General features: G+C 41.9%; 3 protein-coding genes across 6 annotated transcripts in view; 1 reads left to right on the top strand and 2 right to left on the bottom strand.

Annotated features, from left to right (window-relative positions):
* Positions 1-998: 998 nt before the first annotated feature.
* kank3 (KN motif and ankyrin repeat domains 3) lies at positions 999-35,748 on the bottom strand. 3 transcript variants are annotated; one of them, XM_008279355.1, is made up of 11 exons: positions 35,681-35,748; positions 12,961-13,035; positions 11,844-11,928; positions 9,816-11,603; positions 8,970-9,075; positions 8,522-8,758; positions 8,227-8,317; positions 7,524-7,743; positions 6,565-6,707; positions 3,471-3,671; positions 999-1,817 (listed from the first exon to the last, which is right to left on the bottom strand). In XM_008279355.1, the coding sequence occupies exons 3-11, from the start codon at positions 11,878-11,880 to the stop codon at positions 1,677-1,679; spliced, it is 2,964 nt and encodes a 987-aa protein (XP_008277577.1). In that variant the 5' UTR covers positions 11,881-11,928; positions 12,961-13,035; positions 35,681-35,748; the 3' UTR covers positions 999-1,676. The 3 variants fall into 3 exon arrangements, with proteins under 3 accessions (XP_008277577.1, XP_008277578.1, XP_008277576.1); XM_008279356.1 differs by having other exon boundaries at positions 8,970-9,072; positions 11,844-11,932; XM_008279354.1 differs by having other exon boundaries at positions 11,844-11,932.
* Positions 35,749-57,293: 21,545 nt separating this feature from the next.
* Positions 57,294-60,544, top strand: LOC103355524 (angiopoietin-related protein 4-like). The gene is made up of 7 exons (XM_008279357.1): positions 57,294-57,836; positions 58,055-58,165; positions 58,267-58,354; positions 59,096-59,209; positions 59,409-59,504; positions 59,612-59,893; positions 60,001-60,544. The coding sequence occupies exons 1-7, from the start codon at positions 57,372-57,374 to the stop codon at positions 60,180-60,182; spliced, it is 1,338 nt and encodes a 445-aa protein (XP_008277579.1). The 5' UTR covers positions 57,294-57,371; the 3' UTR covers positions 60,183-60,544.
* An 873-nt stretch (positions 60,545-61,417) lies between these two features.
* Positions 61,418-71,141, bottom strand: part of LOC103355525 (dipeptidyl peptidase 9-like) — a 14,542-nt gene continuing 4,818 nt past the window's right edge. For both annotated transcript variants that reach the window (XM_008279359.1, XM_008279358.1), the window contains exons 4-21: positions 71,129-71,141; positions 69,955-70,128; positions 69,045-69,213; positions 68,842-68,952; positions 68,444-68,572; positions 68,175-68,236; positions 67,952-68,052; positions 67,668-67,845; positions 67,246-67,405; positions 66,848-66,927; positions 66,401-66,571; positions 65,568-65,703; positions 65,238-65,383; positions 64,042-64,188; positions 63,761-63,913; positions 63,522-63,664; positions 63,134-63,245; positions 61,418-62,716 (exon numbers count right to left, since the gene is read on the bottom strand). The exon at positions 71,129-71,141 is cut by the window's right edge and continues 100 nt beyond it. In XM_008279359.1, the coding sequence (XP_008277581.1) occupies positions 62,624-62,716; positions 63,134-63,245; positions 63,522-63,664; positions 63,761-63,913; positions 64,042-64,188; positions 65,238-65,383; positions 65,568-65,703; positions 66,401-66,571; positions 66,848-66,927; positions 67,246-67,405; positions 67,668-67,845; positions 67,952-68,052; positions 68,175-68,236; positions 68,444-68,572; positions 68,842-68,952; positions 69,045-69,213; positions 69,955-70,128; positions 71,129-71,141 (2,278 nt within the window). In that variant the 3' untranslated portion in view covers positions 61,418-62,623. The remainder of the gene's footprint in view (positions 62,717-63,133; positions 63,246-63,521; positions 63,665-63,760; positions 63,914-64,041; positions 64,189-65,237; positions 65,384-65,567; positions 65,704-66,400; positions 66,572-66,847; positions 66,928-67,245; positions 67,406-67,667; positions 67,846-67,951; positions 68,053-68,174; positions 68,237-68,443; positions 68,573-68,841; positions 68,953-69,044; positions 69,214-69,954; positions 70,129-71,128) is intronic.

The following is a 71,141-nucleotide window of genomic DNA, read 5'->3' on the forward strand; positions in this document are numbered from 1 at the left end:
GCTTTAATTAAAGGTGATCTTGCGCTGGGCTTGTATTGAGAGGTTCATCTATTTTTTGTCCTCCCTGTTTATATGCATGAAGGGATAAAATATTGCAAACATCCCTCAGTATACCACAGTCTAGTGCAACGCCACCGCTCTGACCTCAGAGCTGAAACAAGTACAGTCGTGACTCGATAATCCGACCCTTAACAATCCAAAACCTTGCTATCCGACAGGTTTTTTAGGAAAAACCAACGGAACCCATGAAAAACAGCCTTAACATACCGACAGCCTTGGATTCAGACTCCAACGTGACATTTTATGTCACATATAAGGATCACAACGTATTATCTGATTGAACAATCCCACAGACTGGCTACGTTCACACTGCAGGACTTGATGCTCAATGAGGAATTGTTTGTAAAATCCGATTTATTTTTTTGCGAGTTCGTTCACATTCCCAATTAAATGCTCAGTGTTTACAGAAGTAAATACAGATGGTGGCGGCGGCGGTGGGGAAGTGGCGCCGCTGCCACCGCCACTGATGGTGGACACAGAACTGGGACCGCTGTCCTAAACCAGCATCAGCAGCCAAGTACTACCTGTGCGTTCTGGACACTTCCACCCCATCAGAGCGCTCCCCCGGGGTGGAAGTGTCCCCCGACCGCACCGAATATTCAGATAGTCATCATTCATTGGGCCTGAATATCCAGAGATCCGAAAGTGCTATTCAGGCCAGTCCTCTAGTTATTATAACAACTCTGAACAATAAGTAACAACAAATGAGCCTTCAAGCATCAAGCCCTCCTCGTATCTCGACCTCCGTCTTGACAATCCCACATAAAAGAAGGTTTTACATTTAGTGTCGGATTATCGAGTCACGACTGCACTTCTATAATAGTATCAACAAAAACTGAACATAACCTGTATAAACTGTAGTACTGAGCTTCATTAATGTGTACAGGTGTACCTAATAAAGTGTCCGGTAATAGTCTTAGGAGATTGAACAGCCCTTACAGAAATTTTGAGATCACTTTGTGTTGAATCATCCAACAACATTAATTACAGCAGTTTGTATACAGATATACTTAGTATACAGTAACACATGAATTACTGTTACTTTCACATTCATTGTGTGTTACTTTAAATACGTACTTAAATTGTTTTGCGTTGTACTTGTGATTTAATTGAACAAAATGAACAGCATGGATGGTAAATAAATATTCACGTCTTCTAGCAGAGACCACAATGTACAGGAGCTCGGTAAAACCTAAAGAGGGCAGCAGTGCTCCTCCAGTCAGTGCTGCCCACACCCAAACTGCAGCTTGGAGTGCTGCTGTGGAACTGATCCTACCCACTTTAAATACAAGAGACATAGCTCACTGTACAGTTATGTTGTGAGTGCGACCTGCACCAACTTCAGCCGGCTTGCGTGCCTCTTCCCAAGAAGATTCAAAGCTGGCGACTTTGAAACCTTTCAGCTAATGACCACACAAATAGCTTTAAAAAGAACTTTAATTTATTCAGACTGTAGTGTTGTTAAACCTGGATCAAAACAAATAATAATAATCTTATTTGTAATTTTGTGTGGTACTATCTGTGAGTGACCCTCTTTTTTATTTTTTTTTGCAAAATTACATTTATGTCAACAGTTTAATTCTTCACACAGTGTGACCACATGAATCAAAAATCAGTTATTGTGTCTGCGCTGGCACATGGGAGCATGGACTCACCACAGCAGGCTGGGTCTTAGCATAGTTCATATGAGCGTAGAGTAGCACAGCTGTGTCGTTGTGGGCCGCCTCCAGTGCGATGGACAGAGCATTGCTGCCATCCTGCAGCCAACAGAGGAAAAGCAGAGGGAGAAACGGACGTGTTGAAGGAGGTAGAGGAAGAGTAAAAGTCAGGTCATTGACCCTGAAAACCCAAAACTAGAACAGAAAGCTGTAGAGTCTGGTAATGACCGCATGATTAACATCATAAAAAGGCTTTTTTCCTGTTGTTTTTGTGCAATTTGTGATAATTCCCGTAAGTCAATTTGCTATCATGCGTCTGTGATTAGCCAGTAAACTGCCCAGACATTTATCTGTCCTACATTCTAACAATTATTTAGTTTTTTTTTTAATCATATCATATTGTACGTTAACTAGGGCACAACGTAATCTACGCTAATTGAGTTCCTGTTGTTTCGATCACATTAAAGGAGTAACATAAGTTGTGTTGGAAACTCTGACCTAATTTTTTCAAAAGCTTTTTCTTTCACAGTCAGCATAAGCAGGTGGTTGATATCGTGGCAGGGCTTTCAGGAAGATAAAATCCACAGTTTGGTCTGAGGTTTTAGGAGGTTCAGTCTAGGACGAAGGGAATCGTCTTCAAAAATGTTTACCTGTTTCTATACTTTCCATACAGGCAGTTGAAACAAATCTATACCGTTACAATTCTGTTCAACTGAAAGTCAAACTAAACAAAGTTTTGTTACATACTGTACAACTCCACTCAGCCCTACAGTCATGGTTTGTCATGCATTTCTGTGTTTTTAGCGCAGTAGGGAGGTGGGGGCTTTTCCAAATGCCCTCCCCCCCTCAGTCCAGCTGTGCTGCACTGAAACACAATCCAGGAACTGTCTCCACCAAATGGCCAACTCATTCTGGCACAGATGTTAACACTCAAATATCTGTCTGCCTGGCTTCTCTTCAAGTATCCAGACCAATCCACTGTAAAATCACTTTAAAAATCACAAGGCTGTGCAGATTTCTTTTCTTTTTTTTTTTTTTAAAGAACAGGATATTTCAACACAATGAGACAAGTTTTGTTCAAGAGCAGCTTGGAAATGGCATGTTCTGCTGAGAGACAGTGTTTTATGTAGCTACAAATTTGAAATTGCTTATTTTAATCACTTGTCTCTTAAAATGGTAAATGTTTTACATCCTTTATGTATTCCTTTTTTTTTTTTTTTTTTTAATTAAATCAAATTTTAAAAAATCATTTTCCTACATATTGTTGTTTGAAAGTGAACAGTTGCTGCTGATATGCATGTGGGTCATGTGGTGAAATATGCAGAAGACTAGAGCCTGCAGGGCATTGTGTCTGAAATCTGCAAGTCAGTGAACAGAGGGGTTGTGGCTTTTTAATTCCTCCCCCGGGGCTTGTGAGCAGCCCAGTGATTGTGTTTCCTATATACAGTCCTGATTTTAGTCAGACGCAGATGAAGCTAATCTGATCGTGGCTCTTTAGCTTTCAGCTAACAGAGAGAAAAAAATGTAAAAAAAGAAGGAAAAAAAGGTGACAAGAAGAGGAAACTGCTCAGACCAGTCTCCCATGAGGAGCTGTTTCCTGAGCACAGATTAAGCTGAATCCCAGACGAGCAAAGCGCTCAGATGTTTTCAACAATCAGTGATACAAGAACTGGCTTGAGCATTGGACTAAGACACTGAAAGTTTCTGTCACTTGGTGCATCAATTAAATAACTAAAAATGTAGATTCCTTACATTATCCATAATGGATATGTCACACCCAGGCTGCTCCAGGAGCAGTTTGACGATCTCAGCCCGGCCATGCTCGCTGGCGCACATCAGAGCCGTAGATCCCTCGTCATCCTGCACGTTGACATCAGCGCCACACTCGAGCAGGGCCCGCACCATCTCCTGCCGCCCGTGGCTAACTGCTAACATCAGCGCCGTCTGACCTGCCTGCAAAGGTGAAGAATCTCGTTTACAGTTTCTGAAAACTTGTCATGTCGGTCAGATTATACAGAAAGTGTTGAGAAAACTTCTGCCATTGACAGCTTGAGACGTACTGCCACCGAAAAAATCCCAACCTCTTAAAGACATGTTGACCTACTGATAAGAACCCTATTGTTCTACGATCTGAAACAATGAGTGTTGACTTTAACTTAAGATTAGTTTGGAATTTCTACTTCTATTCACACACAGAGCAGCACACAAGCTTCCTCTTCTTTTTGTTTATTTATTGTTAGTTAAATCCATTTCAACACAGCGCAACAAGTCTTTTGCAGAGCTCCTCTTAAACTGTAGGGCTTTAAGTGCTTTGCTTAAGAGCTACGCAGCCGTCATTCATCCACTCAAAGCAGATTTCACTCGTCCATTCAAGGGTGACCTTCCCACAACAAGCCCAAACAGAGTCCAGCAGTGGGCGGCATTCACACCCATGTCAGAAATCACTTCCTCGTTCACTCATTTGCTGCTCCATGTGTTATAGACACCCAGTTGCTCACACAGCAGGAGGAAGTAAATCGTTGTTTTCAGAAACATTATTGGACATTGTGTCATCACTTACAGGTATCAGCACACAGTGGCTATTTTTGCATGTATGAAATAGGATGCTTTTCTCTTAACAGAAAGAAATCTGCAAAACATGATACTGCTTTTTTACTTAATTGTTGAACTGCATTGATAGTAGTACACTGAAAACAGTGCATTAAAAGTGAAGCTAAATTTAAAGGAAAAGTCAAATAAGTACTTGCAGTTCAACTCGGCAATCGAAAAGCAAACCTAAAACAAATCAAGGCAGAGAACGGTACGACTTAAATTCCTAACCCTAAAATTGCACTGCGTGCCTCGTGGTTTATTCCCCACAGCAACAATAACAAGCACGAGTAATTAGATTTATAGCCAGCAACGCTGTAAATTCAGTCCTATGACTTGGCAGTGTGAGAACCCATCAGGCGCCGAGTCCAAACACACACACACACACACACACTACACAACCTGATTAGATCAACCAGAGATAAAGCTACGGAAAAGTCAACTCATGAATGACTTGCGTGCCACGTTAGGCTACACATTTGTTTCATCTAATTTAACCTAAAACCAATTATTGTTCAGGACTCTGGTTTTGAATGTTGTCCTTTAAAACAAAGGAAATGTTCTTGACATCTCTCCATAGAAATAAACAGCGACTAAAGACGGGCCTTTTGCCTAAATAACACGTTTTTTTGTTAACCTCTCCTCAAACAGGAGGCTAGAGTGAATATTCATTCACAAGATTTTGTCACAACTAACTTGGTTTGAAGTGAATGAATTAATCCAGATTACATTTATCTGACTAAAACAACACTTACACTGAAAACAGATTCACAACCACACACGACAAACGAGCAGTGAGAAGTGAGTTTATATTCACTGTGTTGGTTCCAAGATGTAAAACCCATCCTGTGTTTGGTCGAAGTATTTTCATGTTAACAGTTTAATGCAACCAAATCAGAATTAACTCCTAGAGAAAAGACAGCAGAGCTATTTTTGACTCCTTTAGGCTCACACTACAGAAGTTTCAGGCCAGTTTACCCCCATTCACCCCTCTGAGAATCAGAGAAGAAATCTGCTATTTGACTTTTGTCTGATCTGATGGCAAGTCCAGATTATCTGGTAATGTGAGGGGTTAACAGATCCAGTCCAACTGCTTGCAGACTGACCTGTGTTGCCCCCATAATATAAAACAAGTTTGATATTTATTATTTATCTCTTATATTTATATTTCAGATTCCTGACTGCTCCCTCTGGCAATCTTGAGAGAAAAATAGAGAGAGGAGAATATCTGTAAAGTTTTTTTCCTTATGTGCACGATGCAGCCTGATTTCAAAATCTGTTAAACTCCTGTAGAGTGACTCCAGCCTTAAACGCTAAATTACATCTGGGTAATGGCGCTGACTACACATTTGCACATAGTCACTGTATTTTGGGACTCTACTAGAATTTGTTTACATGCTTTGATGTAAACAAGGCGGTGTTGGTTCTGTACTGTCGCCCCAGTGGTGCACATGGAAAGATGTAGCTCTGGCCACATGTCTGAATGAGCACCTTGGTCACATTTCAACATCAGTCATCGTACAAGGTTGGACCCAGTGATACATCCCTTTCAGCACGGCACAAGCAATGTATGTAAAGTAGTGTGAAGCAGTTCGGGACACTAATATTGGTCCAGAAGCTTCACAAAGAGCAAAAGACAAGTTTGTTTGCCAGAATCATAACACAGCTTTCAAGGATGTTGGGTTTTGCCTCATTCACTTAACATTACAAACTGGAATATCCATGAGAAATACTATTTACTGCAAAGACTTCAAACACACCCTTTAAATGGCTTTTTGTTTTCTAAATCTACTCTCAGTTAAGTTATTTTAATTACTGAAGTAAACCTGTTCATTTAATTTGTCTCTTTTATTCTTGTTTATTTGGAGATTTTTGTCCAGTTGCTCTAATTTTCAGGGTTTTTTTTAATATTAGTAATATGTTAAAGTGTATTTGCCTGAATGAAGTAAGGTAGATTAAAAAAAAAAGAAATGGCTTTGCAAATCAAACCAAATCACCCCCTTTGAAGAGTATTTTAACATCCCACAGTGTGAAAAAATCTGTTTCTGCCGCACATTATTGCATCTAATGTTAAAACTTGATGTGATTTAATTACAACATAAACATGTTTTTAGGCCAGCTCATACATACCAAATATGACATGCATATGAAAGGATTGACTGCAGGAGAAGAACTGTGGGAACATGAAAAGCTACAAATCTGAAAGAGCAAACAGCAGGTGTTGTGTCCAGTGTGTGATGGACCAATGATGACTCACCTGGCTGGCCTTGGCGTTGACGTTTCCTTGACTGAAGAGCTTCTTCACCACAGCCATGTCGTCCTCCTCCTTTACAGTCGAGAGAGCAGCCAGCATGATGGCTGTGTAGCCGGCCTTGTTCTGCTTATCCACACAGCACACACCTGTAGGAGACACACTTTATTACCATGCTGATGTTAGCTTAGTGCAGATATACAGTGTGCCAGCATGTATGTCAGCCAATAAGTAACAAGAAGTTTCAGTACAGAGGTGCCAACATCTGGAACACTATCGCTGTTACATACATGGTCCAAGGTCGACACGTTCACACTGGAACATGTCCCGTTCGGTATGTAATCATTCAGATGTTCAGAAAATGGTTGGAATGAATTCAAATGTGCTAGAAGAGAAACTCAGGAGATAAGTTCCCCCCGACTGTTTGTGGATAAATGACAGGGCACTGCCAAACACTCTCTCTGAAAAAGGCAGGTTTTAATTCTTTGTTTAGGTTTTCCAGTTACACATCGACTGTGGTTGACTTTCATGGTTCTCACCAAACGTCCCATATAAAAACCTAAACTGCCTTTTTTAGAAAACAAGTGTAAACGTGTTGAGTTCCTGCTTCCTACACAGCATGAAGCAGCAGCAGCACCAAAGTAGGATATTGTTCGGTCTGGTCCAAGATCATAACTCAAACTAAATGTTTGTTTGGATTATTCTAAGGTCCATGTAACACTTTAGAATTCTTTGTTCAATTGGCACCATCAGGATGATTAATTTAAATTAAAGTGAGTTTGAAACTTTCATTATCTTTTTTTTTTGTCACTTTGCAATTAGATAACTGTCTTTATTGGATTCATTCTGATGGTGCCAGTTGAACAACAAATTTTAAAGCATCACGCAGACTACTTTAATCAATTTAATTGTACATTTTTAATCACGTCTTGGATATATTTCTTGGAGGACTGCTGCCCACTGACCTGTGTCCAGCAGCAGCCCGACCACACCAAAGTTGGAGTGGGAGACGCTGTAGTGAAGAGCTGTGTTGCCGTTGCCATCTGTCATGTTGACCACATGTTCCAGCAGCACTGACGACACCTCAGAGAACGCCATCAGGTAGTCAGAGACCCGCAGTGAATGAGCCATCTTGGCACTGGAGATCCGGAACCACTCGAGCTGGACAGTGTGGGTGCTGGAGAGCTGACGGTGAGGGTATAAGGGTATAAGTTAGAATCTGTGAACAGCGGTTCAAACAGCACCTAAAGCAGGCCGGCCGACATCCTTCAGACAAAAGGTAAAAACAACTGTGTGTACAGAGTATTTTGGCAGTCAGGACTGTGTTTGTCTCAAGTTTATTGCAGCCTGACATGTCACTGAATGTCACAGGAAGTCCTTTTACCATCTGTTATTATACTTTGACTTACTTCCTGGACCGTTTCTTTGTGTGACTTCTCTGTTATTGTTGCATGAAACTCCTATTGTTTGTAATTGTTTACTGGTGCCAGAAATATCCCAAACAATAGAATATACAGTCCCACAGCTTTCATCAGCTTCAGTAATTATGTTTATCAGCTAAGTAACTATGACATGTAATTGCTGTGGCTTACTTTGTGTGACTCTAGTGATGAAGATAAATGTGTGTCTTGGTGTTAAAATGATTTGAAGAAGAATGCAGGGACGCACCACTTCCTTACTCTTCAGTGTTTTGACGTCATCATTGAGGTGGTTCTTCAGAATGAGGCAGGCTTCACGCATTTTTGAGCTCAGCTCAAACCTGTGACAGACGTGTAAGTGTGTAAAGTTGAAACACCAGTGAATTACTGCTGACTGTATCTGGATTTTGATTGACTTTCTCTCATACTTTAATCTGAAAACTACATTAACTCATTTTCTGCAGCTCCCAGAGACCTGAAATTCTATTAATCAACATAGAATTAAGAAAAGAGCATTCTGTCCTGCTTGGTGACATGTAACCTACTTTTCCTTCACAGCATCAGATGAATAATTTTCAGCTCTCAGTGTTTCCTCGTCAGTGTCACTCTCATCCAGGTTCACATTTCTCTCCTCCTCAGATGTTTCTTCCTCCAAAGCTGCCTCATCCTCTTCTGTGCTGTCCAAGCACTCGCCTTCTCCACTTTCTCCAGAAGAACTACCATCTTCCTCATCTTCTTCCTCCTCTTCCTCCTCATCTTCTTCACTGGATGTAGACTCATACCTGGAAGAGGCAGATGTTTGCTGAATCATCAAGCAACTGGTGCAGTTCACATTTGACAGAACGGCTTTATTAGCAGGAAGTTTTTGTTTCCTTTTTGTCAAACCTGTGATCCGGTCACAGAGTTATTTCCAACCTCTAGACTATCTGTCGCCCTCATTTTATTTTTGCTGAAGTAAAAATAAAAATAAGGTTTCATGTTACTGTTATTCACCCTCCATTTAGAATGCCAACAAACTGCAGGCTCTTCTTGCCGGCGGTGCGATTCTCGCCCGAGTTACTCCCGTCCTTCCTCTTCATGATTGATTTCAGCATACCTGCTGCCACAAAGGAGGCAAATGGGAAAGCAGCAGTTCAAACTACAGCAGGAAACACATACCTTATACACAAGACACATTGTTTAAAAAAACATGTTAATCAGTCTGTTACCAGTGGAGGATTATGCTTTATATATATTGTAAGCTTTGTATTGTATAAGCAGAACTACTTTTAAAACTGATATGGAAGAAAAACATGATGGGAATTGTTGCATTCATTCTCCTGTAAAGGATTTTTATCTGAGTGGACAACACCCTATTTTATTTCATGATATATAAAATTAATTTAAAGAAGTTTATTGGGATGAACTAAGTCATTTGTGATATTTTATTTAAAAAATAATGATGATAAAGCTTTGACTTGGCAAACTAATATTTTAAAAAACCCAGTAAGAGTCTGCTAGCTCGCAGCAGGTCAGCTGATGCAGCAAATATGTGAAATTTCCTACAGACCAGCATATAATTCATCATGTGTAGGGAATAAAGTACACACTAAAATGATTATTAAATTAATTATGGTCTTAAATGGGAGTTATTTGGACTTACCACATTTCAAAGTAATGGTAGAAATAGAAAATGAAATAACACCTCTCCACTGTGCAACACCAGCTGATTTAATAATCTTGTGCGCTCCTAATTTACGAATGATTTGTTGTGATTTTGCATGTAAGTTATCAAGATTAATAGAAAAAAAATATATATATAAAAGTATTAAACTCCGCAGTACAACACTCTGTGCTCACCTGTCTTGGTGTTGCCCGCTTCAGTCTTCTCTCCTTGTTCGCCCTCTTTCTGCTCAACCATACCGATCACCTCTTCGTCGGGTGACACCTTGTATTCAGCAATGGTCAGCTGTCTCTTCTTTGGCACAGTAACTTTCTGCTCCTCCGTCTTCTCCTCACACAAGTTCTCCCATTGGCACCCAGTGCTGACCAGCGCAACAGGAGCTGGTTGTGCTGGTGTCACCACAGCATCGGTCTGGGTGCCCTGCTCCATCTGCTCTACTGCTAAGACGTCACCTACACATGCATCGGTCAGCTCTGGACGGCACAAAACTGCAGTGTGCTTTAATGTAGAAGTCAGTGTCTCTACTTGGGCATTTGTCATGTCTGGTTTGGCAAGAACTCCTTTCTCAAACGTGACTTTAGAGGTTTTCTCCTCCATCAGGGCTCTAAGGATTCCCAAGTCTTTGTCAGCTACACTCAACCGGTCCTCTAGAGCCACAATAGACTCCTGCTGGAATTTAATGGTGTCCTGTAAGGTGTCTATCTCATGCTGTGCCTCCGTGGTCAGCCCAAGTAGTGACTCCATTACCCAAACCTCAGCCTCTTCTGTCTCTACTCTGGCTTGTGTTCCCTCCTCCTGAACCAGAGGGGACTCTGTTCCTGTGCATTTTTCACAAACATCTACTTGGGTGCCCTCAGAAGCATCCTTTACACCATGGCTGTGGTAGAAAACAACAGAGGCCATTGGCACGTCATCCCCAACAGCAATAGATTTCTTCTGAACTACTACTTTTTCTGGAGCATTTACTGAAACTTTAGATGACCGTTCTGGAGACTTCTCATCCTTTGCCTCAAATTTCTCTGCGAGCCTCTTTAGCTCACCTGATTTTACAAGGCCTTTGTGTCCAGTTGAGGTTGGTGAAGTCAGTCGACTTTGGTCAGTTTGGAAGGTCTCTGTGGTTTGGGTAGAAGACTCCGTAGATGGATGCTTCTGCTGGGCGACCTCCATGGCTACTTTCTTCTCCTGCAGGGCTAACAGAAGCATGTCTTTCTCTGCACGAAGTTTGGCCACCTCTTTCTCAAGTGCAGGAACACCCTTTACCCTTTCTTCCATCTCTTTCAGCTGCTTCAAGGCCGTAGCCATCTGCTCTCTGACTGTCTGCAGCTGGCTGGGTGGTATCGGGGTCATTGTGGTGCCAGAAGCTGGAGTGCTGCGCCCAGAGGTCTGAGGACTGGGTTTAGTCCAGCTACTCGGCAGAGGCTGCGTGGATGAAGAGGGTAAGAGCTGTTTTGGGGGATCCGCGAGCTGAAAGCGCCCACCATTCTGGTGCTGGTGGGTTTGTTCCTGCTGCAACCGCCGACTGGTTTCCAGAAGAGTCCGCTCAACTCTTGGGTTGCGTTGTGGTGGAGGCGGTGGCACTTTGGCCCCAGCAGACAGGGGAGGGACACTGAGGAGGGTTACAGGGGAAAGAGAGAGAACCTCACTGGGTGCTGATCCAAGACGGTTACGTGGTGGCGGAGGTGGAGGAGCTCTGCCATCTTCACTAGCTGGCGATGCGAGCGACTCTGTGGATGTCCAGCCACTGGTGCGCCCCCCCACACCTGGACTCCTCTGGGAAAGTTTGAGCCCCCGTCCAGAGCGCCGGGAGCTGACAGGTGCCCGACGGACATTGTGCCCACTCTCTATCTCTTCTACATATTTAAGGAAGTCCAGATCCAGCTGGAAGCCATACGGAGTCTGGACAGAGTAAGATCCTGACTGGTCAGCCTCCTCCTGGCCAGAGTAAAGGAATGGAGAGCCTAGATCTGAAAGGAAGAGGACACATTAATGGACAACACATCACTGATGGCCTGTGGAATTTCTTGCTAAAGTCAAATTACATTAACATGCAGTGTTACTCCCCGAAACCCACTGTGTGTATATCCTTACATTTCCTGTCTGAAAACACGTGCAAGGCTGATATAATATTTTACATGTTGCGTTGTTCGCATCCATCCTACTGGCAATGAGCTGGAAATTCAAAAACAGTGGCAGTAGTTTCTTACCAGGCAGCTTTGGGTTAACTTGCACCGACTGAGTCATTTTTCAGGACTTGGACCTTTCAGCACACTTGCAGCTTCAAATCAACACCTGGCTAAAGAAAACATGCAGCGACATGAGTGCATCTGTTATTGATGTTCTCAGACCAAGACTGAAAAAAAAAAAAAAAGTAATTTCTAAAACACTGCACAATAGTTTGATAAAAATACTGGAGCAAGTCCAACATTTGCTACAGAGTGACGGTCTGAAAGTCTCAGTATGCTTTGATAACACATTTTGACTCATAGGAGACATCTTTAAACAAACATCACACAGAATGTAACTTCTAGTCAACCCAAATGGCTCCATGCTCTTAGTTTAATGGGGGATAAAGATGCTTTTTTTTTTTTATAGAAGCTGTAAACCCGGCGCAGAAAGGCCTGGAGAAGTTTGTTGTTTTTATGGCTTGTTAGCACATGTGACGGCCTGTGGCTGAATTCAAAAAAAGTGAATCCCCTACTTTCAGAGATAAAGAGGTTTTGTTACATGCGTCTCATGTTTGCGTTTCCTCCTCAGAGGTGTTGAAGGACGTTTGGCCTGACATCATCCACACTTACTATCACACAGTAAAAACTAAAGTGGGGAAAACACCTTAGAACAACTATCTGTTGAACCGTGTCCAGAAATTAAAACCACAAGACAGCTGCTCCATGAACAGAAGCATCGCACCGACTAACTCTACTGAAAAATCACAGGATTGTCTGCACCACAAGACCTCACACCGTAACTGCTTCACTGACCAATTGATCTCTGCTCTTCCTTCAGGCATAATGTCCACGTTTTTAGTTGAAAGAAGAGATCAACTCATGAAAGTTTGACTGGGGCAGACACTAGAGAGCTACTCTCTTATTTGTCTTCTTCAGAAGAGTGAAAAAAAAGTTTTTCTTTGATGAGCCGTAAGAGCTTTTCTCTGCCACTGTCAACATCCAGGTTCTTCTTCAGGAAACACAAAATGCTCCCTGTGCTGCAGGAAAAGCTGCCAGTTAGCAAGTTCCTGACAGCAAGTGGAAAAAGTTACTGGACTGAAAGCAGAAACATGAACATAAATGTAGCTTTAAGACAGAGCGTTGAAGAGAAGTTTACCTCTAGAAGCTGCTCAGTGAGCGATTCATGCAGCTGGAGCTCAGGCTGGTTACCTCCTCCCTGCTCCTCACAGCCCTGTGGAAGAAAGACACGAGGACCGTCAGACAAACTCGATAACAAACCACAGTGCTGTCATAATGCTGAGGCCCAGCGTCAGGCGTCAAACTGGAGAAAAAAGACGCAACACAATAATCAACTTGACAAATGCAGATGCTTCTGTATCGGATGTGAAGGCTCACCGATTTGATGAGGCTAAAAATTAAGCGTAATACGACTTTTACAGTCACAAGAAGTTACGCAACACTGAAGGAGAGCGTATTCTCTGGGAAAATGGTGTTTGTCCCGTCCCATAGCGTCCCAAAGACGCCAAAAACCCTTTGCTAAGGACTTTACTGGGAATTTGGAGACGATTCAGAAGCCATTTTGCGTGTTGTTTGATGGCTTCAGTCAAGTCAAAATCTCTACAGCAATCGCAGTTTTGGAAATAAACTTTCTTGCTGAATTGTTTTGACCTTGAGTCGCCTCCGGTTGTTTGGTCACTTTACCGTCACTGCAAGATTTTAGGAAGTTAATGCTTCATGCCAAGAAATAACTCAGTAGGACAGCTTGTCATTTTTATGCTTGTTTGTATGACTAAACAAAGACATAAAACACAATCTCTGTGTTTGGATAGGCCCAGGTTGGAGTGGCCTGGATGCTTGTTTCTAGTCTTTATGCTAAACCAAGCTCACTAACTTCCGGCTAAAGCTCTGTTTTTTCCATACAGACGTGAGAGTAATTTTACAACAACGTATTTAACAAATTGTTTCTGAGATGTGTACAGATCTGGATGTTTTTCAACCTTAATATTCAACTAAATGAAATAACTGCAAGACGAGAAGAGATAACCTGGACTTGGTGCCATCACCTGACAAGGGAAAAAGTACGTTTACAAAACTCTAACAAGGTGTGTGCATCCACCTGCATGACGACAAACCTCGCTGTCACAGAGGAAACAATAGAGGCCGCGGTCAAGGGTCAACTGGAGCAATCGATGTTCTGACGTAAAACTAGTTTTAGTGGGAATGTCGCTGTCAAAAAGCGCTACGAGATACATACGCTGTAAACAGACACAGCAACTTGTACCCTCACATGCTCAATCTGAGACACATGCAGTCATTCATTTTGTTTCAAACACACTCGTATAGCAGCACACACACACACACACACACACACACACACGTGTTTTCCAGCAGCCTGAAGCACATTCCTAACACATGCTGTTGAAACACGCCAGTCGTCCTTCTAGCTGACTGACTACTGATAACCTATAAACACACACACACACATCATTTGTCAGCTCAGACTACAGCAGACACACAGTTTATTGTCAAAGAGAAGCCCACAAACATTCACGCAGACAGGCAAGTAATTATCACAAATCATATTATGGGCTATTGTGGATGACATTAATTAGAATATGCAGTTGTCAGTAGGAAGAAAAGAATCTCCTCTGACTGATAGCAGTGTTTCTGCTCAGCGTCTTCTTATCAGCTGCTGCTCTGCGTCTCCTCAGCGTTTCAGTCGGTTCTCAGCTGATGCTGCGGCATTCAGGCGGCACGAAAGCTTTTTAAAGATGCGGCTTCGACCAAACCAGACTGAAGCACTTTTGAGTTTTTGTGTTGGTTTGTTTAGAAGCAAACACAAAGTAGCCAGAGCTTATAAACAAGTCACATGAATCACAAATAGTTTGTTTACTGGGCAGATTTAGTAACCTGTAATCCCGGCTGTGACGACAGTTTCTGTGATTTGTCTGATGTTCAGAAATCAGTGTCATTTGCTGTAATTAGGTTTGTGGTGGTTTTGCCTAAATCCAGCTGTCTGTGTAAAAATTCTGTCATTTCTTTTTCTCTCTTCCTTGCAGATGCTGGTGTCGTAAGAAGCCATGCAGCTCCAATGAAGATGTGGTTCGGTTTGGATCGATGATGGCAAAGTATGTATCTTTAAACATGTGTTTTGGGTCAGTAATGATGTGACATCATCATTACTGGTTTACAAAACACAAGGCGCCAAGTTTCCTGCACACGAACAACTTTGAGTTTAAGCAGGCTCCTTCTGTAGCCGCTACGCTATTCATATTTTAATAATTACACCAAATTTAACATTGCGGAGAATGCCAACGATGATGAGAGTCAGAACTCAGACACACTGCAGATTGTCAAATACAACAAGTAGAAAATCAGATCAGAAATACTGGAGGTTTGTCAACAGTAATGCTGTTAATATAACACTGTAGCTTCACGCAGCTCTGCACCATTTCTTACTTTCTCTGTCAGAGTTCAGGTAGCATCTTTAGAGGTTTCTAACACTTCAGGTTATGAGGAGCTCCACTTTCCAGGCGGTTATGCCCCCGTAGGAGAAAAGGTTTAGTTTGCTGAAAGACAGTCTATGGTTGGTTTACCAGCTCTGGCACTGACGCAACTATTTTAATACAACTGCATCAGATATGGATTTATTTAAACTTCTCTTTATGTCATTCATGGCAACACTGAAAACTAAGACATGCAAGAAAACACGAAACAAATGGCTGCTGCAAGAGGCGCCGTTCTGAAAATGCAGACTTTTACCACCAAAGAGCAACAACGCTGAGATTTATACTTCTCTGCAGAGTTGTGTAATGTGTTGCAAATTAGATTGCTTAACCAGCAGCGTTTAGCAGCACAACCTCAACACACGCATCGTTCAATTCTTTCATTCTGTATGTTCTTCACCTCTCCGGTGGCCCTCATCAGCTCCTTTCATTTCCTTTCATTTCCTCTTTCTTTCCTCCTCACCTACTCTTTTCCTCTTTGTCTCACCCCTCCTCTCATCACATGACTTGTTTCTCTTCTCACCCCCAACACACACACACACACACACACACACACACACACACACACACACACACACACACACTTCCCTCAGCTCCTCTCAAGTGTTGCTGTTTTTCTCTCTGATTTGATGACAGCAAATTACAGACTGCAGGGAGAAGCCTGCATTCCTTCCCTGAGTCCTGACCAGCTGAGAGCCACGCTGTCGAGTCTCACACACACACACACACACACACACTCGTGAACACACACACACACTCCCTTGAGGGCCGGTGCTCATAATGACACTCGCTCAAGACAAAAACACAATTATAAAAATATCTGTAAACACAACAGTACAACAGAACCACAGTCTAAACTTGTGAAACCTGCAAAAGCATAAACAAACCAAACTGTGCTGAAGTGTTGGACACTGCAAGTGAAGTGAGGACGCTGTCGTGCCGTGAATACTTTCAAGTTATTCATTAACTTGTCACAAGTGCAGGAAGCTGAAAAACTAAAGTAAAAATCTATATGTGGTGTGGTCACCGTTCGTTCCAAGCGTCTTGGAGAACTTCCTGTACTGTCAGTCTGACTCCGTGAGGATGAGCTCAGGACTCTGGGGGGGCGAGACCATCTGCTGAGTGCATATGCGTGACAACAGAATAGCAATGCGATGCAACGAGAAAAAAATGACATTTCTGCATCCAAGCTGTTCCTTAATGTTACATAGGCTCTCGTAGGGCGCTATGTGAACTATGGTGTGGAGAGGATCGGGTGTACCGTGGTTTCACAAGCTCAAAAGGCGGAAAAGAAACAACTGTATTCTCTAAATGCATAACGTAGGGTAGATTAGCTGCAGTACCTGGTTGTTCCACCAGGTCGAGTCTGTTAATACTTAATATTGTCGTGAACTGGGCGCCCCTGTAGCTCACCTAGTTGAGCGGGTGACCCATGAACAGGGGCTACAGTCCCCAGTGCAGCGGTTGTGAGTTCGAATCCCGCTCATGACCCTTTGACCCTCTTCTCCCCCCTTTCCTGTCTCTCTCTACTGCTCTAAATAAAGGCAAAAGCCCAAAAAACATATTAAATAAATAAATAAATAAATATTGCAGCAAGCTGAGAAGGCGGTCACATAGAATACAAGCAGTTCAATGCTGGCTAGCAAAGAGTATTAGAGGCCACCATGACAGACTTGTAGGAAGCTTGATGGTCTCCAGCCAGAGCTCATGTGTGAAGAACAAAATGGGATTAACTGAGACAGTGTTACTGTGACTCAGTGGCATTTATAAAAAGCTTGTTGGGTCACTACGAGGTGTGTCAGAAAAGTTACACGACTGGTGTCACAATAGATATATTTCAAATACAAACTACAAACTACCAGTTTTCCCCTTTGAAGTAATCCCCCTGGAGTCTAACACACTTCCCCAGCCTTCTCTGCTCCACCGCTATGCACTCCTGGAAGGATTCCTCCGGGATCCTCCGCAGCTCCGTCGTCACAGCCATCTTGATGTCGTCCACGTCTTCTAAACGGGTCATTAAGGGGCTCAAGGGAGTCAGGAAACAATCCCACGGAGCCAGGTGGGGTAAGTAGGAAGGCTGCTCCTGCATGGAGATGTTCTTTTCAGCCAGGAACTGTCGGATGCTCAGGACGTTGTCATGGTGAAGCAGCCTCCAACTCTGGCCTCTTCTGGTGCTCTGAACCAATCAAACGCTGCAGGATCTCTTTGTAGACGTGCTGGTTGATCGTCTGAAGGGGAAAACTCGTAGTTTGGGTTTGAAATATATCTTTTGTGACACCAGTCCTCAAACTTTTCTAACACACCTCGTATGTTACATTTGTGTTATCGATTAATCCATTATTGATTGATAATGCTACTGATTATTGATCAGAAAACAATTCAATAAGCGCATGCTGCTACAAACTGTGTTCTTCCTTTACGATACCTGTGTGACAGCGGGCGTAAACAACGGATCAAAATCTAAATATCTTAAGTGCCCAAAACTCTGCACAGTTCTGCATGGACGCGTATATTCACACAAACTACCAAACATCTAATTTACTCGCATGAGTTCAAACACACACAGTGTCACATGATCACAAGCAGACGAAGGAAGGCAATGTTCACACCAGAAGTTTCAATGAACACATTCGGAGCATTCCACTGTAATTTAGTAAACGCTTAACTGTGTTCTGTTGTGAACACATAAACCACATTGGTCTGCTGTCTGACCACACAGGTTTATTTCCATGGCAACAAATTGTGTTAATGTGATATTTTTTAAATGCAGTTTCAATCCAGCATTGCAGTCATAGCTGAAGCAACACCACACTGACATTACTGTACATGTAATTTGCAGTGAGTGCAGCCATAATATCATTTTTAAGTCCTGCCATCATTTCCAGTCGACCCAAGATGAAACATACAGTCATAGTTCTGTGAAATGAGGTTGAGTGAATGCTTTAATTGCCTGTTCTGTATCCTAAACACAGTCCATATGTAGTCGTGTTTGTTTGCTGTGATCCACTTACGTCACTGCATTTGTTTCATTTATTTTTTGTTGTTGTTTTGGGTTAAAAGGATAAATCCACATTATTACAAGTTATATAACTCTTCATTTTATGGGTCCTTAATTGCTGCATAATTTCCAAGGAGTTTCCTGGACTTATTATAGGAAAATAGAAACCGTGTTCTCCAGTCGGTGCATAGCAGGGCAGTTAAACGTGCAAATAAAAAAAAGGAAAATGTGTCTGTAGATAAGCCTGTCATTCAATAAATATGAGTGATTAAAATTCTGCTGATGAAATAACAATGCATTTATAGTTCTTTGAAAAGATCGATTTCTCTCAGTTTGTAGCAAATAAAATTATTAAAAAATCATGGGACCGTAAAATAAAGTGTTTTCAGCACTTTGGCTGTAAGTGATCTGTGATTAGGATAGCCTCGATGCAACGAGAGATGAGGAACACTAGCAGTCAGCAAACCGTCTGTGAGCAGGCCCACAGTTTATCTAAACCCTTGTATCTGAAGGACTGTGAGCACACCTGAGATCTGAAGTCAGTGAACAGCGATGAACGTTTACAGGAGGTAGTTCTAGTTATCGCTTCACTGATGTACAAACTTGTTATTACTAATAAGAAGAATGATGCCCAACAGAAGTAAACTAGAGCCCAGTTACCAGTCCCCTCACTGGTTGAATCTTGTTTTAGCACTAAGTTGATTGAGATTTAAGCTGTCAGTAAAATGAGCGGCTCACTTTACACTAAAACCAGTGCTGGGTTTCGTTTCTATCCTCAAAACTTTAATAAGCCTAATCTAGAACAGATTTAGGAACATTCATTTCTACAGAAACAGACTTTCAGCGCTTCAGTGACAAAGTGTTTCCTAAGAAATGGCAAAGACTCGACAGTTTAATATTGATGCATTTTTTCCTCCCCAGGCGGGAACATGTGACGACGAGAGGAGGAGCAGCGTGTCGTCCCAGCACAGACTCGCAGTCATGTCAGCGTTAAAGGAGAGAACACGGGGTTGTCCTGCATTCAGCCCGATTCATGGAAGAGGAAACGTTGTGCTGGTTCGAGGCTCGGGGCCATGTTTTGAAACAGTGACCTCATCTTCAACGCCACCCTTTTCCCAAGAAGGGCGCCCAGAGAGAGAGAGAGAGAGAGAGAGAGGGAGACACGATCAGACTGACAAGAGGGGAGGCAGTGAAAGCCGACATCCTCTATGACAGCAACTTTTACAATCTGACTGCTTTGCATGAGAAAACCCCCATTCAGAAATCTGGACGCACACACACTCATAGAGACAAAGATACAAACACTCGTCCACCCTGATATACAAGTCACACACACTCGTGCACTCGGATTACACACTTGTGAGGACTCTTGTGTTTTTCATCCCCTAAGCTTTTACTTTAACACTTCTTTTCATTCTAATCCTATGTTGGGTTAGGACAACAGATGACGTGGTTTTAGATTCATGAACATGACTTACATGTTCCAATAATGTTTTCTCAGAATCATTGCAAAATAAACATCAAAAAATAAGCTAAAACCCCAAATTAAGGAAAATCCTTATTAACCTGGAAATGAATAAACTTGTTTTTAGGCTTCTTCACTATTAAAATGTGACAGTTGACTGTACGTCCATAGATAAATTGTAAACAAGAGCCTCCATCCATCCATCCATTATCTATACACCAGTTAATCCTCACTCAGGTCATGGGGGACTGGAGTCTATCCCAGCTGACTCAGGGTGAAGGCAGGTTCACCTGGACAGGTAACCAGTCTATCACAGGGCTACACTTAGAGACAGACAACCAAGCACACTCACATTCACACCTACGGACAATTTAGAATCACCAAGTAACCTCAACATGTTTCTGGACTGTGGGAGGAAGCTGGAGAACCCGGAGACAACCCACGCTGCACGGGGACAACATGGAGACTCCACGCAGAAAGATCCCGGTTGTCCCCACCGGGACGTGAACAGGCGACCTTCTTGCTGCGAGGTGACCGTGCTAACCAACTGCTCCACCTTGCAGCCCTAAACAAGAGCCTCTAATAGCAAATCTGGCCTGCTTGTAATCGTGCCAGTTTGCCGAACTGTGAACAAATGGGAGGACACGGATATGTCAGATTTGTCTGAGGGGGTTGCACAGAGTTAGACGTCCCTACTCGACCAATCATTTATCTGAAAAACATACTCATCACAGATCAAGTGCAACAGTACAAAGGTTGATCAAAAAGTTCCAGGACTGTGCACGGTGCATGTGAACTGAGTGCAACATGTGTGAGCAGCGACTGTCACGAGTCAGGATGTCACATGACACCAAGCACCGCCTCCAATGATCACTAAATGGAGTAGATGGTGTCAAAATGGTGACCCTTCATCCTGAATTTCATTTTGGGGAAGACAAAGAAGTCACAGTGAGCCAAATCTGGTGAGTAGAGCAGGTTGAGAGCAGAAACTGTTGTTTTAGACAAAAAAACCTGTGTTGCATCGCTGTGCTTTGACCATTGGAGCACCCACATCCCATCGTGCCACAGTCCAGGTCATTTACACCGAACGTTGTCCCTCAGACACCTCAGGACGCTACAGCAGAACGAGCACACTTGGGTCATCCAGCTGCTGACTGACAGAATGTGATGTTTACTCTCTGCTGTAGTCAGGAATCGCTCATGCACACCTACCAGCAGTCCAAAACCTATGGAACAGGTCCTGATGCTGACGGTCACCTGACATCATAACTCATGATAGCTGCTGCTCACGCATTCACACACTCAGTTCATACACACTGAGCATTTCTGGAACTTTCTGATCAAACATGACGTGTACTTTTATTAATGAGGCTGTAAACATATTTGTTGTTTCGGAGGTTTTAACCGTAGCAGCCAAAGAGCAGCTATTGTTCCCAACATTTCAGCCAACATGAATGAGAAGTGAATAAAGCGCTCCAAAAAATGGAATGACAGCCGGGCAAGCTTCATCTGTGGATGAGGTTGATGTGACATCATCAAAAACCTCCAGGACGGCTGCTCAGTGGATCTTTAGGTGAGAGTTTTCTGTAAGCGCTGCTTCCAAAGTCGAGGATGAACTCTGAACGTCCTTTTAAGAGCTTCTTTTTGACAGGAAACTGTGTCTCGGTGCAAATGTCAATTTTCAAAAAACCTTTAATTCTAATCTCAGTTAATCTTAAACCTAAAACCAGCTGTTAATCCTCAACTTAATCTCTTTTACAGGCCGGGAGATTTCTGTCATGTCCTCGTCCTCGTGAGGACATTTAGGCTGAATAGACACTAAAACGCAGCCACACACAGGAGGGCCTCTCTGCTGCTGGGATAAATCTGCAGTTTCCTGAAGGGAAGCCCACGACTCCCCCAATAAATCCCCCCCTACCCCATCACCACACACACACACTCACACATCCCAGTGCCCCTGTGGGAGACCTCCCATTGTCTCCCAGTAGGAACTGGGGGGGGAGGAGGGTCCTGCCAGGAAACACATCGGGCCGTCCTGAAAGCTGCTTCCTGAAGGCAGCAGGAAAACATCGAGCAAAAACTCTGAGCTGAACAAACACACAGAGCCATCCTGCAGCCAACAACAGCAGCGGGTCCGACATCACATGATGCATCACACCGAGGTTTGGATAGCGTGTTATCACATTTGGCGAGCGCACAAGTGTTTAAGTGTTTGTGTGCGGCGCGGCGCTCACACACTGCGACACACTGTCACCTCTGTCTGCAGGGCTTCATCGTCAATCACACACCGACGTCACTGGTATCTTGTGTGTTCCGCCGTACGCAGACAAAAAATGATTTTTTATCACAATCAGGTTGACTTCAAACATCACATGCGTCCTGCCTCCCCTCCCTCTTCCTTCCAGATTCTCCAGCAAACACAATCAGCTACATTCAGCCTCCACAATGAGGCATTATGCCTCTTTGGTGGCGACGCTGTTTTTCGAAAAGTTTTGTGAGGCCTCGTTGTTTTCTTCCCAACCCCTCCCTCCTGCTCCAGACTGTGCCTAGGTTCAAAATGTCACTAAGTGAATTCAATAAAGTTGCGGGGGAAGTCCGCCACTTGGAGAGTTTTAAGAAGAAGGGACAGTGTTTGGCGTTCGAGTGGCTCCCACGGTGGATCTGAAGCTGTCGAGAACCAGCTGCTGGGACTCAAAGCCTCTAATGAAGGATAAAAGGAGGCTAATGTCCAATGATGCCAACAATCAGCGAAGACTTTAAATCCAACTCTCACTCCACGTCTTTCACATCTTGCCATTCTGTGACATTTCACACATTTGCAGAAACGTTTCGTGATGATGTTCTGCCTCTTTCGGTTTCCCGAAAAGCCTCTCAACGCCTCCGTTAACACCAAGTCATCACTCTGAATGCCAAGAGGGCGATCGGGCTGTTTGTAATCTTATTTTTCGGGTTGGAGTACATCTACCCGCACACTGACGTGGATTTCATGACATTTACATGGAACATCAGAAGCCTGGTCACTCAGCTCCCCGTACACATGATCGTGATGCTTTTCAAGCTTTTTTTGGACGCGTCCTCGACATCTCCGTTTCCACCTGACTCGGTTACCTCAACAGTTGAGAATGAACACAGTTTGGTTTCACAGCTGACACCATGTTGTATTTAACTTCTCTATCTAACCATTTGGAATGTAAAACAAACACAATGACACATTTTCTTATCTGTGTTTTTCTAGTTTTTTTAGTTTTGCTGGCTGACCGTCAAACAGCTTGTTTCTGAAACCAGGTTAGAATGTTCACTCTGATCATAGCAGGACATTATTCAACTGAAATACATTTTAATTTACTATTTAGTCCAATTAGACTCTCAACATAAACAAATGTTTATCCAGCAAACAAATGTAGCGAGTGCAAAACGTGCAAGTGTCAAAAACTGCAACTCCTTAAACGGCCACTCGAGGCTGCTCCAAAAGCGAGACAGTTTTCATCTTTTGTCAAATCTGTGGTTGCAAAAATGTACGACCTGAGCTTATCTTAGTGATACTACATGACAACGTTCAGTGTTGTTGCATCAGCACAGCTTATGAAGTTTTGATCTCAGCAGCAGGACCCCGTCAGGCGGCTCAGTGTCCCTTCCTGAAACAAAGCAGTGCTCACAAGTCGAGTTTTCCTCAATTAGCCAGTTTTCCAGCTCTGACTTCACTTTGTAATTTGGACCAAACACACCTTGTTCTCCCTCTGAAGTCACACATGAACTCTCCAAGTCTGTTTCCCAACACGACAAACTGAACGTCAGAAATCACCAGCCGGAATATTTCTATCTAATCTGCACAGGTTGCTTTCTCTCATTTCTTTTCTCTCTAATCACTTCGGCTCTTTGCGTTTCCTGGCCAAGCAAATCATGAAAACAAACCAGCTCAAGGCGTCTCTAAAAGCCTTTCGAAGCTGACCTACATATCTGCTCCACAGCTTTGTGTTTAAGAGGAGACTGTGACCCATTTGTCTCCTTCACAACAGTAGCCACTGGAGCCTCCAGATGTTTGATTCTCATAACTACAGAACAAGACCAGATGTCAGCCTCTGCTGTTTTATGCCCAGAAACAACTGAAATATGTGTCCATTATCATGTTATTTCCTTCACTGTTGGAAATTATACTCGTTCTGCATGTCTTTGATGGAAAGGGTCGGGCTAATGACAAGGCAGAGGATGTATGTGTGTCTTTGAAACGCCTTAAAATGTCTCCCGGAGCTCCTGACAGCACACCTTCATCTCACTGGAGCTGTGGAAACTACACGTTGTGGGCTCTAATTCAGTTTTCCATAATGTAGTGATTCAGTTAGCTTCTCAGATTTGCTCCAAACATTACTCCTGTAGTCACACTGAGATGCAGTTTGATGTCTGCCAGGCATTACGAGACCTAATTGAACATATCGACGCCCTGCAGTCGACTCAGACGGTCTGCCAGGTGATTTCACCCAAACTGCAGAGGAGACTCCCTTTTATAAGTCCGCTCCATCGTTTCCTGGATTTATTCTGTCCAGCTGCTTATTCGACTGTTCTGTCCTCATGTTTAGCTCAATAGGTTTTTGCATTTTTAGAGTTATTATAGTTAGTGGCCATGAACAATGAATACATCAGTAAATAATCAGCTAATAGTCAATATTAGGAATACAGTCCAGGTTGATTTCCCATTTAAAATCCCTGTTAGTGTTGGTTGGTGTTTAACCTCATCAGCACGGCAGTAGTTCAGCTTTTTATTTTATCTGATCGACTCTCTAGTGGAACTGTTGACCTTCTGGAAAGAAAAATTTAAAAAGCAGCTGAACATATAAACCTCCATTAATTCAACAACTCAGGAACATTTACAGCTGCAGACCAGACTGGACTTCTGTAAAAAGACTTTTGACCTTTTATACCAGCAGGTGACCAACTGAAAAGCAACTATTATGGAGTATAAATTCCTAAATCCTCTATTATTGACTTCATCAATAATCAAGCAGCTTTACAACCGGGTCACACAAACATTGTTCTCACTAAATCAATAAAAACAGACAAACTCAGGGCTGAGATATTTAATCCTTCGCGTCATTGCAAGACCGTTTGTTGGCCTTGTTGAATACAGATCATCTTGGTGGCAGCTTGTTGCGGTTGCGCCTGCTCTTTTCCTACTTTTAGCTTCTTTCTAAACTTTATTTATATATTTTGTACTGTTAATAAGACTGAATGGGAGCAACTGTGAGCAATTCCCCCTCGAGGATCAATAAAGTACTTCTGATTCTGTTCAGACCTTGTGTATATTGTTGATAATTCAATTATTTTACTTATTTGTCTTTTGGTGTTTTTATTGATATTTCTTTCTAGTGTAGTGGTTCGATTACTGTAAAACATTCAGTAATAACTACTTGGATTTACACGAGTACAGGTTGCCAACAGGTTGAAACGTTTCCTCACGTTTTCTTGGATGTTCAGAACAAATTTCAACCCAATCCAACGAATAATCTGTGAGGCTTCTGACCTTCAAAGGCCACGACACACAAAGAATCACAAGGTCCCGTTAATTTTATTTAGAAGTTTCCACATGATTTTTTTTTTTTTTAGAGAGAATCCCTGACATGAAATGAGTTCTGAATTCTGACTGACCCTGCATGAAAGCAAGTGTTGGAGTCTTGTTAAGCCCTTTTATATGACTTCAGGACTTTTCCACAGGCACCTCTGTGCTAAACACAACATTAGTTCTATTATGAGCCGCTGAACAGAGGTGACCTCTGTGCTGCGATGGTTTGTGGAAACCAGGCTCCTGTCTGGATTAAACTGGAGTCGTCGCTCTCATGTCACCCTTAGAGGCGTTTCTCAGACGTCAAAAGCAGAAACAGTGAAGACGATCTGGAGACGGCGTCAGTGAGAGGACAACCACAGCTCATCCCTTCTGTCTCCTTGTCAAACACAATTTTGATTGTTGGATCCAAAATGTGAAAGGTTTTGGTGGCACCACAACAGCATGCGGTCACTGTTTCCAAAAGCTGCCACAGTTTGGTTCTTTGACAGAATCTGACCTCTTCTGGTGCTCGAGGCCAAACCGTCAAACCCAGTCTGCCACTTTCACCATATCACCAGCCAAAAAAACTTTTACCATCAGTTGTTACAACCTCTAAATGATGGTCAGCGTCTGGTTAAGTAAATAGATTTACTCGATGCTGCCAAACTCCAGCCGTCTTTGGTTAGTTTGGTGTTTTCCCACCCTAACGTTAGTGCTCAGAGTCTGATAAGTGCTGCGTTCCCAGTACTGCGCTGCCAGTTCTTCACTCGTCGTGGGTATTTTTAGCCTGTTTTTCATTGAGTGTTTTTCAGGCAGCAGAGATAGCGGAGGGAGGAGCGTCTGATTGGACCACAGCGGTAGAAACTCACCGACAGTCCCATGAATTCATGTGACGTTCACATTTAGTCCCGTTCAGAATCAAATGTTCGCAGACGAACGAATGTGAATGTTTCATGCCTACAAGACCGTCACTGGTGCAGCATTTCATAGCTGTTCATAAATCCAAATATAAGACCAGAACTAAGAACGAACTGTTCTGATGCACGGGATGACTGGTCCTTCATCACTGTGGCTTTATTCAGTCCCGCAAACATCATAGTTGTTCTCCAGAGGAACAAACTCCGGCCTGTCAGATGAGCTCTATTAACTCATCAACTTTAACCTGCCGTCAAGTTTCCAATTTGATCATTTGATTTGATTTTACAGTGAATATAAGACGACTGATTAAACATTAAAGTCAGTATGTGAAAGTAGTTTTAATGCAGTCGATGTTTATTTCTGGTAAAATCTGCGTTTGTGCTTCTTTCATTTGACGGCAGAACGTTGATGCTGCAGTTAAGTTGAACTGTTTTAACAATCAGCGCTGAGATGTTCGGGGAAAACATCTAGTTGTGATTTCTCACAGATGTTGCAGCTGCCATGTGATTGTGATATAACTTTTTAAAGTCAAGCTTTAGTTTAATATCCGTTGTCCAATAGATGAGATTCCATGAAGATCATGACCGCTACACAAGAAGAACATGAAGATTAGAAACACTGCATGATTTACAGCCTAAATCACAGCCTTTGCAAACTGCTAATTCCACTGTTACAAAGTTCAGTTTGATTCGTGGTTCATCCCTAATTTCAGCGAGTCGTCAACACGTTTACAACAGAAGAGCAACAAAGTCTGCGTTTGAAGGAGGCGTCACAGGTCACTCACCAGAGAGGAGGGCTTTGTGTTCATTTAGACGTAGTCGACTTATTCACCTTTTATTCACTGTTTTCATTTCCAGCTGCAGTTTGGTTAAAGGAAAAGATCATAGTTTGATTTCAACTTAACCTTTTTTTTAAAAGTTATTTTTTTGGCCTTTGTATTCGATAGTGAGAGAGAGAGACAGGAAAGTGGGGGAGAAGAATGGGGGGAGGACACGTGGGAAAGGGTCATGAGCAGGATTCGAACTCATGACCTCCACATTGGGACTGTAGCCCTGCACATGGGACGCCAGCTCAACCAGGTGAGCTATAGCGGCGCCCCTTCAAGTTAACCTTTTAACATCTGCCTCAAGCTTCTCTTCCATTTTCTTGGTTACAAAGGAAAAGTGGGAGCGACACAGCGAGATTTTAGTTGTTCTTGTTCACACAACCACATGAGATCATGTATGTAAGCATCGGTTGTTTAAACGCCCCTGAAACCATCAGCTGATATGTTTTCTGTCAGGCTGGATGTTTAAATCACGATCGTTCCATTACTATTAATCCAGGCATCCATATGGACCATTTATTCATCCATGTTGCCTTTTTAAAACATTCAATCCATTACTTTCAGCTGTTTATCACTTCTAGCTTTCTCTTTCCACCGTTCATCTTTTCTATTTAGCAAACTGTTTCAGGTTTTTTACTACCTACTTCTATACACTCTCCATCACCACAGTTACAGCTGACTCAATGCAGACTTTTCTAGTTATCATCTCTGTTCTTTCAAAGTATTGGAGCCAGTTTTCTAAGAACCTTGGAAACTGCTAAAGAAACCCCTGATGTACAAACCGGCCTGGTAGGAACCACTGCTCATCAGCAGGTTGTGCATTAATCTGCTGCAAAGGTCCCACATTAATGTCTCATTTAGTCTTAGTGACATTTGCAGCAAACTACGGAGCCCGGCTGTTTTAGGAAAGGAGAGGACATGTCTTTGACCTGGGTTTTAAAATTTCTTAAGCATATTGGCTTGAAGCAGAATCAGTCAGAAAGCGTTAGTTGTGGGTTTTTCTTACTGGATCTGTTCATAATAAGTGTTTAAATATTGACAGCCTTTTCCTTTGCAAACCTTTTACAGGACTGCTCTTATCTCACATCGCCCCCCGTAACAGAACCTCCGAGTCGGAGATAAGGAGACGAGAGCCGACCGCAGACGCATTCAAGAGACGGGCGACCTTTGGCTAATTTTTCTTTTTCAGAACCACAATCAGTAAAAACGACGGCACAGAACAAAGCTGGTCTGTTATCTGGAGATCACCACTGATCCGTTTTCTTCTCTTTCACACTCGCCTTCCTTTAAATGTTAACGTGAGATGATTAGATATACAATGCTTAACAAACGCAGTCGACCACCACCCAGTGAAAGGTTTATGCCTAAATGAACTGCATCAGTAATTCCCAAAATCATGTCTTATGTTTCTCTAGTGGTTAATACACCAGCATGTAGAAGCTCTTTAACAAATGTGATTATTGTTGATATCCATGAATTACTATTTCATTATTTCATGATTAAGATGTCAAATAGTTATTTGCTTGCATTCCTGAACAGGAAAGCTAGTTTTAAAAGCTTCAAACATCCGCCCACACCGACACCAGGCTCTCCGTGTTCAGAATTTATCTCATTTTAATTGTAAAAACTAAGACAAACAATAAAAACAGTTCTTCTAACTTGTAAAATCTAGAACTGCATCCCAGCTGGAGTTTTTATGTTCTTAAAACGTTGTAAGAACGCTCTGCAAAACTAGTTTTAGTGGTTGAATGTTATGCTTGATTCATTCTCAGAGAAGCTCAGTGGCTCCAATCTGGGTATAAAAATGTGAATTCCTCATTCCTGTTAAAAATGGTAAAACGTGGAGAGCAGAGTGCGAAATAAAGCACCTCATGATGCTGGATGGTATATATATACATATAGATCAACAGTTCTTAACAAGTTAGACAGGTGGTCTAATACATCTGTTAAGCACCGTATTTAAATTCTAAATGGGTCATTTTCACAAGTCGTCCTGAATTACGAAACCTTTTTTTTTCCTATGAAGTTAATTGAGTTTTGCTCCAGTGTGACTGCTTCATATTTTCATCTAATACCAGGAAATGTCACAAATGATTCAATTTATTTTACAGGGAAAGGCAACGATAAAAACAAAAAAAAAACAAGCAGACACGACCACGTCACAAAATTCCACATGATTAAGTTAAATCATGAGAAAAACCTGGATTTTAAACCTTCTTATCTGGACATGAAACTTATCGATGGAACTCAATCTGGGCACATTGAAGGAAAATTGAACATGATCTACCAAAATTGTTTTATGTACGTAAATATCACATGATCCCAAGATCGCTGAGGCAAATGAAATTATGAGCCACAGAGCTGCTCTTGTTTCTCATAAACGTCTATGAGTCCTCCGTCATCACAGAGAAAAGCTCCAAACATCCGCCAACACCAACACCAGGCTCTCCGAGTATCAATAAGTGACGTCTCAGAATTTACCTCAATTTTATTGTAAAAACTAAGACGAATCAAAAAATTAAAACAGTTTGTCTAACATGTAACATCTAGAACTGCATCCCAGCTGGAGTTTCTATGTTCTTAAAAGGTTGTGAGAAAGTTCTAAAAAGTTCTTGTGATGTTGTTAGGGGGGAAGTGTTCTTTTAGTTCCTAGAAAGTTCTTCATGAAGGCAGCATAAGGTTCTCTTTAGAAATGTTCTTTCATATGTTGCATTGGGAACGTCCTTCCTTGTTATCATGCAACGCTGTGAGAACGTTCTGAACTGCAACCTTCCACCTTTGTTAATATTCTGAATTACAGGAACATTTTATAAGAAACATTTTTTCTTCTGAGGCCTCGCTAACGTCTTGAAAACATGTTTTGAACGTTGGTTTGAGAACGTTCTTCTTCTGTTATCGTGTAACACAATCCGACAAACATCCTCTGAATGTTAAAACTTAAGTTTTAACCTGATAGGAAGAATATTTGAAATGATAAATATCTTTAAAACGTTCTTTGAGTATCAGATTATGTTTTCTTTCAAACATTATTGGAACTTGCAGGTAATGTTTCCTGTTCGCTGGGATGTAAAAAAAAAAAAAAAAGAAAAGTGACCTCCTTATTCTTCCTTCCACTCCAATTAGCGAATGTGGCATGAAGCAGAAAGTGGCGATTTCCATTTCCAAAGCCTGGATTCCTGCTAATTGGGATGAAAGCCTCCTGCTATCAGGTTCCAACAAGGTCCAACACTCCAAACTAATTGTTGCTTCAGACAAAAAAAAAAAAGAGCTTGTTAAGGTTAAAAAAAAAAAACAACCTGCTGACTTTGAGAGCAGAGAGTTGATTTGTTTAAACCTGATCCCGACTCTGAGCTTTAACAGGAAATAAAACAGTTTGGCCTCAAGATTATTCCTTAAACTAACAATCAAACGTTTACATGTTAAAGCTGCACTCATGAAACAACTCAGAGGTTTGTGTCTGCAGACTTAAACTCAGCTCACTTTTGTGCACTTTTAAACATATCGTGAAGGAAACGTGTTCCAGAGACAGCGTGATGTCGACAGAAACGAGAAGAGCTGCAGCATGAAGACATACGGACAGCGTCACCTGACACGACGTCCCAGGACCTGAACAACATGAAACCAACTCCTTTATCTTATTAAACAATCATCCGACTACATTACCCACAAAGCACTGCTTTCTCATGCACAGCAGGAACATTTAGACCCCGCCTCAGTCAGACTGACGGCAGATACAAATTAAAACTGGACTCACAAAACTATTCTACAATATCTATGGTGTTTATCTGAACACATTTCTTCTGTTTATATTTATCTATTCCATAACTTAATCATTTTTTAGTGTATATGAATCCAGAGCTTATTCTAAATGTTACCTCTGTGTGTATATATAAATGTATGTATGTGTGCGTTTGGTATTTTGCTTGTGTTTTGTACCGAACTGTGTGTGCATGAAGTTCCTGAGAGTTCTTGAAAGTTCTTGAACAAGAGACTCTGAGGTGTAAAATTGGTTGAGTTGCACCTTTAACTCAGTCAAAGGTATTTCAGATGGAAGAGTCAACACTTGTAAATAAGAAACTGAATACAGAAGAGCTCAGTGAGGAGGCGTCACACAGCAGGCGGGTGTTTACCAGCCGGGTTGGTCTCAGATGATCAAAGAGAAACAGAAGATCCCAGCTTCAGGAGACTCATTTAAACATTTTGATTTGTGTCCCACCGTCAGCAGACAGCAGAGATGTGCTTTAAAAGAAGGAAAACAAGCTGCTGCCCATTTAGTCAGATGTGACGAAGAGACGGACACAAGTTAAAGGCTTCTAGGACTTGTTCATTAACCAGCAACAGAACAGGAAACGCGTCCTATCACGCTGCAGAAACTGCTCGAGGAACCTGACCAAGAGACAAAACCAACAGAGCATCTGTGAGGGAGTGAAACAGATGATAGAGCAGCACATGTTTTAGGCCAGAGCTACCTTATGATTGACTGTCGGGGTGCAGAGTGTTCTCACATCTACTGTTCGCCTGTTACGTCCAGTTTCAAAAGAGCAAGATGGCAAACTGGAGTCCACGAACCAACGAGCAGCATCGCAGGTCACTGTGTCCATCGTTTACAGACAGCCTACGCAAGTGACAAATACATTCAAAGATGAAATATGAAAGAGAAATAAATTGAGAAATTAAATGGAACATGCTTATTAAATGTCCAACATGCAGCTGACGGTTTGATCAATGATTTGATAACGGCAGAAAACACTTGAGCTTGTTCTGTTCTTACACAGTTTATAAAGTATTACGAATCATTTAAGAGTAAAAAAAAAATAATGTTGATTTATATAAATGTAGAAATCATAATTCAGATCCATCCTTGTTTATGTACGTCTTTTTTTTTTTTAACTACCGTAATGTCTGGACTATAAGCCACTACTTTTTTCACACGCTTTGAACTCTGCGGCTTAAACACTCATGTGGCTAATTTATGGATTTTTACGATTTTTACGAATTTGCCTCGAGACGAAAGTGACATTGAGGAAGTGTGTGACAAAGTCATTCTGAGGCTGTTCAGTTCCGACACTGAAGAAGACGACTTTAGTGGTTTTAGTGCAGGAGGAAGATGAAGATAGCGATCAATGACTTTTCCTGGTAGGCTGCTGTAGTTTTTTTAAAGTTACTGGGTGCGGCTTATATTCAGGTGCGCTCAATAGTCTGGAAATTACGGTGTTTATTTTCTAAGTAAACATTTTCTTCTACAGTTTGAAGCTTCAAGTCTCCTTTAATCCAACAGAGTGTTGATTTTGTACGTTTTGGTCCCAGTTAGGGTCAAACAGACGATAAGGCCGGACATGTGTCAGGATGTACATGGTGTCCTTCACTCAGTACATCTGGTTTCGTGCCAGACTCAAAGTTTTGGGCGGCTGTCCATCTTCTACAGACATCCTCTGGACTCGCTTGATACTTTTCAGGTGTTTTATTATCATGTTGTGGCTAATTAGAGTGTATATTAGTTGTCAGGAACGTCTGGGTTTCTGTGTTTCTAAGTCACACCTGAACGTTGAACGTTGAGTAGAAGCGCTGCAGCAGCTCTCAGCTCGCGGCTTCTCTCTCTGTCAAAACATGCCAGTTTTATTTTTCACTCTTGTCCTGCTGCTGCTTTCTCGTTGCATCACGTCGCTGCAGCGCGCCGAGGAACTCTTGCTAAAATTATATCCACTTGTAATCGAGCTAAAAATACGACGGCATGTATTTTATGATGCAGCAGGACTCACGAGCACCGAGACCAATCCAATTTAGCTCTAATTTGATAAACTGTCCCCTCCATCAGCTCCGAGGTGTAAATAAGGCGAGAATGTATGAATCAGAGGAGCCATGTTTGTTTAAAAGCTGTCAGAGAGTATCAGGGAGTTCCAGTGACCTCCTGACACCTCTAACTAAACTTACAGACGGGCTATTTTGGAGGCAGCAGTAAGTCAAACCTGAGGGTCCTGTTGCAGGAAAACAGGTTCCCCTGAGAGAGCTCCATAATGCTGCTGAGAGCTTAACACGGACGCTAAAGATGATTTCAGTTCTGCTCATCGCCTGCGTCGCTTCATTGCTGAGCTCATCATTCATCCTGGATTTCAGAAAGAGTTCTTTGCCTCAGTCTGTTTTCAAAGACAACATTCAGACACAACCTTTGAAAAAACAAAGTGTAGTTGAGAAGAACAAGGCAAAAGCTGCACCTTTTAAATCTAGTTTGACTGAAGAAGTTTAACAAAAGGTCACCGCATGCTGACATTCCTCAAACATTTTCTCTTTCGCTTTTCTGTTTGTTCCACATTGTTCCTATGATTTATTCCCAAACTACTCAACTGAGCACCATCTTTCTCCACTTTCCTATTATTTACCCAAAGAAAAGTCTCAACACTCTGATCAGAAAACTCATTTTGTCCAATTGTGTCCCAGCTCTAAAGACTCTACTGTCCAGAAATCAAATCAAACAACCGAGGACTGGATCCTGAACCGACTAAATGGAGAGTTTGAGGTCGTCCTTCACCACCACAAGTCTGACCGGACCGAAACATTTGTGTAGTTTGAATCTAAACTGAAGCTCACGAGTAATCATCTGAAATTCCCCGACCAATCACTGACGGGTCATTCCATCTCAAAGCTCCACCATCACTTTGCAACTAAAGACAGATAAGAAAAAAAACGTCTGCAATAAGTGCTGAAGGAGCTGCAGTTGAACTGTTTTACACAAAAACTAAATCTTTTTTCTGTCCTGCTGTGACGCCACAAACTTTTGGGATTTGTTTTGTTTGTTTGTACCAAAATAAAAGCTCTGATTACGTATAAAAAGACCAAAAACGTTCATAGCTGGAAGTCAGGAAACTTTTTTTTAGATATTTGTAAAATTTTAGTTGGAGACATCACACACTTTGTTTTGCACGTTTAAATTTGAGTCTATGTTTGACCAACAGTATCTCAGGAACTACTGAAGAAAAAAGCTTGAAATCTCACAGATATTTCTCATCAGGCCATAGATTAAGAATCTGCAATATCGGATGAGTCGATCAAATAATCTCTAAATATGTATGAGTTAAAACACAAAACAAACAAACTGCAGCCGTGGTGACGTGTCCCATCTGTGAGCACACATTAGCCAAAAAATGGATCATGCAGAAGTTGGTTGGAGGTATTTTCTAAACTAGATGTAGCTGCGTGTCACAATAACACAAAACAAAACAGAATAGTTCCTAATATGAAACACTTAATCACAGAATGAAGACTTCTGTGTTTGAACACAGAGCTGTTCGTCCAACATCCCAACTGATCGACTCAGAGGCTGACGAAGCCCATCAGCCTACATGGTCTTCAGCCGTCACTCAATCTGTTATCAAGACCAAAAGTTCAGCCGTCATGCTTATCTGTGGAAACTCATCTCTTAATAAACTATTTGCGGAGCTCGATCAGCCTCCTCTGATGTCGTCAATCTATTTCTGGAGTCTCTACTTAATGCAGTGATTCTCAACCAGAACACAAGAGGAGCAACTGATTGAGGCTCTTCTCTGGTCCAGGTGAAATTTGGAGCTGTACGCCTTCAAATCACCACCATCATCATTCTGGTCTGTTTCCTCTTGACTTTTCTACAATGGATTTAAATCACAGTTCAATCCAAAGGAGCCAAAGCCTGATCAATGCTGTCAAACATCAGCGCCGCTGCTGGAATAAAGTGGACATGAACGGGAAGAGAAGAGATGATGCAGTGCAGAGGAAGAGGTGGAGAGGAGGGCAGCGTCCAGCACTCCTGACAATGGAGGAGGTCGGAGGGGGGATTTCCGTCCCATGAAGCAGCCTCACCCACAACAAGATCTGCTCCACATTTACTTTATTTATGACACACTTCACGCAACAGAAGCTGCCAAAAGCTCTGCAGGAAGAAGATTAAAATTTAAAAAAACAGCCCATGAACGAGCCGAGTTACAAGTTCTCAATAAAAAAATTAAGAGAAAACTCAGAAAACAAGAGAGGTGGAGAATATCTGCACTGGTTTGGTGGATGAGTCCAGGAGCAGCAAAACCACAATGACAGGAGGACAGTCTGTACAGCTGTGAGAAATCAAACCCCGAAACTGCAGTTTTACAGCCATCAGATCAGAATTCAAGTCAAGAAATCACTTTTCTGCAGTGATTCTGCCACAAATTACTAAAAAAAAAGGTCAGTTTAAGAGACTGAGCTGTTTTTTATTTACAAGATGGGAGCAGAAAATCCAGGAAATGCACAAATAAACCACCATCAGAAGCTACAGACACTGAGTCTAGAAAAAATATTTTTTTAAAAAAGACAAAAATAAATAAATAAAAGCTCTGAGGCTGTATTTAGATATGAACAGATGACACCGACCATCGTGGCATTTTCAAACACAACTAAATCATAAAGCTGTCAGACATTAAAAGTCCTGGAAATAACAGAAACATTCATTTACAATCTGACTTTCACAACTTTAGTTCATGATCACAGCAGCACTTTGGTCATCGATAATTAAATTAAGACACTCTGTCATTACAAGCGTTTGTTCAGACGCTCGATCAAGTCCGTCAATAATCAGCTGATCGATGCGCATCGATGCATGAATCGATCCCTCGGGCGCTTCTTACCTTGTGGCTTGTCTCCGTGCAGTCACACTGGAACTTGTCATAACTTTCAGAGAAGGTAAGAAAAGTTTGGGAGGAGAAGAAAAAAAAAAAAAACTCAGACTTTAGAGTAAAGTTACCTGAAAATGTAAACACGTTTCCGGTTGAGTGACTTCAAAATAAAACTCACATGTTGACCTGAAGGGGTTCGCAGCAAATAAAATGTGAAATTTGGTGGTTGTTGGTTGTTGATATTTATTCATAGATTTTATTTTTTTCAATTAAATTTTATTTTATTTTATTTACTTATTCATTCATTTTCACTTTCTTTTTGTTGCTTTATTCTTCTGAAAACACTTTAAAACTTCTTTTGGAAAGGTTTTATGTCAATAGTTAATTTATTGTTGTTTTTGTTCCCAACCATCTGTAACTTTTTAAAGGAACAGTTAGAACAGTAGAGGTGTGTTGTTCTATTTCCTTTCCACACTACAGACCATAGATATGACTGACTGTGCTTATGTTTGACTGATAATAATAATAATGATGCTCCTCATCATATTTTAAAAATGGAGTTACCTAAGTGTAAGGTGCTTTACGAAACGTTAAAGTATATAAAGCATTAACACAAGTCAACACAACTTTAATGAATGAAACATGCAATAACAAAACATTGGGGGTCACCTATTATACATCTGTTGGTCTCTTCTGGTGGGTTTTCAGAGCTTTTTGAACCGACTGAGCTGCTCTGACAGTAAGGAGGAGCTGCTTTCACAACATTAGAGCTGCAACAGTGAAAACGTGGTTCCTCTTCATACGTGAACTGTGGCAAGGTGGATCAGTGGTTAGCACTGTTGCCTCACAGCCCTGTTCACGTCCCGCTGAGAACACCTGGGATCTTTCTGCATGGAGTCTCCATGTCCAAAAACATGTTGAGGTTAATTGGTGATTCTAAATTGTCCGTAGGTGTGCCTTCACCCTGAGTCAGCTGGGATAGACTCCAGCCCCCCATGACCCCAGTGAGGATTAAGGTGTATAGATAATGGATGGATGGATTTTCTCAATGCAGAACAAGCTGTTAAAAGTTCTAAAATGCTTTGTTTTGAACTTATACAATAGTTGTAAGATGGCCGATTGAACCAGAGTCATTGTGTGCTGATAAAAACGGAGGTTTTGCTCCTGAGGGCTTCGTGTTCATTTCCAGCAGCTCAGGATGAGGCCGATATTCTTAGATTGTGGTCGATGTTGTATAATGAGTTATATTTGTTGGTTTCAGATGGACATCCGATCAGCTGTCGTCTGAGCTTTTAATTAACTGTCTGATTGTGTGTCTCTGCTGCACATGTTCTATTTCGGTAAAGGTTTTATTTTGGCGGCGTTGTCCTCTCACCACCTCCACTTTAGCTCACAGGCTGTTGAACAGGATTCATGTTTCCTTCATATCAACAACCACACCGATGATGTTGTTTCATGTCATGACTTCTTGTTTCTTGTTGACTGACTGCTGATGACCTTCCAAAGCATCATTAATATTTCTTTCACATCTTGCAAGCTCATTGATTGGCTATTCATTTCTTTACAACATGAGGATGATCTCTAATGTGAATCTGAAGCTTGCTTGTGCCCTCATGTAGCAGGAACATTTACAGGACAAGGTGTGACAACTTATTCTTACGGTGAAGGGATACTCTGCAGTCCTTGATGAAGAAAAAAAATGCATACAATATATTGCAGCATGCTCTGAAAAACATATTTTGTTCTTTGCTGAACTGTCACCTGCACAGAAAAAAAGCATGGCTAAATAAATCGAATTTTTTTACCTGCTTTTATTTTGAAGGCCCGGTGGTGTCAGACTGTGCGGACAGATGCTGTTTTGACGCAGTTTTTCTGAGTTTGCCGCTGATAGTGGCTTGAAGGAGTCAGTGACAGACAGCTGAATCCTCCAATCAGAAGCCACATCTGGAGCCTCTGGATTGTGACGACACGGGGGCGGGGCTTGTTCTCCAGTTTAGTCAAATGGCGCCAAAGTGTCGAGATGGATTTTATATTATCATTTATAATAAATAATTATCATATTACAGTTGTACTGAAGTTGTGTCAGAATAATCCACAAATGTCAGCCATCTGTGTGAATGTTTGTTCTGTCGTCTTCTGTAAAGAGTTTAATCCTACTGTTTGTTTTTGTTTGTTTGTTTGTTTGTTTGTTTGTTTTTGGGGGTCAGTTAGTTACACCACATGCAAAAGCTGTAATGAAATAAACAGCTGGACCTGCGGTAATGAAGGCCTGTAAAGTGCATCGTCCATCATCCAGCAGCTGAGGGCGCTGCTGCCCTTCAGGTCAGCAAACAGGATCCAGGAGTTACCAAACACCTCCTTCTGTTTCTGAAGAAGCACCTCGACCTGAAACCAAAAGAAAGGCAGCTGGACATTTTTAAATAAACTAAATAATGAAAAATAGTTAGAGGAATAAATCAGTGAGACAAATACAAGACAGAATCTCCTCCTGTGGTCAGCAGCAGCCAAATCGCACCGTCACTTTTAAATCATTATTAACACACAACAAACCAGATCCCCAACAAGAAAACTAAACACAGACGTTACAACTGCCTGAAGAAAATAAGCTTGTGAAATGCTTCTTCTATCTTTAATTCTGGAGATGGTTCCTGATTGAAGGAAGCAGGACTGGACCAACGTCCATCCATCCATCTATCCAGTCTATCCCAGCTGATCCCAGCAGGTTCACCTGGACAGGTAACCAGTCTATCACAGGGCTACACTTAGAGACAGACAACCAAGCACACTCACATTCACACCTACAGACAATTTACAATCACCAATTAGCCTCAGCATGTTTCTGGACTGTGGGAGGAAGCCGGAGAACCCGGAGAGAACCCACGCTGTACGGGGAGAACATGGAGACTCCACGCAGAAAGATCCCGGGTGTCCTCACTGGGACGCGAACCTGCGACCTTCTTGCTACGAGGTGACTGTGCTAACCACCATTCCACCTTGCAGCCCTGGACCAACATATTTTTCCTAATAATGGGTTGGATGAACACTGCAGTCGTCCTCTACCTGCTAACCACTGCTGTATTCTAGCTAATGTTCAGAAGGACGCTGTGGTCATAGATGGTTCGTTTAATTGGAAATGACACGTGTTGTGTTGAGAAGCTGCTGTTAGTGGCTCTGGCCCTGCAGTGAACTCACTACTGATTCCAGTTAAAGGCATCAGACAAAGTTTAGTTTCTTGTTTCAAATTCGTAATGAGATTAGTTACAGAAATCCTGTTTATACATCATCAGATCTCATTATTTGTCATCCAGATCTTATCAGTAAACGACAGCTTTCGGCCTGCTGCTGCTGTGAAGTCTGATCGTCCAGCGTCTGTTTTGCTTCTGTTGCTACGAGAAACGACATAAAGTCATAGAGAAACAGAAACGTGTCGTCTAGCTTCGGTTTCTGCTGCTCTCCACTGATCCAGTTTCTGTTTTACTATTAAATCAATCTGACAAGGAACACATTCAGTTCAAAGTCTAACAGCTTATTAAACAGAACCATAGAGATGTTTCTTTAAGGTTCACTTGCTCACTTTTTCCAGAGCTTCAAAATCAAGAATCCTCACCAGAGGCAGAAGACACACCTTTGAACAGGACAGTTACCTTTTACCGCTCGTTATCGTATCATAGACACAAACTGAAGAAGCCCATGAGATGTGGTTGAGAGCTGGGAAACCTCTAAAAGTGGACCGATAGTGATTTTTTTTGTGATTTTTGTTGTTTCCTCCTGTCAAACAGATTGTATTTTATATTGTCAAGTGCCCAAAATGTGTAGTTGAAAGCTTTGAAAGCACTAAAAATATTGAGAAAATGGAACTTGAGTTAATTTCTTTGTTTTGTTGTTGTTGGTTTTTGTTTGTTTGTTTTAGGAGAAACAAAGATGAAAAGCTCATAAATGGACATTGTTTTATTTTTCAAAAAGAATCCAGTGAAACAAGCTGCTTAGTGAACTTTAAGTCTCTTCATCATTTGCTGGATCAGAAGTCATGCTGTTACATCAATGAGCTTTTTTTTTTCCAAACCACAGTCAGAGCAGTTACAGTCAAACATGTTGTCACATGACTGGAGGAAAATCCAGCCACCGACCAAGTCTGTGAGCTGTGGCTGAAACTGGCAAGTTGACACAAAGGTTTTGGTTTTTGTTCCTTTTTTCTTTCTCCTCAAACTGTGTCTAAGCAGTAAAGAGGAGGCGCACTTCATCCTTCAGATGAGACTGAAAGCTGCAGAAAAGCCAGTAGGTGGATCTTGAGTTGCTGTTTTTCCTCCATCTGCTGAAGAAGTTTGTGACATGCAGTCAAAAGTCTGTTGATTCCTGAAGTAAAGTGTGTAACAGCACAACCTGCTTCCTGCTCACTTCATGTGACTGAGAGCAAATCAGGGGACCTTAAGACATCGTCATCGACTTTAGTTTCATTTATTAACCAGAGCTTCACGTCTCTGACCTGCAGACCGACCTCCAAAATACTTCTATTCATATTTATTGTTCTGTTCTATTGCTGCTCTCCATCTGCTGTTCTGTCCTCACCCCATCCCCCCATCCCCACTCTCACCCAACCGGGTGAGGCAGACGGCCGCCTGCCCTGAGTCTGGTTCTGTCAGAGGTTGTTTCTCCCTCCCTTTGGGGGGGTTTGGTTCCTTCCCACCGTTGCCAACCGTTTGCTTAGAAGGAGTCCAAAGACAACTTTGGATTGTTGGGTTCTCTGTTTAAATATGTAAGGTCTGTACCGCACCATGTGAAGCACTGTGAGATGACACATGTTGTAAACTGCTCGATACAAATAAAATTGAATTGAATTGAAATTAGCTGCAAGGTGGAGCAGGTGGTTAGCGCCGTTGCCTCGCAGCTAGAATGTCACTGGTGAGAACACCCAGGATCTTTCTGCATGGAGTCTCCATGTTCTCCCCGTGCAGTGTGGGTTCTCTCTGGGTTCTCCGGCTTCCTCCCACAGTCCAAAAACACGTTGAGGTTAACTGGTGATTCAAAATTGTCCGTAGGTGTGAATGTGAGTGTGCTTGGTTGTCTGTCTCTAAGTGTAGCCCTGTGATAAGACTGGTTACCTGTCCAGGTGAACCTGCCTTCACCCTGAGTCAGCTGGGATAGACTCCAGCCCCCCATGACCCCAGTGAGGATTCAGCGGTGTATAGATAATGGATGGATGAACTGAAATTAACACCACAAAACTGAGACGTCTGTAACTGTGTTGGCTCTGAGTTACATAAGTAAAGTGTGATCGTCTCTGCAGGAGTTCTGCTCTGGAAGGAGGAAGTCTCAGGTCTCTGGTGACCAGAGGGAACAAGGCAGGCAGCGCTCGGTGAGCCAGCAGGAACAACAGGACGCAGCGGGAATGAATTAATGAGCTACATGACACTGTAAAAACACCACAACACCACCACAGGAAGAGTGGCGGGTTCAACAGTTTAAAGCCTCTCTGGGGTCAAACGATGGAGACACAGATACTGATCGATAGCAAAGAGCTGCTCTGTGACTGTGCTGCAAAGAGCCGAGGTCAGCGACAGTCGAGTCTCCTCCACAAAAATGTGAGAGAAAAAAAAACACTAAGGAACCATAAAACACTGAAGTTAGTTTCACTTTTCCACAGAGTTACATAAAGAAAAAAATATTTAAAAACTGAAAAAAAATATATAAACCTGTAAAGTTGCTTTTAGGAACAACACAATAGCATTGATTTATACATGACGGGGCTTCATGTGTCAGAGGACGGCCAAAGACAGCTGCTGTCATCTAATTCACATTCACACTCATCTTTATTTTAACATTAACAATAGAAAAATATTAGCTATGTGCAGCCTGTACGAGGTCGTTCACAGAGATGAACCCTCAGTTTATTATTATTTAACTCTTTGAAGCCACTTTTAGCTCAGTGTTTGGTTCTACGCCTCACAGCTGCATCTGATAACAAAGTGGATCATGCTGATCATATGTCAGTGTTGAGTTCACAGCTTGCTCTGGTGCCAAGTGGCAAAAAAAAAGCAAAATACTGTCTAAAGTTAAAGCAGGTGATCATAGACTTAAACCTGCAGTCTTTCTAATGACCAGCAGGGGGCGACTCCTGTGTTTGTACAAAGAAACCTGATTGTATAGAAAATGATTCAACTCCTCACTGGATTTGTTACCTTAGTAAATATTTTTCTAATAAGTTTGTGATTTAAGTCACTAGTTTCAAGTCTTCTTCAACACAGACTGATGTTCATTTTGTAAGTTATGGTGCGATTTAGAGTGAAATAGATGATGATGCTGGATATGTACATTTAATCCGTTCATACTGTTCGGGTCAAATGTGGTAGTAAAAAATTCCCTAAACGTCTTTTAGCCTGAAATTTGATGACTTTTCCTGAAGCGAGCCAAAATTACACAAACATGAAAATATTCTAAAATGTTATACTTTTGTACAGGTGCTACAAATGTGTGTTCTCTGAGGCTGTTTGGAGTCAATTTGCACCCATTGAGTTGGACTTCAGATCTACCAGTGTGGGTCAAATCAAGCGACGCAGTGGTTTTAGGGAATCTTGGAACTGTGAAACTGTACAGGCCATGTTTTCTGTGTATTTTTTTTATTTTCATGTATTAATGTGACATAGACTATTTAGACATTCTAAACAGATCTGCAGTTTAACATTTGGTTTACACGTATCATGAGGGAATTCTTTCCAGATCAAAAATCGACAAACTGGCATAAAATATGAACAGTATTTAAGGGTTATGAGTAAAGAAAATGAAGCTGATGTAAAGAAATGTAGAAATAATAATAAAACTATGTATTATTTTCATTACCAAAATGCATTTGTTTGTTGTTGTTTTTTAATGCATTTTAACGTTTATTCTGCATTTACTTATTCATGCTTAAGTCATCGTTAAATTGAGGATGGGAATAAAATAAAACAAAATAAATAACAACAAAAAAAAAGTCCTGAATAACTTAAAGCTAATATTTCTACGATGAGTGTCTTTTTGCAGGAAATTCAAAACTTTACATCATCCTGTTATTATTTTACCATCTGACTACATTGAACTGATGAAACAGTTGATAATTAATCCACATTATTCCTGTTTTTTCACTTCTGTATACTTACAGAAGTAGTGTCATCGTCTTTAGGAGAATTATGTGTTGATGCTTAAATACATGTTCCCGCTAACAGCTCTGTCCGTTCACTGAAGAGGACTTTTGACTTTTCCTGATGCATATGTGGACTTTAACTTGTCCTGCTGCTGCTTTTATGCCAACAGGTTCCCAGTATGTCTGCTGCTGAGACTGAAGATGACTTGTGCTGTCCTGTCAGGCCAGTTTTCTCTCCTGAAACAGACGTGCACAGTTCATACAAGGTCAGTTTTCTGATGGCGCGTACAGATGGAGGAAGCTGCAGCTACTTGGAAAACGTGAGATATTAATGGGCTCTTTTTCCTCCAGGTCAGCGTGACCTACGAGCCAGAGGCAGGGTCACACCTACAGTGATCAGACCCAGGAGACACCAACACACCCTCATCCTCCCTACATTTTGCGACTCCACCTTCATCCGACTGCAATCCTTTAAAGCTGGATGTTTTTTTTAAAAAAAGAAAAGCAGTACATGAATGTGAGAGAAAGGTTACGACATTCTTAAAAACTATTTGTGTAAAGACAGTAATTTGTTGGACAAAGTGTTGAAGAAGTGCAGAAATCTTCTTTTTACTTTGAAACATTGGATGAAGAGTTCATTCATCTTCATTAAATGATGCTCAGCTGCCATTTGCTTGTGCAGATTGTCGACCTTTCGAGCCTTTAAAGCGCCGACTGTCAGACGAAAATACAGGTTGAACAAAAGAGCGGCTGAACTGCAGACTGTCATATTTTACAATCATTTTGTGTGATGACACAGTAAAGTTTCTACTTATCGTCCTTTAAATGAAGCTCCATCATCTCTGTCAAGGTCGTTTTGATAAGAAGCTCTTTACATACGGTGACATCATGTTGTTCTTTAACGTCACCACGAATCAGAAATAAATACTGATGGGGAATAAAGTGTAGGAGTTACAGGACACTCTGTACTGACAAATAAAGCGGCGTTTCTGTTATCACTGCATAAACTCTGCTGGCAATAAACATGTGGATTTTTCTCCCCAGAGAGACGAACACCCAGGTCATCGGGGCGGCTGCCGTGATTGTGATTTGGCGCGGTGTCTCTCAGTGAGTCATTACTTCCATAAGTGAGATGGCTTTTATTCAAGAGTGAAAGTCGGTGGTGCTTATAAACCAGACAAAGCCAGGAAATGATCAGCCAGGCAGCTCCGTGTTTCTGCTCCACATCTACCGAACCGAACACCAGGAGCTAATCTGACCCGGTGGGATTAAAACCAGCAGCTTATGAGGAAACATCAGCATAACTTATGGAAAGATTTGAGGAAAAACAGAACCAAAAGGAGAAAGATGAGCTCGTGGAAGCTGGGTGTGGATGAATAAGAGGGCAATTAAAGTTGTGTTAATTGATCTTTTTGGCCACTTGGGGGCAGAAAAACGTCCAGTAAGCACAGAGTAGAGCTGTTATTGCAGATGTGGTAACAAGTAGATGCTAAACTACGCTTCAAGAAGACACAGATCAACATCAGGGCGGGTTTGTGGCCACGCATTTGCTTTGGTCTCCATGAACTCCTCATTGATCAGCTTCAGCAACATGTTCACCAACAGTCGGTCACAAGAGCTGATGAGAGCAATGGGAAGTGAAACAGGTAATAAAACCAAAACAATGAGTTTATGATGTCCAGAGAGCTGAAGGTAACTGAAAGGTTATGAGATAATAAATGTGATCAGTGCCTGTCATATGAAGCGTACTGAGTGGGAAACATAATGTGATCAGTGCAGCTTTAAATTAAAAAAAGTCTCATTCTTCCACTTATTGTTGATTTAAATGCACATGAGCAGCTTTAATCAACCTGCAAATGACATGTATTTACAATATTTCAGAATAAATGGAAAATAAAGTACACTTAATCACAAATAAAGCCTAGATAAATACTGGTTATATTTGAAGGCATGCTGGGTATTTATCTTACGTACTTCTGCAGTCAAAACATCATAAAGTCATAAATCCAGGCCACCCCTACCTGATCATTTATTAGGGTCTATTAGTTTGTTATTATCTACATTTTTTCTGAGTTTTTCGACCCGTCACATCAGATGTTGCAGGATCTGAAGTCATTTCTACTGTTTGTCTCGTTGCAATCGTTCACAGTAACTTTGCAGAAACCTTTGTACACAGTGACCGACCGGGGAGCAAAAACAAAGCTGGAGGCCAAACACCAGCGGCTCTTTATCAGAACAATAACCAGTAAAGTCATTTCCCCGCGGAGCAGCGAGTGGTACTGACAGGATGGAGATAGGAGGATACCTGTCCATCAGCTCGGAGTACGCATCAAAGTCCAAAGACGCTGGCAGCAAAACATGTTTTCTTCACCGTGGGCCTCAAGGAGAGTTCACGTGAGGCCACGCAGGAGGAAGCCATAAACGCATTTGCATTGGTCTCAAGGCTACTGAGAAAAGAAACAATCGCTGGATTAGAGACAGAAACACAGAGTTAAAGAAGGTGTGCTTTGTGTAGTTAAGTTCTCACAGAATGATGGTTGCTGTTAATGATTATTTTCACTGCCAATGCATTTTTCTTTTTTTTGTTTTTGTTTGCTCAAATAAAACTGAAAATATGCAAATGCTCATACTTGTTAGTTTAGAACTCATGAATTTCTTTTCAGCCAAGCTCCCAGCGTAGCAGCATTGGTCAGTCAACACTGGCTGTGTCCGAAACCACCCCCTACACCCGACACAGTGCACTATCACTACACAGGGTGTTCACCATTTTGTAGTGCTGTCCGAATGTTAAGGTACAAATGTTACACCCACAATGCACTCAAAACATCCCACAATGCATCGTGAGAAGTATTGTGCAGCCGATGGTCACTAACCAGCACTATGGACCATCATGCATTGTGCGAAAGGAAACTAGACGAACAAGAGCACGAATTATTACAACATCCAAAAGAAGTACAAAAGTCTGATATTATGCAGCAGAGAACCGTCTCACAAGCCTGTGAGAAGCATCTGTGAGTATCCGCCGATCAGTCACAACCTTCAAACCACCTGCCTGATGTTGTGTCGGTTCTCCTCCAAAAGAGCTCTGACTCATCAAAGCATGAACTCCACAGACCTCTGAAGGTGTTCTGTGGTATCAAGACAATGGCGGCAGATCCTTTAAATCAAGTTGAGAGGTGCAGCCTCCATAAATCAGGTTTGTCTTTCCAGCACATTTCATAGACACTTGATCGAATGGAGATCTGGGGAATTCAAATCAACACTTTGTCATGTTCCTCAACGGATTCCTGAACAATGTTTCCAGCGTGTCGGGGAGTGTTATCCTGGTGAAAGAGATCACTGCCATCACAGAACTACGATTTCCCAAAGTGTGCTCGTGTTCTGCAGCAGAGTTCAGGTCGGTGGCACATGTCAACATTGGACAACATTTGGTCGGTACTAACTGATGTATGCCAGGAACCAACCTCAAAACCTGCTGTTTTAGAAATGTCCTCACCCACTCATCAGGTCATCACAGCTTGGCCCTTGTCAAGATCATTCAGATCCATACGCTGCCCGGGTTTTCTGCTTCAACCTCATCACATCAACTTCAAGAAGGCTGTCTGCCTAAAACATCTCACCACAAGACAGACGGCACCTTAACGGGATAATAGATTTTCTACCACCTGTCAGTGGTTTGAATGTTGTGACTGATCGGTTTTAATCTATGGAAGGCGTCTCATAAGAGCACTCTTTGTTTTGAGGACTTAACTGTTATCAAAACAGTGATTCCTGCTGACTTACAGATCCTCTCATTACTACATCAGTTATGAAGGAATTTGTTAAAAAAATGTGCTGACAGCAGGCTTTGATGCAGTTATGTTTGTTTTCTTTTATTTTCAAATAAGACTGATCCACATTAAATATTATGATGATTCTTACATCAAAATTGTTAAAAAATGTCGGTATACAATGGACAAATATGTGTCCTTTGATTATATATATTTACCTTTTCACTGTAACTGGGAGAAGAAAACTATAACACACAACTTATTGAATATCAGTGATTGATAATCTGAGTGTAATGAAGTTCCTGTGGATGTAAGTGAAATGCTGTTCAGTGATGTTTTAAAGTGTTCATCATCAAGATGTCTTTCTAAAAGACTGGAGTAGTGTGAAAAAGAACATATAATCGTGAAACTAACATACTGAGAAACTGAAGAACAAATCCGAAGTCTGAGATAAAGAACGATAAGATCAGTTTCTTAGAATTCAGAGATCCACTCCCAACCCGCCTGCAGTCCTGACCTCTGACAGAACACTACACCGAGGAACGCTTTATAAATGTGGTTTCCTCTCCAGTGTTCTCACTCCTCAGGTTTCCCTCCTGGTTTCTGGGTAAAAGGTGAGCCGAGTGAAGGAGCTGTGCGACCTGCTCGCCGCAGAGGTCACGGACAAGCAGAGCGTTAAGTAACGGGATGGAGGGTGCAATGAACCAGTGAAGCCCCATGTGAGCAAATACACGTCTGGACTGCAACAGAGGTTAATACCTGCTTAATACCACCATTAAAAAAAAGGGTCAATCGGGTTTTATTTTCAGAAACAGAGCAGAGGTTGGGGAGTTACGTATATTTCATGCGTTAAGACTCTGAGAAGCGGTGAGTCTGAGGTGAGCTTACAGCTGCCCTTTTCCATACATTCCTTTATGAAACTCCGCCGGTGTCAGACTTTGAAATGGTGAAAATGTCATTTTAGCAACGTGGAGGACAAAGATCAGAGTTGAAAGTCCCGGCATGTTCAAGTTTAGCTCAGGTGACTCACTTTCCTCACAGCATCATGGACTTAAAGTCTAGAGAAGATCAACAGATGTGACGCGTTCCAGATCCGTGGACTGTTTACAGAGGTGTGCAACACTACTGGCAAATAAAAGCAGACAGATTCTAAATGTGGCCAAGTCTGCTGGTGATATGGTGAAACCACTTTTAGAGTGAAAAGTAAATACAACTCCTGTATTAGCCTTAAAAAAAAAAAAACTGCAGTAGTTTTGGCCTTTTCCTTGACAGCCCTTCACTAACTTCATTAGGCCTCGACTCATCGGGGCCTGCAGGGCGAGTCATGAACTCACCGTCAGCTGACTACATTTCCAGAGCTGATAAATTCTCTGACAATTCATAGCTTGTGGGAGCATTTAACAGTTATGGGCTCCTCTAAGCAACTGACTGAGAAGATAAATGAAACTGAGGTGAAAGTTCAGCAAAGATGAGCTGTTGCCTCACTTCCTGTATGTGTTTCTCCATTAATGAATATGTGATATTTCTCACGCTGTCCCTGGCAAAGTCACATTATTCACAATTTATGATCTTTCTGCCCCTACTCTTTAAATATATTCCCAATCCTGGCATGTGAGACCTGTTAATATGCAGCCTGCTGCCTCCACATCACCACCTCCTCCCTCTGGATGTCCAGGATTCTCCATCCAGGCTCCCATTAGTTTCTGTTAACTCTTCTTTACCACCACCAGCGTCTAGACTCATGTCCCGCCTTCAGTTGGAACAACAGTTTGTTAAAAAGCTTCACTTCATTGGAGTTTAATTCCCAAAGCATTTCTGCAGTGACTTCATTAAACATTGTTGTACATTTTCAGTTACTCAAGTCGAGACAAACATCTGAAAGAGAAAAGACACCTTCAGATAAACTTGCACCTCTGCAGGACATAAAACCCTAAAATGACTGCAGAGGAGCAACAAGAAGTGCTGATGCAGGAATGGTTATAAACTGTTCCTGTCTGCAGTGTCGATGGAAGAGTCATCAGAAGGAAGTCTCATAGCACAAGTCACACAATGAGTTATGTTGAGAGACATCTGGTCAGACTGAAGATGCTGACAGGACGGTGATCACAGGAAAACCTCAGAATCACCCCTGAACTATTTTAACATTTGACCCAAACTTCAAGTGACCTTTAAAATAGTATTTAAACAAATCTGCTTCCAACAAGTTCATTTTGATCGGATGTCCTCTTTTACAGTAAAACGTTCCTCCAGCAGCTCTGTGATGCTGCAACATTCAACACGAAGACACTTTGGCAATAAAGACAACTAAAACTTTGGTTCAAAGAAAAGTGAGAGGATCACCGAAGTCGTGATAATTCATCTTGACAGGAACGTGAACATCAGCTCAATAGTTCAAAACAATCTTTCCAACAGTTGGATCAAATACCCAGAGGTGGGAAGTAACAAAGTACAAATACTTTGTCACTGTACTTAAGTAGATTCTGCAGGTATCTGTACTTTACTTGAGTATTAATTTTTCTGACGACTTTTTACTTTTACTTCCTACATTTGAACACAAATATCTGGACTTTCTGCTCCTGACATTCTCTAAACTGGCTCGTTACTTGTTTCAGCCTCCACCGATGACGACATGACGTAAAAGACGTAACAACAAACGTCTTTACCAGCAGTCTGTAGTTTGTCACTGAAGCTCAACACACTCCTGCCTGCCTCAGCTGCCTGCCAGAGGCTGATGTTCAGACCTAAAAGGGCAGAACTTTGAGAACCAGCTTCTACTGAGGCTCAATAAAAGATGTTGGTAGTCTTGAAGACAGACGAGTGTTTCCATGTTGATTATAATGTTTAATGTTCATAATGAAATGGAAAACTGTCCAGTGATGTTTTTCTCTGTGCAGCTTCTTACACGATGAAAACAATCCTGGTTTGTGTGCTTAAAAGTTATCAAAAGAGGCATCGTGTATCATCCATCCATCATCTATACACCTTAATCCTCATTAGGGTCGTGGGGGGTTGGAGTCTATCCCAGCTGACTCAGGGTGAAGGCAGGGGACACCCTGGACAGGTCACCAGTCTATCACAGGGCCACACTTAGAGACAGACAACATTCACACCTACAGACAATTTAGAATCACCAATTAACCTCAACATGTTTTTGGACTTGTGGGAGGAAGCTGGAGAACCTGGAGAGAACCCACAATGCATGGAGACTCCACACAGAAAGATCCTGGTACCCCCACCGGGACACGAACCGGCGACCTTCTTGCTGCGAGGCAACAGTGCTAACCACTGCTCCACCTTGCAGCCCATCGTGTATCATCAAAGCTAAAAATTACTTTTTACTTTTGTACTGAAGTAAATTTCTGAACCTGTGATTTTTTACTTTTACTTGAGTAAAGGAGTTGAATCAGTTCTTCTACTTTTACCAGAGTCTGTTTTTACACAAGTATCTCTACGTCTACTTAAATAAATACCCAAAAATCCTTGAAGTAGAAATCAAAACTTTTCGCAGGACAAGAAGAAACTTCTGGAGTAAAACTGAGGATTATCGAAGCCGGTAGGATTCATCCTCTGGGGAATATGAACACTTGATAAAACAAGAATAATGAAGCAAAGTGTTTTCTGTGCAGCAGATCATTTAGATTTTTGGTAGATTTAGGACGATGAACTTTGAGCTGGATTTGATTCTGTTTTAAGTGCTGATTTATGTTCTCATTGTTTCACAGCAGTCAGGAAACCGATTCAAACACTCAAAAAAAAGGAAAAAAAACGTCTGTACTTTACACCATCAACACAGCCAACCTTTGACTTGCATTTCCACGCCTATGTTTGTCTCTTTGATCAGAGCGGGGACGCCTCGACAAAACGATGCTTCTTTCTGGGTTAAAGTGCAACCAAGAGATTGTTAGAAAAAAAAAAAAACAACAACAACAAAGAGAAGGCAGCGAGCGAGAGCGCGAGGATACAGATGCTGTGTGAGGGTGGAAACTGGGTAAAAGGTCAGTGTGATGGAAGCGAATGAATGGAGCGTCGGTCTGAGAATTGTAAATAACAGCTGCTTTTAATGAATCCCCCATGACATCAACGTACGGAGCTGAACACGAGCTCGATACCTTTCACCCACTTCTCTGCTCTGCCAGACGTAGTGAAGCAAAAAAACCATGTGAAAGAGAAACAGGAGTGATGACGGTTTGGTCTGAAACAAGATAATGATTTAAAAAAACAAACACGTCAGACTGAAATGTCTGCTGCTGTGTGTTCTTTGGTTAGAGATTAATTAATAAGAACACTAAATAAAGCTCTAACTGACGGGGATCAGACACAACTGGATAAATTAGACCGATGTGATGACAAATGAAATGTGGCACGATCTGACATGATTTACTGATTTAAAGGAATAAAGGCAACACTTCTGGAAACATATTTAAAAGTTTTCTCTAAAAGACAAGTCATGTCTGTGGCGGTGAAAGAAAGCGATCTCAAACAGCAGATTAGCTTAGCTTAGCATAAAGACTGGAAACAGTTAGCCAGGCTCTGTACACCAGAAACAAGACCAGCACGTCTAAAACTCACTAAACACCATGTTAATGTTAAAGAAAAAGACAACAGCACACATCAGCTTGTTAAAACTGCAGCAGGCTAGCTGTTCCCCTCTGTTTCCAGTCTTTATGCTAAGCTAAGCTAACTGGTGGCTGGCTGGACATATTCTCAAAATGTCAAACCATTTCTTTAATGTACATTAATTTGGCACGAACACCAAGGTGGTCAGTGCAGAAAAATAAAATCTACCAAGCATATTAATCTGTGTATGTTTTTTTTTTGTATGCTCATAGTCCTATAAACAGAGTCGCACATTAAACCAAAGTCTAGTTTCATAACAGACTGTATTTTAGTTTTGGGATATGAGAGAGCAAAAGTGGCGACAACGACTCTAAATAAAACAGAAAAATAAAAATGCATAAAAAACACTTTAAGCCACATAAATTCAACACAGCTTCTGTCATTCTGAGTAAAATCTGCTCACATTCTGCTGCCAACAATATGACTAAACAATAAAACTGCAAATGTGATAAATTATTGCCTCTGTTGTCGTCTCTAATAATCAAAATCAAGTTTGTTCATAAAGCAAAACACCCTGAGCTGACCAAACATGTCCAACATGCTGTCCGACAGGCAGCAACAAAATTCTGTACAAACGTCGAGACAGGATTAGACTTGAAAAATCAATTTGTTAAACAAAATAAAAAAGTAAAAAATGTCAAACAGAACAGCAACTTGTAAGCTCAATTTCTAAAAATAGAAATAAATATGAAATATTAGGACCATTAAGAGCAGCCAGAAGCCACTGATAACATTTACATAACGACAGTTTTCTCAAACCAAACCAACCACGAGTCTTATTTAACTTTATTTTCCTCGTATTGTGTTTCTGTGAAGCTCTCGTGTTATTTGAGGTTACTGATAATTACTACGCAAACGCTCAAGGTTAAAGAGCCCAATGGAAGTTAAAAATAATCTCACATCCAGCTGCAGGACCCCGCCATGTTTTGGCCACATGGGTTCTTGCTCTCCAGCTGTGTGTGTCTGATTCCAAACAGACTTGGGGGATATTTTCTGGCCCTGCGAGGCTGATGCAACACACCAGACACGTGACAGCACTTCACCTTTCACACACTAACCCAGTGGGGCCCAAAAAACACTTTCTACTCACCAGCATCCGCCTCTCTGAGGAAACTCATGTACTGTACATGTGCAGGTCTGATGGGACATGTTCTGTTGTTGGAATCTGTGTAATCTGAGTTTTGGAATCTTCAGAAAACCCTGTTTGTTAAATGTTTCTGCTGTTATCATTATCTAAGAGAGACGATCAACACAATCAGCATCTACATATAGACTTTGCTGTATAAACAAGGTGAAGGGGAACAGATTTAGTCTAAAATCCCTTTTAAATTCTTCACTGTGACTAAACATTTAAATTCAAAACTTCATTGTTGTTGCTGATGATGGAGCAAACACAGCTGCAAGCTTTTCATAGTCATCTAAATCTACAGAAGATCAATATTTTTCATTCAAGAGAAAGGATTTTTAATGGTATCAAAAGCTGCAGTTCCTCAAATGACCACTTGAGGCTGATTCCAAACGTGAGCAAATCCCCATAGACCTCCATGTTAAAGTGGACAACTTTTCATCAGAAATAAACATGTTTACAGTCAGTTATAATGAAGGGCTTTGGTTGCCGTGGTTGTTTTCCTCGTGCATGAAAACTATATGGGAGTTCAAGGTTTATGTTTAATCCGTATTAAGTCTAGAAGTCAAGCATCATTCTGGGTGGCAGGTGAGTGAGGTCATAGCACCGCCCGTGACTCCACCTCTGTGCTTATTTTGGGATTAGCTGGGCGTGAGGAGGAGTCAGGCGCTGGTGAGATGCTGATGGTCAGAGGCTCCACAGTGGATTTCAAAACTGCTCTTCAGGAATCCTTTCAGTGACGTCACCGAGGGTTCGCTCACCTTTGTACACAATTCGTGCCTAAGACTTGGTATTTCTGGCCTTTTGTGGGAACACAACAAGCTGTACACTCAGTGCTAGTCACACTTCATTTCACTTTGTTTTTAGAAAATATGTGGATCTTTAACCACTGAATGGTCCACAGTGTTCACCAGCTGGTTACTAACTGTGTCTCTCTACGGTTTGCTGCTGAACAGGTAATGTGCAGCGAGACTTTAGAGCAAAAATTACAGTGATGAAAGCAGTACAAGAACCAAATGGACAAAGTCGAGGTCAAAAACCCAAAACATTTAGCTAAAAGATGCTATAAAACTCCTTTGATTTAAATAGAACAAGGGACCCCACACACAATCTGACATATTTGCTTGATCCTTTGTTTTATTAAAAGATATTTTAGCTAAAGGGATCCTAATCCATAGAAATGTAAAGGTTCTGTTTTAGTTTCAGTTAAAAACAAACTGCCAGATCCTAGAGATCAGAGTAAACATCACTTTCAGTCGCTGTCAGGGAAAAGTTTCAGTGAACATGTAAAGTACAGCAACAGCAGAACATCAGACGAAGAGCAACACAGAATGCCTTTCACTTATTATCTGTAGTTTACAGTAAAATACCAATAACAGCAGCAGCTTATCGCACCAATAAAGGTCAAATATGCTGCTGCTCATTTTGAAGTCAGACTTGAGAGATAAGCTGCTGACAGCATCAATAAAATATTGTGATAACCGGACTCCCTGTAAACGCTCCATCAGTTTAGCAGCTGATTTTACATTCATAACATCCTGTACCAGGGTTTGGTTTCGAGATGTTCTGATGACCTCAACCACACATTTAAATCCTGCTGATTTTTAAACAAACTCTCCGATCCTCCAGTGTTTAAACAACTGCTCTGCACCACAATCACACATTTATTCCAACTTACAGGAAACAGCTGTTTTTACAGCTCAGCCTGGCAGCGACATGCAGCCAGTCACGTCCAAACACAACCTCATCTGCAAGTCAAACGCTTTGTGCTCAGGCAGCTGAGTAAGGATGGAAGTCGTCGAGCTGATCCTGGACGAAGCTGCACATGCACAACGCTCGGCCTTACGTCAGCTGAGCGCAGCACGCTGGAGGATACGTGCAGAGAACAGAGGACGTGCAGTGGATCAGCAGGAACAGCCAGTTCACTGGTGTGAACACAAAACTCCTGCAGTGCAGCGAGGTCAGACGACCACAAGCCTCAACAACGATCATAGAAAAAATGTTTTAAGTGTGTAAAAGCAAGTAAAAGTGCTGAAGCTATATTAGGAAAACGAATGAAATGAGGCATCCTGGTTCACATTTCCGAGAATCGTCCGTGTTTATCTTACATATCTGACTGTACTTTGTAACTGTGCAAATATAACTCACTTTGGTCGTCTGACTTATTGAGATTTTGTATTTGTACAGCTTAAATAAATGCTTGGCTAATTTTAAATCCCTGCCAGCTTTCTATTTTCGGTGTCTGCGCTGAGCCAGAGATAAAAAAATAAAGTGATAACAGCAGAGACAAAAATCAATTCTCTTTCATTTCTTAACAGTGAAGCCATTAATATCACAGCTGTCATAATAATACTAGAATTTTTTTGCACCATATCGATGTTGTGACTCAGTTCAATTCAGGTTTTTTTTAATATAGCGCAGTTTACAACATATAATAAATAATAATAATAAACTTTATTTGTGTAGCACTTTTTAAGAACAGAAATCGCAAAGTGCTTTTACATAATAAAGAAAAAACAACTTGTATAAAAAGTGCAGGCAAACACTCAAAATATAAAAGTACACACAATAAAAATGGAAAAGAACAGACTGGGTCACGATTGAAAGTTGTTCTCGTAGAACTGATTAAAAAGACGACATCACAGAGGGGAATGAAGATAAAAGTAGATTAAGAAAGAAAAGAGAGGACAGCAGGTAGTACCGATAAAAAGGGAAAAGAAACGAGCAAAAATCTACAAGAGAAATAAAAGAGAACATCACTCGAAGGCGAGTCTATAAAAATGAGTTTTAAGAAGTGATTTGAAAGAAGATATTGAATCTGCAAGCCTTATTTCCTCATGTAGCTCATTCCAAAGCCGAGGGGCCTTCACAGAAAAGGCCCGGTCGCCTTTGGATTTGAGCCTCGACTTTGGAGCGATGAGGACGGACCCACCTGAGGAGCTAAAGCTATGTCATCTCACAGCGCTTCACATAGTAAGGTGAAGACCTTATGAGTGTAAACAGAGAACCCAACAATCCAAAGCTGCCTTTAGACTCCCTCTGAGCAACAATCAGTGTCTCCAGTCAAACGTTAAACGATAGAAGTCCACGTCATCCAATTGATTCTGGACAAAGCTGCACACACACAACGCTCGGCCTTACGTCAGCTGAGCGCAGCACGCTGGAGGATACGTGCAGAGAACAGAGGACGTGGACTGGATCAGCAGGAACAGCCACGCTCCCAGTTCAGTGGTGTGAACACAAAACTCCTGCAGTGCAGCGAGGTCAGACGTCCACAAAACCCAAACTGTTGTGTTAAATGTGGCAGCGTTCAGGCTCTCCTGAGGATCAACGCCTACCGACACTGACTCTAGTGCCAACAGCTGGTCAGAGTTTACACTCATCCACTGAAAAACACAGGATGGACTGGATCAAAACGTAGCTGATGCTCACGTTCCCCAGATGATGAACCTTTGCGATCATGACTTTTCATCTCACGTCGTCTACAACAGACTTTCATGTGTGTTTAAGGATAAAATGAAATAACTTCAGTGATCTGCCACCGTTCACCAGGTCAAACTTTCAATCGCTGCTTTCCTTTTATATACCTGAGATTAAGCCTAACATGAACAATAACTTTAATTACCTGATATTCTACAAATATTCTCTTAATTAATTTTTTCTTTGGTCTCTAAACTGTCAATTTAATTTCCTAAAGCTTGAGCTGACATCTTCAAACATCTTTCCTGGAAACAAATCAAGACAGTGATGGAAATAGTTGGATTTTTTTCTTGCTTGAAGGACGACAACCAATCATTTGAGAATAAAAATAGCTTTGGTAAGTTATGGATGGAACCGATCGATTAGTTATTTAAACAAAAAAAAGCCCTGAAGAGAAATGTACCCAGGGAGTGGCCCACCAGCATGTACCGTCTTTGTGTGTTTCACTGTTTGGCAATCCGGACACCACGTGCCTTGTGTCTGGGAGTGTGCACGCATGTGTGATGGCAGGATTTTGTTGTCAGGAATGAGTGTGTAAAACGGCCTGAGGGCTGAACTTTCCCCTACTTCTCACAGTGACTCCTCGTCTGTTCGCTCACTGCAGCATTCCTGATTCAGCAACTGCTTCACGCTGAGATGTGCTTTAACATTCAGATTCAGGGGTCAAAAGCCTCACAAGCGGAAGCAATTATTAACAATTTCATTTATCAATCACGTCGGCTGTCGAGCTGCGCTGTGCTACGGATGTAAAACTTTTAAAGGGGCAAGAAATTTGAGTTGGATGTATGTTTCATTAAAGGCTAAAACAGAACGACATGAAGCCCGTGAGATGGGCTACAAAGAAGGATTCAGCTCATTGATTAAGGAGATCAAAAAAAAATTACAATAAGGTAATTTTCCAGCAATAGTCTGATAGTCATCTGATGGTTTCAACTTTTCACAAGTCAGACTTCACTGCTTTTCTTGGTCTTACAACACAGAAACTTTGAGAGTGTGTATTATGGCTGTGTAACAGAGTACAGTCAAGTATTACAGTATTGTACAGTAGTATTATAGTCCTGTTTTGTCACTTCAAATATCCACAAGTATTAAAGTCATCAGAAGCCAGACAGACGTTTACATACTAAACTTATATGTGCTACTTACTTCCATTCAAGCACAGAAAACAAGCTGAAACATGATTAATGATATTAATAATGATGATTGTTCATTACATTGGAATATTTTGGACACATGAGGAAGCTACAGAGAACTGAACTGGAAAAATGATGTGTATGAAACAGTTTCATCACCAAAAGCTTATTAAAAACTCTAAAAATAAAACTAAATCCACATTACATTCCAGCATCAGGAGTGTTTAATCAGTCATTCAGACGTTTCATTGCATCATGGTACCGGTCCTCACTGTGAAGGACTTTCCCCGCCCCGTCCTCCCCCCTCCTCTTCCTCCTCCGCCTCCAGGCAGCCAATCCGCTGAGTCCTCGGCTGCAGCAGTGAGCTATAAAAACCTCACAATGCCATACAGCAAAAACACAGAGAGAGAGAGAGACACCAGAACCAGCACTAGTAACAGACTGCAGAATCTACGCAAAGATGAAGACGCCACAGCTGCTCATCCTCCTTCTGACCATTTTGCTTCATGCAGCCACCGGTTTCCCCACTGACAGGAGAGGACGGGACAAGCAGGCCTCCTGGGACGACGTGAACGTGGTGGCCCACGGCCTCCTGCAGCTCGGCCAGGGTCTGAAGGAGCACGTGGACAAGACAAAAGCCCAGATGAGAGATGTCAGCGCCAAGCTGAAAGAATTCAACAGCACAGTGGCCGAACTGGAGAGAAGGCAGCAGGAGCAAGATGAAGGTCTGAGGGCCAGAACCAAGCAGGTGGAGGAGAGGGAGAAGCTGGCAGGAGAGCTGGCCCAGGAGGTGAAGGTGAAGGTGGAGGAGGTGAAGAAGGAGACTGAGGACATCCACTCCAGGATGGACAGACTGGAAGAAGTGCTCAGTGAGCCCACACTGGACAGCAACAACAGCGACCACGCAGGAGTCCCATTCATCCAGGTAAGAGGAAACAAATGCTTTACTGTTGTTTTTCTGGATAAAAAAGAAAAGTTCTCTCAACATCTGCATTGATGATGATAAACACAGAGGAGTAGCAGAGCTGTGCACAGACCAGTCACACACCATCTGCAGCTCTTGTCCATCTAAAGAGACAGACAAATGCTTCATGTGAAATAAAACCGTGTCTATGAAGCTGACTATTTTCCTGTCGTTTCCAGCGACTGGTGGCAGCTCAGAACCGACGCATCGACCAGCTGGTGGAGAAAATCCAGCAGCAGCAAGACAAACTAGAGAAGCAGAGTCTGCACCTACAAGCACTGCAGAGCAAGGTGAGCTGGAACCACAAGACCGCCTTAAAATCAGCAGGAATGTGTGCTTCAATTGACCGGAGAGATTTGAATCTTTTGCTTCTCCTCTGTGTCTCCTGCAGGTTGCACATAAGAGAGTGAAATCTCACAGACGCAGAGATGAGGAGACGGCGCTGAGGGGCGAGGCTGATCACATCTCCACCCAATCAGGTAACTTTCTTAACGTTTGAGCCTCAAAAACCCAACTGAAGTGTTGTTTAAAGTGATGTGTGCGAGTGCAGGGAAAACTTTAAATGATTGACAATGTTCAAAAGACAGCAGCCGAAACACTTCAGACCTTTGGAGTGCTGCATGCCTGAAAAATTAACTGCTGAGTTAAAGCTCAACTCCTACTCAATAGCAAGTACGGGTCACTCCCTCTTTTCCTGGGTTTTAGTCCTTAAGTAGTGAAACATGAAGACAGAAACATCTCATCTTGGATCACTGTTAACATCAGGAACAAAATCAGAAACCTAAAAGAAAAAAAAACGGTTTTACAGCCTGAAGCCAGAGAAGGTCTTTTCATACCTGCAGACATGCACGAGCTGTCGATTTATTACATGTGACATAAGAGCAAAAAAAGTTCACCTTTGCTCCTGCGTTTATATTGTTTGACTCGCTGGCAGAGCTGTTCAAACAAAGTCCAAAGAGCATAGAAAATGAGGACAGCAGCTTTTAAAACCCACCTACTGTACAGTATGTTTGTAGGGCACAGCAAAGCACACACACAGATTTGCTGTCTTAAGCAAAGTATAAAAATAATTCCAGAGATAAAACTGAAGGCAACGACCTCTGATTGAATTGAAAGAGCATCATCTGTTGATTTAAAGTTTAAGTTGCAGACATGCAGCCGGTCGCACCGACTCATCGTCAATGATCTGATTTCCATCTAATTTTTTGTTTGTTTTTCAGATTTGGCCACAGACTGTCATGATCTGTTCGTCAGAGGGCAGCGAGCCAGCGGAGTCTACACCATCCAGCCTGAGAACTCCCAGCCCTTCAACGTCCTCTGTGAAATGACTTCAGGTGAGTCAAACAGCACCTTCTTTTTCAAAAAAGGGTTCGGGTTAGGGTTAGGGCTACACCTGGCTGTGTTTTTGTTGTTTTGGCCGCACTTCCATTACAGCCTGACTATGATAAAGTCCACAGTAACTTCTGAGAAACGTGTGTAATACTAAGTGTTAAAAACCTCTTTGACTCAAGCTTTCCTCTGCTCTCTCTGCAGACGGTGGATGGACCGTCATCCAGAAACGTCAAGACGGATTCCAAAGCTTCAATCAGCTGTGGGAGAGCTACAAGAAAGGCTTCGGCAGCCTGAACGGTGAGAAGACAGAATCCCTCCTAAAATGTTAATGTTGTGAGAGGTAAACAATGTGAATCACTAAACCCCCGTCAGAGAAGGTAATCGTGGCATTTCTCATCTCTCAGACGAGTTCTGGTTGGGCTTGGAAAACATCCGCTCGGTCTCCAAACAAGGACAGTACATGCTGCAGGTGGAGCTTTCCGATGAGGCGGGGCAGCAGCACGAGGCTCGGTTTCTCTTCCACCTTGACGGAGAAGAGGAGAAGTTTGCCCTCCACCTCGAGCAGGAGTCTTCATCTGGGGCTCAAGAGAAAACCATGAGCACTGGAGCTTCTGGTCTTCCCTTCTCCACGGCTGACAGCGACAACGACCTCGCCGCAGACGTCAACTGTGCCAAGCTGCTGTCAGGTACGAACGCCTCCCTGAAATCCTGACTAGGAGTCGCATTAAAAAAACAAACATGTAAACCTCAAACTGAAGGGACAGTCATTCATAAAAACGCTCCTTTGTTGCAGGTGGTTGGTGGTTCAGCAGCTGCGGTGAATCAAACCTGAACGGAAAGTATCCCAGGAGGCCGAGCCAGCTCAGGGGACACAAGTCCAGGAGACAAGCCATGTTCTGGACGAACGCAGAGGGACGGAGAAGCTCTCTGACGAGCACACTGCTGAAGATCGCACCGGCGTCCATGAAACAATAATCCTGCATCTAAGAGACTGAGCAGCAGAGCACCAAAGTTACTCAGAACCAGAGACTGTTTCTAACTTAAACTACTAAAGGACTGAGAGCAGGATGGGTTTTATTCTGCACACTATTGATCTCAACGCACTGGATGATCCTATAATTCTATGCTATGCTATATGAGAACCCAACAAGTCAGTGTTCAGTCATATTGACGGTTGTACTGCTATTCCCTTTATAAGGGTTTTACTTGTTTTCTAATATATTGTAATTGTTTTAATTACTTAAAGAATGTACAGTTTCTTACTTCAAACATTTATACACAACATTTTGTATTTCATTTATATGAAGTGGATGAAAATAAACTTTTTAAACATTGAATAATCGCCGGCTCTTTATTTACGGTTCAAGTTGCTGCAGTTTGCATCTCCATGAAAAGAGATTTGACATTTTCACTCATTTAACTGATTATTTGAGCTACAGAGTGACTGACTTATAAGAGGTCTGTTAATCCTATAATGTGACATGAGTCTGGAAAACGTTCTTTTTAATTTATTGCCCCACTTTGAACCTCCAGTTTCGACTCAAAGTAAGTCGTACGTCACAACATGCTGCTCTCAGATTTACTACCACACCATTAAAATCACATTTATCCTGAACATCTGAACGGACGAACAAGGTCGGGATAGGCTCACGAACCTCCTGAGGCTTTATCGCTCAACCTGACAAAGCAGCTTTTGTTGCTGAATCTTTATCTTCTCATTAGCGTTGAGAAACAAATTCAAGTTGTAAATTATCACTTTAATGTGTCCCGGTGTGGACACCCAGGATCTTTCTGCATGTTCTCCCCGTGCAGCGTGGGTTCTCTCCGGGTTCTCCGGCTTCCTCTCATAGTCCAGAAACATGCTGAGGTTAATTGGTGATTCTAAATTGTCCGTAGGTGTGAATGTGAGTGTGCTTGGTTGTCTGTCTCTAAGTGTAGCCCTGTGATAGACTGGTTACCTGTCCAGGTGAACCTGCCTTCACCCTGAGTCAGCTGGGATAGACTCCAGCCCCCCATGACCCTAGTGAGGATTAAGGTGTAGAGATAATGGATGGATATCACTTTAAATCTGTTTCATTTCTGTGTTCCTGAACTCAAACACAAAAGCTCTTAACAGGCCACTAACTAAACTAACGTTTCAGCTTTGTCCCCCTAGAACATCATTACTGAAAGGCTTCTAAAAAATAATAAAGTCGACCTGATGACAAGACTTTGAAAAAGATTGTTCACTTCTGTTTATTTCTTTAATATCTGAGAGTACATTGAAGCATGTACAGATCATCACAGCTCATCTTACAGATGTTCAGACACTTCAGTAATGAGGCATTTTATTGTTTTTATTGTCGTAGGTCCTCCGACAGATTCCCTGAAATATATATTTATATACTATGTGAGCAGGTGCTCTTAAACTCTTGCAAGGCACCTCAGACTGCCAACAGTTTGTCAAACATCGTATAGGTCAGTTTGTTGGCACCAAGGCAAACATGTACTGTGCAAAAGTCCTCAGCAGCAGAAGAAAAAGAAGTTTCCCACAAAGTTAAAGCAAGCGACTGAGTGAAACAGCGACGGGTCGCTACATATTTCCACCATTTATGAATGCATAAGAATCTATAAAAGTCATTTCTTAATAATACGCAATAAAAACTCAGCATGTTTTTTTTTTTTCTTCTATATCTGCCAACGTTTGGCAAACCACATAAAAAGTATTCTATGACAGCACATAGGAGACAAATCTCAATGCAAACAAAGACCACAAAGTACATGACGAAGGGAGATAAGCGTTGCTTGTTTGCTCTTATCGAGCTTTCCATTGACTAATTTCACACCAGTGTTTACTCACAGAGAGAAAGAAGGAATGGCACCAGAAAGAAAAGAGAGAAACTGCTCTTAAAAACTGGGCCAGCAGGCCCATGTCTGTACTTTTTGCATTGCTGATGACTCTGGTCTGTTAATGGTGCAACAAGCAGCATTTTAAACTTCAATAATCATTTCTGTCACTCTGACATTTATTTACTTCTTTTACTTTCTAGCATCACTACAAACTCAGAAAGCTCCGGGCCTGTGTGTTCTGGGTGAACAGCGCCCCCCGATGGTTGTAGGGCTTCAAGCAGTTCATCAATTTTCCCTTGACTGTCAAACGCAGCTTAAAATGCTACATGAGGTCTGCTCGGTGATGGTGCTGTTCATGCTAGCTATACTCACAGTTCAGTCTTGTAATGAACTATTAATGCTCAAATGCTGCAGCACCGTTAAGACTGACAAACAGCTCTTGAGGTGAGGTTTGGCATCATTTGCATTCAACAGATTTTGAAATGGAATGAAGCAAGAGGTGATGCAGCTTTGGATGAATGGAGGAATGTAAAACAGGAGAGGAGGGTAGGAAGCGAGGAGGGAAGGTCAGTGTGTAAAAAGGCTTATCAGAGGTTCTGCTGGAGGAAGTGCAACAGCGTGATCTCATAATGCTCTCCAGACTCAGGACACCTGATGCTGTGGCGCTCGTTGGGATAAACCTGGAGAAACAGAAAACCAATGTGTTCAGTCACTGTGGCATACACAGGATGCAGTATTTCACATTTCATATCCTCTTGCTAATAATTCTGGAGGATTTTTTTCATGCTTTTGTCTTTAAGTTTGTGGAGAAAAAACATCAAGGGTTGTAGATTTATTTAATTGATTCATGTAAAATTATTAAACACAGTTTCCAAACATCTCCAAAGCTTTGAAGCCTAAGTCCACCACCCCAACAAGAACCAGAGCCACTTCAACAGGGAGTCATTTAAATCCTCTTTCCAAAGTCATCCTGATGCAGGTTTCATAATAAATTGTTCTTTTTTTTCAGCTCATAAAAACACCACCCAGCCAGACTCAGTCTCACATCTTTTTTACAGTCTTCACTAAAGCCAGTGCACCAGCGTAAACCGTCCTACCTGCAGGCTGTACGGCTTCCCTGCTCGGATGAGTTGAGACACCAGGAAGTTGGTGTGGAAAAAGTGCACATTCTCATCTAGAAATCCATGCAGGATCAGCAGTCTGTTGGGCCTGTGATGAGCACAAAAATCTGTGTGTATTTACTCATGATTACAGATATATTTGTAGCACTTATGCATCTAAATATTCCACCTGCAAAAAAAAAAAACTACCCGCTGCAGAATCTGTAGAAAGCCAGTAAGAGGCAGATAACACAAAGTGAGCATTGGAAGGCAAGCAACTGCAGCATAACCTCCTACACTATATATTATAGTAAACTTTTTATGGACACGGTGACTAAATGGAAGCAACACTACAACAAATGTGTTTTAATGTCGCAGCTCTCACTCATTGGGCAGTTTGTCGACATGCAGGGCGACAGAACAGGCTTCGTATCCCTTATGGTTCTTCTCAGGTGTGTCCAAATATCGCTCTGTGTAACCGGTGTCATAGGCCATCCACAGCGTCACCGGAGCTCCTGCAATGGCGACCTAATCAACAAACAAGGAGACAAACACTCTTTGTCATTTCAAACATATTCACGGTAAATCTAACAAAAAAAACAACTAAATGTTGGTGGTTTTGACCTTAAAGATGTCTGGCTTGTGTATGAGGCCCATGAGGGAGAGGAAGCCTCCGTACGACCAGCCGTGGATGGCAACACGACTCAGGTCCACAAACTTGTATTTGTCAGCTACATAGTGCAAACCCTCCACCTGGTCGTCAATCTCCACCTCACCCTGGATGGAGAAAAACAGATATTTCACTCAGCTGGCATGAACATCAAAGTTAAGAAGAGTGGCTGCTCCCTCTGAGTCTCTATAAATGTCTCACTCTCACTTCCTCTGACAGCCAATATGATTTTTACCATTTTGTCCTTCACAGCTCCTTCAAACTTGAGTCCTCGCTGACACGAGCCCCGACCATCAATAACCAGCACAGCGTAGCCCAGACACGCCAGTGTGCTCAACCGCAGGTACTTCACTCCTTTGTAGGAGTTATTCACTAACTGCACCTGGAAGAAAAACACAAGTTCATAATGTTACTCTGTGGTCATGCTGAATCCTTTTTATCTCCAATAACTAACCAAAAAAAGAAAGCATCTTGTACTTTCTCAGGCAAAGGTTCGATTCCTGCTGCAAGAATCTATTGTGGGTGGATGCCCTCCAGTAAAACACTGAACTCCTCACTCACGAGTTAAACTAAAGGACTGTACTGAGAAAAGAAGGCAGACAAAGCAAACAACTATCTTTTCAAAGTTTTCTTAACCCTCTGAATCCCAAATTGTTTCAGGGCCTTTTTTTGTTCGAGTCACATTTTATTTCACTGAGTGTTCACTTTTCACTGCAGCGTAAAAGTTCTGCACCTCCATAGAAAACAGAAACAGGACAACCAAGGCTAGAAGTAGAAAGAACTAAAACAAGCCCTCCATGAGGATTAAGCGGTGAAAGATGATAGATGGATGCTGGTCACAGCTCCAAGTCAAACATGGATTCTTGTTGGTACGAAGAAGCGCAGAATTTTTTGGTTTTCTACAGAAACTGGTTCCTGAAAACAGTTTATTTTAGTCTTTTTTTTAAAAAAAATTTTTAAACGAGACATGCAAATTTAAATGATTTTGATGAAATATCCCAATTTTTGCACAAATTTGGTTGTTTGTTGTAATGAAGTCAAATATTACACATTTTTAGTTTACTGACTGTCAGAAATGTGAAAATCCAAAGATTCTTTCTGTTCTTATAGTTTCTTGTTCTGATTAATTGTGTAATTCTCGTGATTTTTTAAAAATATCCTGTCAGCAGGTTTTGGTGTTCTGGGGGTTAATCAATAAAATATGCATTTGTAATCTCCCACAAAACCAGATAGTTAAAAAACACTTGAAGTGATGGATTTAGACAAACGGTTAAAAGTCACAGCGATGAATAGCTGCTGGAGTGTAGGTGACCAAGACACCCTTAACTTAACTTAACTTAACTTAACTTAACTTAAGACTCAATCCATATAAAGCTACACAACATCAATCTACTATAATTTTAAAGTGGTTTAAAGTAGAAGACATCGAACCTGAGGACCGCCATAAACAAAGACGACAGTGGGATGCTTCCTGCCCGGGACCAGGTTGTGTGGTTTGTACAACATGCCATACAGCTCAAAGCCTGACTTCCCTGTGAAGCTAAAGATCTCTGGAGGTGTGGAGTCAAAAGGGAAACCTGGAAACAAAAAACAGCACAAAAAATAAATTCTACATCATGTGCACAGCTAAGTTTACGTCTAAGACCTAAATAGTTTGTCTATCTTTACAGACAGTAAGAAACTAAAAGGCGCAGCAGCTAACTACTAGTTCAACTGTCAGTTTTTTTTAAAAATCGTTTGGTTTCTCGGAGAAGTCAGTACCAGAAGCTTCCATCATGCTCGCCCAGAACTGAGGCTCCTTGTGCAGCGGGTCGCCGTCTGAGTCGCTCAGCTTGTAGATGTGAACACAAGGTGGGCAGGTCAAGCTGCTGTAATGGCTAACGAACAGATCAAACGTCTGTGTGAAAGAAAAGAGAAATTCCAGGTTAAAAAGTGTCACCAACTGTTTAGAATTCTGTCAAAAACAGATTCAGGAAAACACTTGAATTCAGCAACACTGACTAAAAAGCTGTTGCCAATCCTGTATTTTTCTTTTAAGGGCACAAATGGATTGGTTTAATATTATATATAAACTCATTTCATCATATAAATATGTGAGAAATGTGGAAAGACAAAGTCTCTGACAGCATTTAAACTGCACGTGAACACTTCAAACACGTTTATAACAAACAAGAAGTGCAGCTGCATTGCAGTTGTGGTCAGACAGAAGACTCCATCAGAGGTCCACCAAACGAATATTGAATTAAAGGACTGCTGTTCCAGTAAACTGTTCTTTCTGCAAGACTGCAAAGTCAATCACAAGTTTAAGCTGCGAAACTCCGGGTTGTGGCACTAAAGTCCTTGTAATAAGCAAGAAATGCATCACTGCTGATACATGACTCATGAAATTTTCTGCTGCTGAAGGACCAAAAGGAAACCATGCCTTTAAATCTTATATTTACAAACTGAATTCTAAGCAAAAAGAAAAAAACAACACTGTTATGTGAACACACAGCAAGAAAATGTGAAGAAAGGTTAGTTTACCATGGAAAAGTGCAAAAGTTTTGAGTCATTACACAGCATCGGCTGATAAGCATGAGAGTGTGCTGGGATACCTGGCTCACAGAGCAGCTGTGGGAGAAGCCAGGTTTGGTGAGTCTGACGATTTCACCTGGTGAGTCGTAGCTCACGACGTAAAGGTGGTGCTCCAGAGGAGAGTCTTTGGTTCCCTGGAAGTAAACCAGTTTTGCTGCTTCATCCACCCAAATCTGAGGACTAGATGAACGCTGCACAAACACCAAAGAGAAAGAAATACTGTTGGTATGTTTTGTTTAAGCAGTTGGTTTCTGCCTTTGTTGAACTTCAGCTATTTGGTACTCAAACTGAGTAACTCTGCTCACATTAATGCACTATTCATTCTGAATGTAGCCACTACGCAGTGCATCTCAAGTGCAATTTACAACTCAGTGTACTCAGGAGTGGATCATTTGTGTAAATATTACAGTTACTATCAATAACTATAAATGCCAGCTAGCTTCAACAGATATATGGGCAGGACTAACCTTTGCACCATGATTGGCCAGCACCTCCCACTCCCCACTGGTCACCGTCACCTCCTCTTTGACCGGACACTTGAAATCATCTGATGACATTGGAGTGAGGAGGTCATGCAAGTGGATCAATTGAAACATTAGTCATCAAACTTAAGATAAAACAAAAATGAAAACTGAAACAGCAGAGACTGTGAAATGAATTTGAATAAAGTTAACAAACAGAATCCCACAGCACATACAGAGCTGCTAATGAAAGAAAACACTTTCAAAAACATGTTGAAAGTGACCCTTAAACAACCAGGCAATACATTTTATACAGTAAGATTGATTCAAGGAGTTGTTTGTTTTTTGACTTCATCCTTCAACAACAACTTCATAATGAATGTGTGACGTCAGCCTGGTGTTACCTTCAGAGTGTGTGAAGCCTTTGGCCCAGTGATAGCTGCCCCTCTGTAACACCGAGGTGATCTTATACAGGTGGCAGAAGCCTGTTTTGGACTCATTCACTGTGATGAAGGTGATCTCATCATCACTGGTCTGGATGAAAGGATGGAAGATGTCGTGGACCTGTAGAACAAACAAAGTGAAAATGTTTTTAAAAGTTGCATTAAGCAAAACTTCACATAAAATGAATAAAGTCGAAGTGCAGAAAAGGAGATCTGACCATGAACAACACATACATTACAGATATTTACTTAAATCTGTTTCTATGCTGCTTACACCAATCAGAAGCAATGAAATCTGACTCAGACATGAGTGGAAAACTGCACTGGGCTCTCTTGGCTTCAACATGAACTGGGTTCTAGAGAGATGTGGTGCTGGGCCTTACATTGATCCAGATATCGCTGGTCTCTTGATAGATGATGAAGGGCTGGACTGTGTCTCCGAGGGCCTCCAGGCTCTCCTGTCTGCTGGCTTCGTCTTGATGTGCAGGAATGAAGAGTGCAGGAGGCAGCAGGACTAACTGCAGATTCTGCTGCCGCCGGTCCATCATGACCACCCATGCACTGACACACAGACAGAGGACAAGTTGTGACGGGTGCAAACTTCAGCATGTGCTGCTTTTAAAGTCACACGTGTTGTGTTGTTAAGCCGCCTGGAGAAGAAACTTACTATCGACCATCTTTTGTCCATCCGGCTCTGGTGATGTACTCAGCGGTGGGAAACAGGCTGGTAAATGGCACAGGCAGCTCCTTTTCTTGTGTGCTGACAATCTGGGAGAGAAACAACATCAACCAGACCACAACAAAGAGCGTTTGAGCGTTGTGTTTACTGTGGGTGGACTAATACATCAGTAACATATTTGGAAGTACTGTGGCACTGAACAAGCACTCACTTTGCCAAGATTGTCTGTTCTGATTTCTGCTATTTTGAGAGTGATATCAGGATTCTTGCTGCCTGGAAATAAATGAAACTGAGTTATGTACCAAAATGTGAGCAGATTTAACGACCAGAGAGGGGAATGTGAGAGACAGCAGGGTGAAATTACTGCACCAAAAACCTAAACCCACACAGAGGCAGCAGGAAAAATAAATACATGTACACATATCGTATAGATGGTTTTTAAATAAACGTTCTTAACAGAGTTTTTCAGTGCCTTCATACCTGCGCGTGGATATCTGTAGACATCTGTCTTTCGTTCCTCCAGAGCTGGAGATGGGACGTGGATGATCTCCACCTCGGACTCATCCACCTCCTCGTACAGAATCTGCAGAGTCTTACCACCGTCTGGCTCTGAGCCAAAGACAAATGACAAAAAAGGATGCAGGGTGCCACGATGTTTTTGAAATCTTTGTCTTGGGAACAAACTACTCAGATACACTCACTGCTACTAATACGACTGTTCACCAAAGACTCCTGGTTCCATTTTTAAAAAATGTCTTATATGAATATTTTTTTAGGCCTTGCTCATCTTTACAATCTTATTCATAAACCATTTGAATGTAATAATCAATATCCTTCATAAAATAGTTTTTAAAGCTGACAACAACACACTCACTCACCTTCACGAGCAGCTGGACACCACCAGTATCCAGTGAAGCGATCAAATTCTTCCTGGGTGACAAAGGTAGCTACACCAGCAGATCTGGTATCCTCTTTTGGGTTATCAATACCTAAAATGAAAACATGCAAAGCAAATATGACAGATATCTGACAGACGTTCAGACGAGCAGGTCAGAGCATGAGAACGTGATTCAGTGCTCACCTTTATGGCAGAAGGTGAGCCTCCTCTCTTCTCCGGTCTCAATACTTGTCACCCAAATGTCATTGTTATTGATGAAGCCAATGAAGTTGGGGTCGCCGGGGCAGATCTTGGGGTCCATGCGTGTGCCTGAATTCTGGCTCTTAATCTCTATTGGATTCACTGGAGAAGTCTGAAGAAACACACAGAGCAGATGTAAAACATCTGAAGCCACAGCTGCTATTTCAACAACAGTGGTAAAGATGTGAAAAAGACAAACCCTCTACAAGTAAATGTACGACTGCAGAACCTCTTAGCACCAAAATAGATAACTGAGAATTAAAAAAAAAAAAAAAAACTGGCAAACCAAGCTTTCGAATAAACTAAGGGGTTTCTTTATGGGTTGACATGTTCTCCCACTTTTTAAGCTTAAATATGATAGTTTGAACAGTGCAATGGGATGAAGCTGAAGAAGTTGTCTTCAGAGGACAGTTACAAAAATCACAAAGCATCATAAGAATTATATGACATAAGGAACATATTTTAGTTGAAAAATTAACCTGTCAGCACTCTCCAGTGGCCACACCATGTAATAATCAAACACAGTCTCTAAAACAACTCAAGCATTGGTTTACTGTGTCTCTAATAGGCTGATATCAGTTCACAATAAGCAGGTATAGAATGGAGCCATCACTCAGGATACACTGGCCGACAGCAGAAATACAGGCAACAACTTCAGGCTGAAATGTTCATATTCCTACTGGGGATCTAAATAGAGGCCCAACAGTGCTTTAAAGAATAAAAAGAAGACTTCAGAAATCTCAGTCTTTAGCCAAGAATTGCTGAGACATTTCCAGTCACTCTTTGCAGGTCTGTAATAATCATTTGTTCCTGTGTGGATGTGAAACTCTTGCTCTACTGTCCTCTAACTCACAATGAAGCCGTTGTTTCCACCGTCACGGCAGTAGTACAGACTGCTGTTGGCCTGGAACAGGAAGAGGCCGCTGGGTCGGTGGTGATCATATGAGGTGATGCCAGACACCCCCAAACGCTTTCTCTCTCGCAGCAGCTCCTCCTCCCGAGAGAAGCCCCCGTGGTGAGGGCTGGCCTGAGGTCAGGGGTGACAGGAGGACACACAACGTGACAATGCTGGCCGACCGAAGTCAAGGTCAAAGAGAGCTTGTTCAGGGCATGGAAAACAAACAAATGGTAAGAAAACATTACCGTACTAAACTAAAGAGAGAGTCACCACGTGCCTGTAAACAAAACCTCTTTTCTCTCCTCAGCAGGAGCAAATTTTGTTTGTAAAATCAGCAACGCTCAGTGTAACAGCTGGATCGCAATGAGCATCAGTCTAATGGTCTCTTGGAATATTCTCTCGTGGCCCAAGTGGTTAATCGGTCTTTAAGAGGAAATTTACATCAGCAGTTAAAAGCTCCATTAAGGCATATGTCATTAAAAAAGGTTCACAACAAGTCTCTGAACAATTAAATAATCCTACCAGGGACATATCACACACATATCCAGGTCTAGATTTTTATTCAGGAGCAATTAAAGAAATTCCTTGTTTGTCTCATACTGGCCCTTTATGCAGCCTGTCAGTTCAGCCTCTGTCTGAAAGAGACCGTTTGAGCCCACTCTGTTCTGGTTGGTCAGCTTCCTGAAGCTGCCCCTTCGCCTGACAACTAAACTACACAGCAGCAGTGGGATTTTACTTCTTTCGTTTCTCATTTCTCCTGTTCGTAAATACATCTGAACGCGTTCAAACCAGAACGTAATCCAAGATTTGCAAATGGACACCAACAACACACGATCCTTCAGCCTAACATCCTCAGCAACAAAGTCCAAGGGACAGACAGCTGTTTGTAGGAATGCATGAATAATCTTTTTAGTGAGGCGAGGCTTTCACAGCAGGCTGGGCTTTTGATCTGCAGCGAATATTTCTACACAAGTTCTGTCATTTCGAAGTAGACTTCTCAGACCATAATGGTATAAAAGTGGCTGACAATCACAACAGTATGATGTGCTGTCTTTAAAAGATGTCTGGAAAAGATTCAATCATGTAAAAATGGTGGATTAAAGGAGAAGGGGCTAGAAATCATCCTCACCTGAAAGTGATCA

Source organism: Stegastes partitus, unplaced genomic scaffold (genome assembly GCF_000690725.1).
Source record: "Stegastes partitus isolate 25-593 unplaced genomic scaffold, Stegastes_partitus-1.0.2 Scaffold157, whole genome shotgun sequence".
NCBI classification, from domain to species: domain Eukaryota; kingdom Metazoa; phylum Chordata; class Actinopteri; family Pomacentridae; genus Stegastes; species Stegastes partitus.

What these genes read in the sequence shown, in the direction of transcription:
- kank3 (XM_008279355.1), bottom strand. Translation starts at nt 11,880, where the DNA reads ATGACTCAGTCGGTGCAAGTTAACCCAAAGCTGCCTG. An exon ending in AGTTAACCCAAAGCTGCCTG is followed by an intron (nt 11,604 to 11,843) that starts GTAAGAAACTAC and finishes TCTTCCTTTCAG; the next exon opens with ATCTAGGCTCTCCATTCCTT. An exon ending in TCTGATGCTGTGAAGGAAAA is followed by an intron (nt 8,318 to 8,521) that starts GTAGGTTACATG and finishes CGTCTGTCACAG; the next exon opens with GTTTGAGCTGAGCTCAAAAA.
- LOC103355524 (XM_008279357.1), top strand. Translation starts at nt 57,372, where the DNA reads ATGAAGACGCCACAGCTGCTCATCCTCCTTCTGACCATTTTGCTTCAT. An exon ending in TACAAGCACTGCAGAGCAAG is followed by an intron (nt 58,166 to 58,266) that starts GTGAGCTGGAAC and finishes TGTCTCCTGCAG; the next exon opens with GTTGCACATAAGAGAGTGAA. An exon ending in CTGTGCCAAGCTGCTGTCAG is followed by an intron (nt 59,894 to 60,000) that starts GTACGAACGCCT and finishes CCTTTGTTGCAG; the next exon opens with GTGGTTGGTGGTTCAGCAGC.